The 72,089-nt window shown below is 45.3% G+C and overlaps 1 protein-coding gene and 1 long non-coding RNA gene across 3 annotated transcripts; both read left to right on the plus strand.

Annotated features, from left to right (window-relative positions):
* Positions 1 to 1,640: 1,640 nt before the first annotated feature.
* On the plus strand, positions 1,641 to 10,858 carry LOC140218810 (uncharacterized). Its single transcript, XR_011895000.1, has 4 exons — positions 1,641 to 1,734; positions 5,599 to 5,690; positions 8,975 to 9,057; positions 10,606 to 10,858. It is a non-coding gene; the product is annotated as an uncharacterized lncRNA (long non-coding RNA).
* Positions 10,859 to 18,462: 7,604 nt separating this feature from the next.
* Positions 18,463 to 47,131, plus strand: LOC129382740 (uncharacterized). Of its 2 annotated transcripts, XM_072288552.1 has the most exons (7): positions 18,463 to 18,615; positions 22,462 to 22,697; positions 26,045 to 26,157; positions 32,802 to 32,931; positions 35,255 to 35,431; positions 43,485 to 43,610; positions 46,715 to 47,131. In XM_072288552.1, exons 1-7 carry the CDS (start codon positions 18,525 to 18,527, stop codon positions 47,024 to 47,026), a joined length of 1,185 nt encoding a protein of 394 aa, XP_072144653.1. In that variant the 5' UTR covers positions 18,463 to 18,524; the 3' UTR covers positions 47,027 to 47,131. The 2 variants fall into 2 exon arrangements, with proteins under 2 accessions (XP_072144653.1, XP_072144654.1); XM_072288553.1 differs by lacking the exon at positions 35,255 to 35,431.
* Positions 47,132 to 72,089: the final 24,958 nt, after the last annotated feature.

Here is a 72,089-nt window from a genome sequence, read left to right on the forward strand (position 1 = left end):
GAAGGGTGCTCAAGCAGCCGACAGACACCCTTTCGATGTCTAACCTGGCATTTTCGCTGGCTATGACACCATGAGCTGAAAGGTTATGAATTCTTAAAATTAAAATGGAAATCTCGTCTTGATTCTGGCCGCAGTTCAAGAGCTTCGTATATGGTCGCAATAATCATTGATCTAAAGCATATACACGTAATTCATTTTTCCTCCAGCAATGGGACCACAGGAGCACTTCTGCAGTGACCCTGCCATCATCTTTACATAATTTTCGATTTGAACTATTTGCGAGGCGTTTGCTTAGACGCTCTGCACCAAAAACCGAATCGTATGCCTCAATATCGTAATATTCATAGCGGCAAATAGTAACAGAAAGATACGTCCAAGCACTTCATTGCTTGAGCTCCGTTCGCGGTGATCGGAACACGCGGACATTTAGAATGGTCAAGAGTTATCGCTGCTACCACTGCAGGTTTAGGTTAAACAAACCGCTCCGGCGGTGGGAAAGGCCTATGCTCTTTGGTTAGACATAAATGGTAAGAACGATGTTTGAACGTAAAAGCTTCTTCGACAATGGAGCGTACCTATTGGCTTTGATTGACAATGACCGTATTGAATTCACAGTTTGTGCACTTCAGGTGGATCTGCACGCCATTGCGGCCTCTCACTGAGGCGTTATATTATTTTGGAATGTCTTACCTGTGTCACATTGATCATGCTTCATGTCCGGAATATTTAGAATTATTAAGGTAACGACGTGAACACGAGAGCGAAATGCGATTGATTTGTACTTATGTATGAAGCGAATTAATGATCAGCCTGTCAAGCAGGCTTCATGTCAATTTATTCCGTTACAAATTATACACTTACTGCAGTCGCACTTTTTCCTGTCACCGTGCTAATACAATCCAAGTGCGAGCAAACTGTTTCGTTGGTGGTCATGTGATGTGTTGCGGGTGCCAGGTCAAGCGTGCGTTTGCAAGCTAAAAAAGAAAATGTGGCTTGATGCGCGCCCTCTTCCCACGCGCCTAATGTTGGAGGTCACTTGATCGAGCCTGCGATGTCCTACGATGAGGCTAGAGCAGCCGAGCGCTTCTCTTTTGGCCCGACCGTGGCAGCCCGTGCGACCGAGCACATCGCAGCCCGTGCATTGACTGCTTTGAGGTTATCCGGGCGAAGGGCACGTACGCATAGGCTATCTGGTATGGATGGTGGCTTCATGTGAGCAGTCTTTCAGGGTGTCTAGTCTTGGCGGTAGACTATACTGAGTTTTGGAGACACTGAACAGTGGACAGTGGCGAGGGAACGCAGGAAAGAAATGTTCGCTTTCGGAGAAGTTTGCACCCGCTCCTATCTAGCGGTGCTCTTCAACAGCAGAGGGTTCTGAAGGCAAATGCTCCTGGTCATCGGGTGGTTACTAAGCGAATGTTTACTGCAACTTGTACATGCGGTCAAATTACTTATCTTATTTTGTATAAATGTCTAAAGCCTTCCTATCGCTTTCAGTGTTGAGCCTTTCGGGCCGACTGCAACTTCTTCAATGCCACATATTTAATGTTGTAGATATATCCAGTAAACTTTCAATGCGCATATTATTGTGATACGTCTATTTGATGCGTTTTCTTTTTGATGTCTCACGTAATGAGCTGTCTGAGCTGTCATGGTCCTCGGCATACAACACCGCGGCCAAAGGTTCAGACATAGCGGGCCCGTCTACGTCACCATCCATCTACAATGACTCGCGTAAGTCTCTTACGTAGGCTGCATATATGGAGTATTTTAAAGATGTCAATACTTCTCAGCTGGGTGCGAAGCGCGGGGGTAAATCCTTGAGCATCGCGGTCGCTTTCCTAAGGGCACAACATGCAAAAAGGCTCTTGCAGGGCACTTTCTGTAGAGGACAAGAAGCCTGGGTTGGCGTAATAGTTATTTCTTTCCGTTGCCTCATATTTCTCGTATTGTTTAGGGCCTATAAACAGTTTACTTTAGCAACAGGTGAAACTAGAAGTAAGATTGCACCAGAAACAACTAAAAAAGGAGGAGAGCAGCACGTGCACTATTTTCGGTGATTTACATTAGGGGAAGTAGGATTGAAAATGAAGCAACTGTCTACTGCCTTTACAAAAAAAAAACATACATTTGACCATAATACGAAGGGAAACAGGATAAAAGAATAGTTGGATGAACCTTCAGGTTTGAAATACAAGGGTCACAGAATCGGTTGCCATTAAACCCACAGTTGCATCGCTGCAATTTCTGAAGAAACTATTGAAGCTTTACTGCACGTTTATTCCGTCAGAAATAAACTCTATTACCTAATCAGGCCTCTGAAAATTAAGTGTACACATTACCGCAACAGTTCTCACTTTCTACTCTTTAATCTTGCTTCCAGTTTCGGCGCGCGTTAGCGTAGAAAACCTTCTCTCTGACAGTACTCTGCATTACGCCTCTGTGTTCTGATCTGTTTTACAAATGACGAAACAGAACGGCCCCATTTTCCGACAAATCTTTCTTCTACTATTGATTTACAGTTGACAATGAAACTACACATGTTTCTACAATATTTTATCACAAAGCGTATGGTTACTATTCTTCCAAAAGAAGCGAATGACTACTGATACAACGAAAAAATATTTTCCTCTGAACCGCCCAAATATATCTCCTCACAACTGAAAGAACTTCGATGCTTTTTGCTGCAGGACCATACGCGAATTTTTTCACTTGCAACAAGCGATTTTACAAATGTTATCAAACAAACACTGGATGTTTCTTCGTTTCTCCGCAACAGCAATACCGTAAGTTTTCATTTCCGTAACAACTATACATATGTTACTTTTCCTTCAGGAGTAATGTTGTCTTGGTAGACAAGTAGAAAGCCCATCTTTAGGGTTGATGTACGGCAAATTAAGCTGTATATGTTTATTATTGTGCACTTATCTCACTTAAAATTTTTGTACTCTTAGAGTAGCTTGTTTGTTGCATTCCTAAGACACCTACACATAAGGGTTCAAAGAAGGGTTGTTGTAGAAGGCAGCTAGTTTACATGCGATGAGAAAAACTGTAGTTAAAAGAAAATTGGTGGCTTCCACGTATATTTGAGCATTCGCGTTAAGTTAAACTTTGTTTGAAGGCTACGTTACTGTGCTGCTTTCTCATGTCCTTCTTCGCTTCAATGTATATCAGCGCTTTTCGCTCACTGAACGAACTCTTCGGATTTTGTTAACTTGCTTCTTCACAGTAAACTGTTACTGTTTCCTACCTCTTCACTTCTCTGTACCTCAACACTTATTTATAACACATGCTACGGTTAGGTTTAGTTGCACTTAGTTCTTTCAACGCACTCGGCTGGTTTAGATAAGTTTTATTCAATTTATTGCAGGGAATTTACGTACCAAAACCATGATAATAATATGAGGCGTGCCATAGTGACGCACTCCGGACTAATTTTGACCACTTGGGGTTTTTTGGCGTGCACCCAACACGGGACATTTTTGCATTTCACCTGCACCGAAAGGCAGCCGCCACGGCAGGGATTTTATCCCGCGACCGCATGCAGCAGCACAACATCCGAGCAGCAATCAACCTCGGCGGGCCTTTAGATACCGCTTTCTTTCCTTCCCTGTGAACAAGTTGATGAGTTTTCCGTTGCCGACTGGTTTCTCAAGATGGTGGGAATTCAGGTTTGTTGTTTCACTATCATCGGGTTGTAATGCTCAGAAGAAACGACCACAAAAGGAATGACAAAACGACGCAAAAAGCGCAAGCTACATCCAGATGTTTATGTTTCCAGAGCACAATTTTATGCGCTCGCACAAAAGCCCCACGCATGAGCAAATCATTGACTCCAATGGAAAAGAAGTTCCTTATGACAAAGGTTAACAGACGGCGTGCCAGTGAACTAAGGAGCTGACCTCAAAATATTTTCAGCCTCAATATTTATCTTGTAGGCTTTCCATGCACGAAGTTGGCAGTCTGCGCATTGCACGTCGTCTTGCCCTTCTTTTTGTGGTCGTTCGCTCTACGCTCCAGAAACCGATGACGACTTGTTAATTTCTCGCCTCTTCTTTTGTTTGCCTATTCGGTCATTCACCTTTTGGAAGATAGCTATTTAATGAACAGGCCGAGAACATTCATCTGCCCATTGCCACGTACCCTGTTTCACTTACCCTGTGGTCCAAGCTCTCTATTTTGACACAATCAGTGCCACATGACAAATTGCGCATACCCAGTTGCCCAACTTGTTTATTCCGCTAAATACCCAACGCCACATGTCCAGTTGCGCATACAGAGTAGTCCAACTTGTCATTTTGGACACATACCTAGCAACACTTACGCATTTGCATGTACTAAATGGCCCAAGTTGTCAATTCGGTCACATATCCAGTACCATGTGCCCAGTTGCACATAGTGAGTATGCCAAGTTGATCTGTATTCGGCAAAACGGAAGAAACCAGTACCGGCAAATTAGGGGGAAATGCAAATCACGCTTGTCTTTAAAGCTCTATACATATCTGACCACCTTGTGACCATTAAAGTACATGAAAGGAGACTTTGCCAGCGATGTCTATTGAAACTTTTTTTTATTTATTTATTGTCTCAACGTTCACCATGTTACTTGTCATAAAAGGTCGCCAAAAAAAGATATCTTTATTTGTCCCTAGAAACAATCGCACCTTACGCCTTAAATGTAGGGGTACTGGTCATTCGACAAACCAGCACTTCTAATTTACGCTGCAGAGAGCGGAGCATGGGGCAAAATGACAATTAGCCACAACGAAAACTGATAACCACCAGCAAATTATATATAAACAGCGCATTATATCTATAAATCACGGACTATATGATTTAGAGGTCCTTATTGCTGTTTATCACTGTGTTGCGAAGAAGATTGCTTCCCTAGAAGAAAAGTGGTGCCGCAGGGCCAATATTGCGCAGTACGAGCCTCACCCACAAGTTATTCTGGGCTAAACCGTTTATTACAAGACATGTGACATTGGTTATAGCCATATCTTCATATCTTGTCACGAAAACCACACAGATAAGCATAAAGCGATGATACTTTCTTCTTGCGCTAAGTAGTAGAATAATGGGAGAGAGAAAAAAAAACACGAACAGACGAATGGTGCGCTCTATCCATGTACCATTCTTTTCGTACTACATGGCGCAACAAGAAAGTATAAGCCGTCAACAACTATCGCCTTACATCGCCCTTTTTGAGCATAAAAAGGGAAGGTGTAAAATAGGAGTGGCCGAATCAGTTTGTGCAAGAAGATACGCATACTAGTCCTTTTCTTATACGCCTGTGATCAACATTTGCCACTTTAATGCATGGTGTCGGCATATCCGAAATTTCATAAGGCCATCAACTTTCGAAGAACTTGGTACACGTTGTAGGTATGGCCAAACCTATCAAAGATACATGAGTCAGAAAAAGAAGTGTTCTGAAGTGTCTCTCCAACGACAAATATGTGTTTCATGCGCCTGTGTCCTCATAAAACTCAGTTTTTTTTAAGAGAGCAGAAACGTAGCCTTGCCACAAAATGACTATTATTGCGTCTTCCTAGTAAAACCGACGCTGTCATGACAAACCTCGCTAATCTCCTGCAGGTCAAAAGCAAAGTTCTACTTGGCAGGTGCGCTCGTCTTTGTAATGACGATATCCATCGATGCGATGCTGCTCATGGAAAGGCAGAGCGTTGGTAATACGCCTCCTTTTCTTTTTAAGTTTGCGGAGATGTGTTAACGCGAGAATGCAGTGCGTCCTTATAGATGACTCACTTATATAAGTAAATTGTTTACACTGTTCTGCAAGCAATATAACGTCATGTTACAGTTAAGGTAAAGAAAAACACATTGTCAAAAGTGTACGTTAAAATCTAACACTTTCTCAGGCAAACTTGCATCTCGAAAAGAAACTTACGGCCGAATCATTATGATAACACCGAAAGCAGTCGCCTGTCATATAAATCTGAACTCACGGGTGCTTTCAAAGTAAGCACATGCATCACCGTACATTCCATGGTAATAACGGGTGTTCGCGCTCATTCGAGGATGTGCAACATTGATCCCGTTGCGTGCTATCTCATTAAACATTACTCTTCCGGTATAAAATTCATGACAGAACCTTAGGAGCCTTAGATACAGTTTCTTTATCTTGCGCGGACCTATACTTTGATTACAGCGAAAATCCGGTGAAAGATGGTGACTGTCATAAAGCTAAATCATCCACGCGTGGCAATATTATGTTGAAAGGGGTCCCGAACAACTTTCTATCGAAGTAAACAAATGCATTTGAAGTTAAAATGCACTCCCTCAGAAATTCTTCGCACCGAAAAGTGCTTCCGTGCGTGCTGTAGAAGCGTAGTTATTGGCAATTAAAAGAACCTCTTTGGAACCGATCGCGGTGCTCCCGGTCCTTCTTCAATACCTTGCAGTGCCAGGGCTACGGCGGAGCGAGGCGTGGGAACTACGCTCCGACTACTGAATTTCGCCTTGACGAGCAGCTCAGATTTAATTTGGGATAGGCAGGAGAACGCCACTACTTCCGATTTTCGCACTTACGACGCGCCAAACTATGAGGCTATCCCTGAACTGACTGTTGAGCTCGCGGTGTCTCATCTCTTTGCTGTTTAGTCTTCTACGAAGTTGCACGCGGCTATTATCACATCAAGCGAGATGAGTAGCAAGGTTTCTTTCACAATTATTTCAACGACAATCACACAACTTCGGAGGGTTGAACAAACGCCATCTATATGTTCGCTCGTGCGAGTACGTCGGCAGCGCGAACGTCGGCTAAGCGATGGATGCCATACGCCGGACCCGCGTCGAAAAGATTCGTAACGCAACGAATTTCGACCTTACACCTCGACATTGTGTAACTCGGGAAGCAGACGGCCTTTTTTTTGCGTTGGCGTTTGGGTCAGGCGCCACGCGCCTAGAATCACGTCACCCACAGATACCAATCCAAGCACGCGGTTACTCTACAGTCGCATCATGCGACTGTAGTGGCTAGCAGTATGCACGACAGGGCTGGAGAGCGTGATTGCACTCATGTCCTCCAGTCCAATCGTGCTAAGTATTGCGGACCTGCTTGGCCCTGCACCAACTTGATCTACGTATAGCCAGGTCCAAATTGTATACTTAGAAGCGCTACTAGTAGCTCAATTGGAAGCGAATTCTGTAGCGAGGAGCGTCAAGAACAGTGCGCGCTGTCATGCGTACGTGTAGTCTGATGTTAAGTGTCACGTGCTTCGAAACTAGTTAAGCGTTTAAAACTAACTAAATTAGCGACACCCAGCTGTCGCTACGACAATGACAAGCAGTGTGGCGAAAGTTTCATTCATACTTGGGTGGCCGTGGCCGAGCACCAGCACGACATAGTCCCCGATAGTACGACTTACAGAAGTACGTATTTTTATACGAAATTTCTGCCACACACACACACACACACACACACACACACACACACACACACGCACACGCACACGCACACGCACACGCACACGCACACACACACACACACACACACACACGCGCGCATGTATATATACAGTACCAGTAAGAAGAAGCACACTGATACAAACACCCTTCATTGGTGTAAGCCATCAGGCAATAGCAGCAGTCTATGGCAATGTTACATGACAACTTATTCGAGCCGCCGGATGTTCCGAAACGGGTGAGGAGAAGGACTCGTTTAAAAGCAGTGATTTACAAAATGATGAATAGCAAGTGGACTGCAACTGCAGCGCAAGGAACAAAAAATATATTTGACATGTTCACAGCAACCTACGCTGTCCGCAGATCATGTTTTTTCATCAAACCCAAGAGGTGACTCAGACCCCTTTACCATGTGAAGTGTCATACGCCATTGAAAAATTGCAGGGGATGAGTGCAAATTTTCTAGAGCGGATCTTTTCTCCCAGACACGCTTGTTGTCGTACCCTCTATAGACTCACCACTGGAAGCCCTTTGATCGAAGCAGAAGCCACGTACGTTTGCAATCCTCAAAATACTGAAACAAATTACGCACCACCTGTGGACAGTAAATTTCACATGTTTATGGGTCTGACGCGCTCCACCTATCTTCAGAGAAGGTTGGTTTGGGAATGCAAGTAGTGAAATGGCATTATGTATCCCGGCGCACAATTTTCTTCCGTTTTAATAACCAATGACGACGAAAGGAATTCTGAGGTTTTACGTACCAACACCACGATTTGATTAAGAGGTACGCCACAGTGGGGGACCCCGGATGAATTTTGATGGCCAGGGTATCTTGAACGTGCCCCAATGCACGGGACACGGGCGTTCTTGCATTTGGCCCCCCTCGAAATGCAGCCGCGGCGGCCGGAATTTGATCCCGCGACTTCGTACTTAGCCGTGCAACACCATAGTCGATGAGCCACCGCGGTGGGCGGGTACCACGGCCGATGCTTAACATTTGCAAGATTATATTGATAATAAGATTGTTTTCGCAATATTGTTTTTTTAGACAGTGGAAAACTAGTAAATCGGCAGAAGGCATGTGAATAGAATACATAGACAAGCGCTAAGAGACCAGTAAAATTATGCCGTGTATATCTCCCAGGACGAAAATGCCGACGTAACTGCTAATAAGGTCGCTGAAAGTACGTGAGAAAGCAAATGAAGAATTTGTTTATTTGCTAGCCAACAAACAGCAAACCACAGTGCGTGCCAGCCATCAAGAAAAAAAAAAGAAAGCAACTAATACGGTGGTTGGAAAACTTAAAGCAATATTTTTCTTATTCGCAGCTGTGCACTAAATTGAACTCATTCTATGCATAAGCAACGCGCTTCTAATTCCGCGTGAACAAATGAAATGTGCCACACTTGTTCAATATAATCAAACAGCACAGAAGCATGAGACTCTAAGGACGCCACTTCGGTCGAGAGCTTCTGAAATGTGCAACGTCACGCAACATAATAATAATATCAATGCCATTAATATTTTTCGGTTACCTGGTAGCGGAGCGCAGGTACGAGCAAGCAGCCGACACCACAGAGATCGAGCAGGAAGTATGGTTCCGGACGTTAGCGGAGACCGAGAAGGTAACACGCAATAAGGGCTTCTTTCACTCTTCATTTTTATCGTTAAATGAAGGTCCTAAACTTTTAAACTCCAGAAATAGTACTGTCAGGCTCCAAAGTACCCTAAATATTTAAACATAATAGCTTTTTTACAGCTAGTTTCTGTTTTGTACCTACTCTATCGTGTAGTCATGACTCAGTATGTGGTGTCATGGAAGCATTGCGCCGTTTTGACACTCGCTGCTATATAGGCTGCTAGTTGACGTGAGGGCCGATGTAGCGGCATAGCAGACGACTCGTGAGCGAGAGTGAGGGTCAACACCTACAATAACCTACTCCCACGCGACAACATTCGGCGTCATGACATCACGACACAGTGGAAAGTAAAAAGAAAGTAGCTCTAGAAAAGGTAATATATTTATTACGTAGTGCTCCCTGAGGTCTGGTGGCATTTTTTCTTGGGTCTACAAGTCTGCGAGATTTATTGAGCGCAAAAATTTTTTTTCTTTCCCAATATAATTTCTCTATTCCCTTAAGCTCTATTCACGAACGGTATTTTCCGAGAGAAGTAATATAGATGCAATGTCAATGCGCAATAGCGCAGGAGAATATACTTAAAATGTGGCTATATTGCAAGCTCGCACTTAAAGTCAGGCGCGCCTAACCGCTTTATGTGCCCTCATTTTGGATATGCGTGTTTCTAAAGTGCACCGTCTAAATTAAAGTGCGAGTCACATCGGCACCAGCTGGAGTTACACTTCCTGCATAGCAACACTTTAGGTCGTCAGTACTTTGTAGCGTTTACAAGCAGCAGATCAGGACATTACGTGATGTACGATGCTGCCTCTGCTGCGGCAGTACGTTTTTATGAGCGTAAATTAGCCTTTTTCCGCTTGTGCTGCGCCAAGCAACGTAAACTTTGATCAACTGCGACCAGCCTGCTGCGCGTTGCAACGATGAATGTATGTACGAGTGGAACTTAAAGCTCACAAAAATATACAATTTTTTTTTAGTAGCAGCAAAATAGAGCGTGATAAAAAGTTAGGCAAGCCCATCCGCCTAATAAAACCTGGCCAACGCATGTGAAAATGTGGAGCGCTGGGTGCTCATTACTATAGGTTCATGCTTACAAACAATTTGTACCCGAAATCGTTCAAGCCATCCTCAAGTTGACTATTAAATGTTGTACTAATACTGCACTATACAATATCCCTATAAGTAGGAGACACTGCACTTACTTGGAAGACGTAGACATGCACAACGAAACGCTGACAATAAGGTGCTGTGAGCTTACCGAAAAGCTATATGCTTAATGGAAATGTGAAGTGAAGGCTATCCGGAATGTATGTCTGTAATGGAAGGGAAATATCAGAAATGCGCTCAATGCAGAGTTTTTGTTCTTCCTTTTGGTTGAATCTCCATTTTCTTCAACTTACTTCTTAAGATAGCGTAAAGGCAGTGCGACCAATGAATTGAATTGATATATTTCGAATTTTTTTACGTGTAACTGCAGATAGCATTTTTTTCGCGCAAAACGCGCACCCTCAGATACTGTCGCTGTACTCGCAGGCAGCTTCGGCCCGTGCGGCCACCTTGTTTCCAAGAAAGAAATCAACTTGGCGTGAAAGAACCCGCAACACTAGAGCACTGCCCAAGTCACCAGCCCTAACCTCTAAGCTCACGTCACAAATCCTACAATTTTCAACAGTATGGATACAGCCGAAGCCGATGCACAGTTCGCCGCACCCACCGACGATGACAACGTCCCTTATCACAAGAAAGACGCCGCAAATGCCCAAAGGGTCATCTTCTCCCTTAACCGCGAAATGTGAGTAAATTACACGCATATACATATTTTCTCTACTCTATCTATATTGCCTATTACTATCCAATACAGCATTTTAAAAAGAAAAGTTGTATGGCTGATTTTGATATACACTGTTATGGCTATTGACAAAAGCTTTTTAACGTGTATGGTTTAAGCAATGATTTTCCTCATTTGCTGGGCCTATGAGGATTTGAAAAAGAAAAAGAACAGTATCTGACTGTTTCCAGATGTCGTTAACTAAATGCGCTTTTCTTGCAATTGTCATAAATTCTCAAATAAAGCCAAGAGCGAACATGAAGTCTGGCTCCGAGTTAAGAAAATCAACAACACAGGCACACAAAATGAGCACGACTGTTTACCGCGGCAATGTCCCATTTCCGATTTGTGCGCTTAAATGGTGCGCATTATTTCGTGACGGACATGAAGACGCGTAAGATGAGCCTAAACTTGGATTCCCGTCGGTCTATCGTGTGAAAGAGACGGCGGCGCACTTTCTCGTCCATTTCTGACAACCAAGGCGTAATTCACACAGAACTGTCTACGGAGCACGCAAAATTCAACGATTGCTTCAATCACGACATTCTCTATTGACACGTGTACTTATATTTAACGGGCAACCACGTTTCGCAGCCTAACAAATGTTATCGCACAGCGCGGGACGCGTCTGCATGTATCCGAAGTTTCTGGAAAGTTATCGAGGCTTCTATCCGCTGTCTGTTGTCGCCGAACCTTGTATTATCTGATTTCGTCGCGTGACTCGAATGTTGTAGAACTTTGTGGAAGGCATGCGGGTCCCAACGATTAGTCTGGAACATTCGACGACTGTTGTATAAAACCCGACGTGCTTGACCCGCTGATCAGATTTTCGACGATCGCCGAGCGTGTTCGCCGCTATCGTTGTGGTATGAGTGTACCCTGTTTTGTGGGCACAGGTTCGCCCAATAAAAGTTAGTTTTCTCGTTCACAGTATTGCTACTGTGTTATTGAACGTCACCACCACGTGACATCTGGTGGAGGTGCTTTACGTTCATGTACCGGACGCCCCCGACAAGCCGTAATTCAAGCATGGACCGCAAAGACAACACCAGCGCCGTCCCGGAACATCGAGCAAGCCGCCGGCTACAGCAGCTGCCCCGGAACACGGAATTCTACCAGAGACGACCAAGAAGAGCGTCAGAGAAGTTCGTCCAGAGAAGACCAAGAAGAAAGCCCCAATGGCAGCCGGAGCAGCCCCAATAGTTCTGCAGCAGCCAAGGGAGCCACCGACGTTCCGCGGTTTCACATTTGAGGACCCGGAAAGCTGGCTGGAGACGTATGAGAGGGTCGCTAAGTTTAACAGTTGGGACAGCGACGACAAGCTTCGGCATGTCTATTTCGCATTGGAAGACGCCGCCAGGACGTGGTTCGAGAATTGGGAAGCCACTTTAACGACGTGGGACCTGTTCCGAAGCGGCTTCTTGCACACGTTTACAAGCGTCGTGCGAAAAGAGCGAGCCCAAGCTCTACTAGAAACCAGAGTGCAGCTGCCAAACGAGACGATCACGATCTTCACGGAGGACATGGCCCGTCTTTTCCGGCACGCCGACCCGGAAATGTCGGAGGAGCAAAAAGTTCGCTTCCTGATGCGCGGCGTCAAGCAAGACCTTTTCGCCGGACTTATTCGTAACCCACCGAAGACTGTGGCTCAGTTTTCTGCAGAGGCATCGATGATCGAGAAAACTCTGGAGATGCGCACCCGGCAATATAACCGCCAGGGGCACACGCCGCAGTATACCATCCAAGGACTGGGTTCGGACGACCTTCAAGAGACCATCAGGGCCATTTTGCGCGAAGAACTGCGCAAGGTCCTGCCTTCGTCGCAGCCTCAAGTAGCTTCGATCGCTGACATCGTGAAAGATGAGGTTCAGCGATCGCTTGGGGTTCCTGAGGTGCAACCTCAATTACCGCAGCCCCAGCCAGAAGCGATGACCTACGCCGCCGTCGCACGCCGTCAAGGTCCCTCTCCGCGACCACGCCAGGGCCCTGCAACGACGCAATTCCGTCGTCCGCCGCCGCCGCCGCCAGCACGCCCACCCGTCGCCCAGCGCACCTACGCGAGGAAGACGGACATTTGGCGAGCCCCCGACCACCGTCCGCTCTGCTATCACTGCGGAGAAGCCGGCCATGTGTATCGCCGATGCCCATACCGGGAGATGGGACTGCGAGGTTTCGCCGTCAATGCTCCGCGCCCGCAGCGAGGTGAACGCCCTCGCGATATCGCCGACTACCTCGCCGCTACTCAGTGGAGCTCTCGACGACCGTCGCGTTCGCCATCACCAGGCCGCTACCTGTCGCCGCAGCGCCGACCATACACTGGCCCAGCCCGGGGCCGGTCAGCGAGCCCGTATCCGGAAAACTCAAAGCAGCAACCGATGGAGGTGCGGTTGCTGTTCGTCGAACTGACAAAGATCCTCCGCCACCGACGAAGACGACAAAGAAACCATCTCGACGACCTAATAACGACACGCCGCCGTCCCGACGAAGTCAGGAAGCCAAGACTACACCGACAAAAGACGACTTGACGACGCGACGTTCCAGCTTCAGTTCAACACGACGCAGCCGTGATCCGACGCCGAGACCTAACTGCAACGCAAGACAAAGAACCACCGACCTCGACGTGCTTCTCGACGGCCACGCAGTCACCGCCTTAGTAGACACAGGAGCCGATTACTCCTTCATGAGTGTACCCATCGCCGCCCAGTTGAGGAAAGTTAAGACTGCATGGGAAGGCCCTCAAATTCGGACCGCTGGAGGACACCTGATTACGCCGACTGGGATCTGCACGGCAAGAATTATCGTTCATGACCGGACTTACCCTGCCACCTTCGTTGTCCTCCAACAGTGTTCACGAGATGTCATTCTCGGCATGGACTTCCTGAATCAACATGGCGCAGTCATCGACCTGAAGTCGAAATCGATAACGCTGTCACAAGATCAAGCGATACCGCCGGAGAGCTGTCGTAATCACCACGCCTTGAGTGTGCTCGACGATCAAGTGAGCATCCCGCCGCGCGCCAGCATTATTATTTCCGTCGGCACTGAAACACCCGCTGACGTAGAAGGCGTCATCGAGGGCGACCAACATCTACTGCTCGACCGTGAAATTTGCGTCGCAAGAGGGATCGCTCGACTCCACGGAGGGCAAGTGGAAGTTATGCTAACCAACTTCAGCCAAGAGTTCAAGCACATCAACAAGGGCACGACAATCGCATACATCGAGGAAATTGTGGAAACCAGCAATGCCTTTGTCCTCTCGGATTCAGCCGCATCTACCCCGAGGAGCATTGTTCCGAACCAGACTTCGACGTGAATCCAAGTCTTCCTATGAGTAAGCAGCAACAGATCAGAAGTCTTCTCCGACGATACAAAGACTGCTTTTCGACGTCATCGAGGATTCGACAAACACCAGTTGCAAAGCATCGCATAATAACCGAAGAGAGCGCTCGACCACTCCGCCAGAGCCCTTACCGAATTTCGACACGAGAACGTGAAGCTATTAGGCAACAAGTCGACGAAATGCTGCGCGACGACATCATCCAGCCGTCGAAAAGCCCGTGGGCCTCTCCTGTAGTCCTGGTAAAGAAAGAGGACGGAACCCTACGCTTCTGCGTCGATTGTCGTCGACTGAACAAGATCACGAAGAAGGATGTGTACCCCCTTCCACGGATAGACGACGCATTGGATCGGCTCTGCAACGCTAAATACTTCTCGTCGATGGACCTCAAGTCTGGCTACTGGCAAATAGAAGTCGACGAGATAGATCGCGAAAAGACTGCCTTCATCACGCCAGATGGCCTCTACGAGTTCAAGGTCATGCCATTCGAACTGTGCTCGGCGCCTGCAACGTTTCAGCGCGTCATGGACACGGTGTTAGCCGGACTGAAGTGGCAGACGTGCCTTGTTTACCTGGATGACGTCGTTGTCTTCGCCGGAAATTTCGATGCTCACCTTAGGCGGCTTGCGACAGTGTTAGAAGCCATCAAGTCATCAGGGCTCACTCTGAAGCAGGAAAAGTGCCGCTTCGCTTACGATGAGCTTTTGTTCCTAGGCCACGTGATCAGCAAATCAGGAGTACGCCCCGACCCACAGAAGACAGCTGCCATCGCAAAGTTCCCGCAGCCAACCGACAAGAAGGCAGTGCGCAGATTCCTTGGCATGTGTGCCTACTATAGGCGCTTTGTCAAGGACTTCTCGCGCATCGCGGAGCCGCTAACACATCTAACCAAATGTGATGTCGCGTTCAAGTGGGAAACGCCGCAGGCCAAGGCATTTCAAGAACTCAAATGACGCATGCAGTCGCCGCCGGTGCTTGCACACTTCGACGAGGACGCCGATACCGAAATCCACACTGAGGCCAGTAGCCTAGGCCTCGGTGCCGTCCTAGTCCAGAGGAAAGAAGGACTCGAAAGGGTGATATCGTATGCTAGCCGGTCGCTGTCAAAAGCGGAAAGCAACTATTCTACGACTGAGAAGGAATGCCTCGCCATCATTTGGGCTATAGCTAAATTCCGCCCTTACCTCTATGGCAGGCCATTCAAAGTCGTCAGTGACCATCACGCATTGTGTTGGCTAGCTAACTTAAAGGACCCTTCAGGACGGCTGGCGCGGTGGAGCCTCAGACTACAAGAATATGACGTCACGGTAATATACAAGTCCGGAAGAAAACACTCCGGCGCCGACTGCTTATCGCGCGCCCCCATCGATCCCCCGCCGCAAGACGACGAGGACGACGACGCCTTCCTTGGGATAATAAGCGCGGAAGACTTCACTAAACAGCAACGAGCAGACCCGGAGCTAAAAGGCCTCGTCGAGTATTTGGAAGGGAACACCGACGTTGTCCCTAGGGCATTTAAGCGCGGGTTGTCGTCGTTCACGCTACAAAACAACCTGCTCGTGAAGAAGAACTTCTCACCAGTCCGCGCCAGTTACCTTCTTGTACCGTCAGTGCTGCGTCCAGAAATACGGCACGCCCTACACGACGATCCAACCGCTGGGCACCTCGGATTCTCCCGGACGCTGTCGAGAATACAGGAAAGGTATTACTGGCCGCGTCTGACCGCCGAAGTCGCCCATTACGTCAAGACATGCCGAGACTGTCAACGACGCAAGACACCACCGACAAGGCCAGCAGGATTACTACAGCCGATCGAACCTCCTCGCCGACCATTTCAGCAGATCGGGATGGATTTGTTGGGGCCGTTTCCGATATCAATATCCGGGAATAATTGGATCGTCGTGGCGACGGACTATCTCACCCGCTTTGCTGAAACTAAAGCTCTACCAAAAGGCTGCGCAGCCCAAGTGGCGAAATTTTACGTCGAGAACATCCTGCTGCGACATGGTGCCCCAGAAGTCCTCATCACCGACAGAGGAACGGCTTTTACAGCAGAGCTCACCTAAGCCATTCTGCAGTACAGGCAGACAAGCCACAGGAGGACAACTGCCTACCATCCGCAGACGAATGGTCTCACGGAGCGCCTGAACAAGACCCTCACCGACATGCTAGCAATGTACGTCGACGTCGAACACAAGACGTGGGACGCGGTCCTGCCGTACGTAACCTTTGCGTACAACACGGCGGTGCAAGAAACAACACAGATCACGCCGTTTAAGCTGGTTTACGGCAGGAACCCGACGACGACGCTTGACGCCATGCTGCCGCACGTAACTGACGAAGAGAATGTTGACGTCGCTAGCTACCTCCAGCGCGCCGAAGAAGCCCGACAGCTCGCCCGCCTGCGAATCAAGAGCCAGCAGAGGACCGACAGCCGACACTACAACCTCCGACGACGCTTCGTCGAGTACCAGCCCGGTGACCGTGTTTGGGTTTGGACCCCTATACGCCGACGAGGACTGAGCGAGAAGCTTTTGCGTCGCTATTTCGGACCGTACAAGATCATCCGACGTATTGGTGCACTGGACTATGAGGTCGTGCCAGACAGAATTTCGCATTCACAGCGGCGCCGCACACGATCTGAAGTGGTCCACGTGGTGTGTCTGAAACCCTTTTACGGATGCTGACGAACTTCCTTATTTTTGTTTTCTTTGCTACGGGTGTTTTTCTTTATTGCTTTCATTTGTATGCAGCATCGCGTCGATGCTTTTTTTAAGAGGGGGGTATTGACGCGTCTACGTATATTTAACGGGCAACCACGTTTCGCCGCCTAACAAATGTTATCGCTCAGCGCGGGACGCGTCTGCATGCATCCGAAGTTTCTGGAAAGTTATCGATGCTTCTATCCGCTGTCTGTTGTCGCCGAACCTTGTATTATCTGATTTCATCGCGTGACTCGAATGTTGTAGAACTTTGTGGAAGGCATGCGGGTCCCAACGATTAGTCTGGAACATTCGACGACTGTTGTATAAAAGCCGACGCGCTTGACCCGCTGATCAGATTTTCGACGATCGCCGAGCGTGTTCGCCACTATCGTTGTGCTATAAGTGTAGCCTGTTTTGCGGGCACAGGTTCGCCCAAGAAAAGTTAGTTTTGTCGTTCAGAGTATTGCTACTGTGTTATTGAACGTCACCACCACGTGACACTATTGACTAATGAAATGCGTTGTTTGTGAGAGATGACGCGTTCAAGAATGCACCAGCCGATTTCTCCTTGATGACAGCTCTCGACTCGGCCTCAATTGTCACACAGTTTTTGGCAAAGCGTAGGGTCCCCAGACTCACCCGTCATCCCAGATCTGGCCCCTTACGGCTAAGTATTGTTTCTTGTACAAAAAACTATTCACTTTACCATTCACATAGAAGCTAACAAGCCACCGTCATCGCTACCACATATTTTTGTTGCGAGGGTCACCTCTAGGATTGCTCAAGTGCCAAACAAAGGCGTTTGTTGGAAACAACGCTTGTAGGAGAGAAACCCTACGCCACTAAAGCTTACATGAAAAGAATACGCGAATTCACACTCATTGCACTCGAATACACTTAATGTTGTTTTCTTTCATATGTGTTTATTCTCCTCAGATCCACCAAAATGCTAGTGACAACATTTCCAAAAGTCCGTTGTTATTCTCTACCAATATTTTACAACACTAAATAAGTACTACCTTGAAAAGATTTCACAGGCACATGCTCACCTTCGAACCGTCGTAAATGTTGATCGAGAATCCATTCCTTCAGTCATGTAAATGAAAGCATATTTCTTTTCCCGCCACACGTAGAAACGGATTTTATCATAACATGGTGGTTCCAGTTCTCAACTTCTCATCTTGGATTGCCTTGCCATCTGATGTAACTGGAAATATACAAGGAATACAATTTTTCGTAGTCGCTAATAATGTGGCAATGCGTAACACAAGAACTATCACTTTTCTCGGAACCTAGTGGCAACTAAGTTATCACAGGCTTTTCATTTGTTGTAGCCTCGAACTAGCTTTATGTTAAAGCAGACTATTTGAGCTCAATATTTCTGCTTAAAAAATAAAATAGTAAAAGCTATTTTGATAGGAGTAAACACGCAATCTAAAGATCTAACAATGAGCTACTGTGATAACAACTCATCTAGGCTAAACTTCTGCGCACGTGCTTTTCTCTTCATGCAGCAACAGCACCTTCTGAAACCAAACTTCCATTCATAGTCTGTGTTGTGGGAGGCCAGCTTCGCACCACCATGCCTCCACCGGATGGTCTGTGCGTCTTCATAATTTTCGAGCACGTTCGAGTTGCAAGGCAGTCTGATGTCTTCATCGCCTCTTCTAACCGTGAGTTGATGTGTTGAATTGTAGAAACTCGTCATGCTTGCTGAATCCGTTTACTTTCCACAGAAGAAAAAGAGACCCTTAGTTTACGCGCAGAATCGCAGCCTGCCAATACTGAATTCTGCATTTCTCGCTCGCCCTGTTTTAAGGGACGATTTATCAGAACTGATACAAAACTTAGGGGTCCAATAAATTAAGCCTTTACCTCTTTACAATATGCATGTCTGTGTGTATGTATATATGTAGGTATGCATGTAGGCCTATTTACTTTCCGGTACACAGAACAATCGACCATATTAAGACGGTCCTATTCGTAGCCTCTAGTGAAAACTAAGTCTTGGTTGTTACGTTCATTTGTGAAACAAAAGCATACTGCCTCAGAAACAAATTGTACTGAGCTATCACTTTTTTTGTGACACTTAAATTGAGCCAATGGACGTCCGTTTGCTTTGGTATAGCGCCTCTCTGCTTCGATTAGAAACCTTCTTAGAAAAAAGGACCATCCATAAAAACTTTACAATTTAAAGGCCAGTCTCAGCATAGTTAATATTTGACCTTTCAAACACAATTTCTTTGCTTTCTGAGCACCTCGTATCCTAATGTTTCATTAGGTTTTGCAATATATCATACCACGGTGTGCAGTAGTGACGGTTGGCTTTGCATAATATGATTTTATTAGCTCGAACAATTATGCTTATTCATTTCTGAATAGATTGAATGAAATGAATTGGCTTATTGTTGCAAAGCCCGGCCATGTACTTGGACAAGGCAGGTAAATTTCAAGCTAGGCTTCTCGCGTGCTTTCTTCTGCATCTGCGGAGCACATTTACTGCCTATAAAACTAAAAAATTTTTCACAACTGATTTCGAATGTTTGCGCTGTAGACGACTAACGGGCCTAAACAATTCGTTTAACTTGTTCTTTATTCCACACAGTAATGAAGTATTGTTCTTAAAGAGAAGTAGTGTGATCTCTTGTTGAAATTTTATTAATGAGCAGCTATGCTTATACTAACATAGGTGATACAAACTCGAAAGACTTCTTCGTGTAGCACGTCTTGCAATGTCTCTACCATCTAATGTCCTAGTATTTATAACCACGCTTACTATAGTACGCTTTGTGCGATTCAATTTTTACGTTGACGGCACATTCAAATATAATATTTCTTCGACACTAATTCAGCCATATATTTTGTTACATTCATTGGGTCAATAATACTCCTACCAACATTAAGCAGCATTTGACAAGGGGGATGGTGGTGAAAGTCAGCATGTGTAAATGTGAAAGACATGAGACGCGAAGCGCATGGACATCAACCAGAAGAAAAACATACGGTTTCCTACACTGCACTGGAGAAAGGGCAAGCGGATCCAGAAAGGTGGAAACAAAAAGCACGCACAGCGAAACAAAAAAAAAAAACAAATACACACACACACACATTTGCACGCACGTACATAAAAACGTGGCAGTGTTAGAGCCGCTCAAATATCTCGTTTGAACGAATAAATTAAATAGCATCTTCGTCACCTTCTGGCGTGAAGTTCGTGTTAGCGTCGTTGCAAGAGCGCTGGCTCAGGAAGCAGCTGGTTGTCGCGGCGTGCCAGTGCTGTCGCGTGTGACTCCCAGTGACAAAGGACATGCTCATTACATTCTTCACTGCCTTAATGCACTTTTGCAACGGCAGCTGCTTGGGTGTCACCATAATGCCATTTGGATTGTTGTTTTACGCCTGAGCCGACCTCAAAAGCATTCCAGAAGCTTCATCGCCTGCCATCGTATCCTCGCGCAACAGTTCATAGAGGAATATTTTTCCCCTTTGATGAAAATTTCTAATGTTATGGACAGCACTGTCGGCATGGCCATGGGCTCCGATCAAACGCATTCGTGAAACGTATGCCTAACAGCAGTCAGCAATGAATAGCTGCTTCGTTTTAAGATAGTGCTCATCGGATAGGGAGTCACTGAGATAGGTCCATGTGATAAAGACGGGCATGCTGGAGACCTGGCGGTTACACAACCACTGTGTGGCGTCACCTGAGAATGCGCAGCTTTGCTGCTGAATGTGCTCTTGACAGCGGTATGGGTTCCTGCGTATCTTTTTCATGAGCACTCGTACCAGTTTCATCGGTATGTTCGTTGCTCATGTTGCCACAGTGGCCTTAAAACCACTGAGAAGTCACGTCATGTTTTTCTTTTTAAATAATGATATATATCTCTTATTTCCAGCATTAGTTGGTGTTGTGGCACACACCACAGAATATTTAGGAGCAGTTGCATGCTTGCTTCAGAATCAGTAAAGACGCTCCATGTTAGTAAGGGCTATTCAGGAATTGCACGATGGTGCGCTGCGAAGTGCTAGCTCCGCAGCAGTCGGCGTTGTCGGGTGAAGGGTTGTGAACGTTATGGTGCATGCTTTTACAGAAAAGATAAGAAATTCTGCGAACATGCACAAGACGTTTGAGTGATGGAAGTAAATCTGACGATGGTCTATGATATCTGGTGCAGCATAAGTATAGATATCCACTTGAGAGCTGGCGAGGAGAAACGTGCTTTCATCCGAATTACTGATACTGATATTCAAACTTGTGGTAAGGGCAAACACTGAGAAGAGACCAGCAGTTTCTTGGTTGGTGAATAATCTCTGTATGGAAGCAGCATTGATTAGCCGATATCTTCTGACGAAAGAAGCGCAGAGCCCGGCGCTGAGACTCTTTGATTGTATGTAAGCTACCTAAACAAGTATTAGTGAGAACAGGTAAACTGTGCGGCATCACTTTATGAATCACGTTTTTCGGCTGAATATTATAGGCAGGTTCACCTTGACTACGCCTATTGCTCTGTATTTGATATATATCATCCTTAACTAAGGAAAAGCTCTGAAGGAAAACATGGTACTTACAGTCTTTAAAAAATATTGACCTCACTGCGCTAGTTAGAATACCTTCACTTTTGTCATCGCATGCTCTAGAAGCGCCGCAAAAGGTGAGAAGACGAGTCACCATGTGCCGTCTGATGCAAGTCATAACAGGGTGACTGCACTACTTCTGCTTTGGCATCGGCATGCAGGCTAACTTAATTGTGGTTCCATGATTTTTACACCTTGTGCTTTGGTTTAGCGCTTAGTCTGTCAAGACAATGAACGCAAACTTAATTTTACTTGATCGATGCGGCATTTAAGCTTTCGACTGATTGACTTGAGACCCAAATACGGAGAAGGCTGAGGGGGCAGTTTCCCACAGAAAATAGACAATTGCCCCGTTTACATGAAAAAAAGAAATGAAGTTCATCACCTCGCTCAGCTTCCAAGTCCGTGTCACAAGATCGGTTCTAGCACCATGCGACAAGACTTGTGCTGCATATAAAGCTTTAAATATGACGTTTTCAGAAAATGAACTCAATATGTACATCTGACTGCTCCTGCTAGCCGTTAGAGACGCGTTTTGTATCTGGAAACTAATCAGCACACGTCTGTACAACTTTCGTCAGGCATTTATAAGCTGAACGTGTTAGATGTGGCAGCCTTGCTTTGTACTCCACGTGGCATCAGCATTGCCTGAGATGTCTGAATGCAATAGTTAACGACTCTGTGTAAGTCCTTGGATAAGAAAGAGATTATTTACCTCGGCAGTTGTATCCAGTATTCTTCATACTTTGATATAATAATCTTAACTGCTTTCAATTCATTCGAGACGTCAGTTGGAGGACAGAGCCTAGAAGTATTGTGACAGGAAAACCACCGCATGGCCCCGGAAAGCTATATTTATTGTCAAAACCAAATGTTACCTTTGAACTTCGCGAAACCAAGTGCCATTCGACAAAACCTTTATTTTTGCACTTTTCACATTACAGAGGTGGCCTTCGACAACTACATGAAGATGGCGGCAGGGAATAGAACAGAACAGTTTCTGCTTTCTCTGAGCGCAACCTGGGAGTACGACGAGAGTATCGGGTTACGCGGCCGTGCCGTGGCCATCATGCGGAGGTACCGCGACCAGAACGTGCACGGCTACGGGTTTGCCCACTACCGGGTGACCAGCACGGGCATCGACAGCGGCATGCTCTGGAAGCAACATCGCATGCTCTCCGTAAGCTTATGGCTGACCTATATGATGTGGGACTTTTCTAGTCCACGAAGTAGTATACTCACCACAAGTGTAATCACCAAATCATGACATCCTCCTTGGAATGAATACGGACGTGCGTATGTTTAAAGTATTTTGAATTGCTCACGAGCATATCAAACTGACAACGAACGTGGGTTCCTTGTTGGTACTATGCACTACTGACCAGCAAAGGAAACAGCAGTGACAATCCCAGAAAGCAAAGCGGCATTCTTTTAGCAAGCACAAGGTCGTTTTATTCGAACGATCGGTTTTGTATAAGCGACTCTTTTATTGCTTGGACTTCTTAGGCCAATTGGAATCGCGGCGGAAGAAAAGGCTGGTGCCTGAACGGCACCCGGGCACGCGTTACTTCCTTGTTTAGGGTTCTCGATTCTCTCGGCAGGGGAGCCACAGGTCAGGGGGCATCATTTTCCACCACTATATTTCCTGCAATTGAGGAACAAGCCCGCGAATAAGCGACAACTACAAACGACAGTACTAGCGGCTGCCATCTGGAAATAAGCGTGCTTTTGTTTGAAGAGCGTACTTTTTTTCATTTATAATTATACATGCAAGCAAGAAAGCCGACGGATACCAGTGAACTAGATTCCATTACGGCCCCTCGCGTTATGCTTGCAATGTTCCAAAGCCACTGTCATTGCTTACCGTCTATAACGTTCGGTGCTGTATAAGACGAGGTCCTTGGTTCACTTTGCAGCCAGGAAACCTGAATGCAATGAGGGTGGAAACTGAAATGTCCGTTTAGCCAGATTTAGTGCGCGGAGAGAAACCTGCACGGTTGAAATGAGCCCGAAGGCTTTCCTAAGGGCACCCCGCAGAAGAAATTAATATTGCTAGCGCTGAACGGCCTGCTCCGGGCTATTAAATCCATTGAAGCAGAGCAGGTTCTGCATAGCAATGAAGGCGTTCCATATGCTTTTCCGGTCGATATAAAGGATTTATTCTATTCAGTGCCACAGCGTGGACTTTTGACTTAAGTGAACCATTGCACTTCGGAAAACCGTGCGATTCCGTTCCAGAATGATGTCCTACTTTTAGTGGAGAATTTCTTAAATCATCTAGAATATTACCTTAAGGTAAACGTTATAGTTCTTAATGGCTAGATGTTTTTACAGCGCAATCGCATTTGTATTGGGTCCTGTGTTGATCCAGTTCTCTGCGATAGTTTTTTGGCTAGTGTAGACTGGCCTTTAAATTACTTTTTTAACTAGAATATGTTAAGAGTTTTCAGGTACGTTGATGAATTTTTTTCTGTTTTAAGTGTTGGGCTCATGCTACCGAGATACGGTTAATAAAGGCTTAAATGATTTTAAGCAACACAGACAAGGCCTTGTTTTTACCTCCAAGCTACCCTATAATAATGAGCAGAACTTGTTGCTGGGCGAGTCGGTTGATAACTAATAAGTAGATTGTTGGGCATACAATAAAATAAAGACTTCGGAAAGCAAGTAGGAAGCGATAGGTCGAGCTCTCAACCTATCGTTTCTTACTTACCCTCCTAAGTCTTTATTTTCCTGCTAGCGCAGCAACGTACCGCTAATAATGTTTTGCAGCTTTTTGTTCCTCACGCTCGAGGTCCGCGAACGACATGTGTATTGGGCTTACCAACCACGCGCAATAAAGGAGCTCTTGGCGTTTAGGTTGGCACATTCCAAAGTAGCAAAAATAGGAATTGCGTGATCATGCATGGAATCGGCTCTAAAAAATCGTGTGTGCATAAGATACAGGATAGCTTTGACGATCAGGTGCGCCAACTTTTGGCAGCAGGTTCCCCTTTGTCGCTCCTGACAGCAGTTGCCGAGGCCTGCCTTCAATAAAGAAAAAGCGGAGAGAGGGCAGTCGCTCAACGTGAAACATTCAGACCTGCCGTGTTGCATTATGTTCATAAGGTCATTCATCAACTCAAGAGAGTTTGTAGCAGACATGGTGGCCCCCTGGCGTTTTCTGCGCCGCACAAGTTTGCTAAGCCACGCTGCCGCACTTGCGATTACAGCAAGCGAGGAGGCCAAACCAGGTACGGAAACTCCTACATCCCGTGCACCACCGGTGTGGTTTATGCATTGTATCCCGCATGTGGAAAGACTTACATCGGGCGGGCAGCTCGATGTAGCAATGAGCGACTAAGGAAACAGGAGAAAAAAGTAAATAATAATGCAGACGAAAGTGGACATCTCACTCGCCGTGGTTGCTCAGTGGTTATGGTGTTGGGCTGCTGGGGACGAGGTCGCGCGATCGAATCCCAGGCACGGTGGCCGCATTTCGATGGGGGCGAAATGCGAAAACATCCGTGTACTTAGATTTAGCTGCACGTTAAAGAACCCCAGGTGGTCGAAATTTCCGGACCCCTCCACTAGGGTGTGCCTCATAATCAGTAAGTGGTTTTGGCACGTAAAAACCCCAAAATTTAAAAGTGGAAATCTTATTGCCTGTCCTAGTTCTTGCCGCAGTTGTAAACCGCGATCTGAGAGAAGTCACTTCTTGGAAGAAGCCTAAATGAACGCGCCCGGTTGGCCTTGGATGCTTTCCACATACAGAAAAAAACAGATGACTATATCAGTGGTACCTCCTTGCCCCTGTAGTCAGCAGAATATAGTTTCTTCTGCGCACGTCTTGGCTAACTTTCTTTTGGGTGACATGTATATTTCTGTCTATTGTGTTGCGTGCGCATGCGTGGTTAAGTGGCTAAGGGTGTATATATGCGTTGTCGAAAGAAGGATAAAGCAGTTGTTATTAAGCGCCAGTGCTTGTCTCGTCTCTTCTTTGTGGGTTGTCCTCGGTGTTTGCGCTTAATAAGTTCATAACAAAAATACTATGTACCAACCAGACCCAACCGAAGTTTTATTGACATGCCTCATAGATCGCGGTTGCAGATTACAGATAGCTTTGCAGATAGCTTCAGTGAAAGAGTTTGCTAGGTCTTTGCATACAGCGCTCTGTTTTCTTTATTGTAACTCAGCTTCTCTCGATGAGCGCTCACATGCACGGCGCTTTATGTCATTGCGCATCTATATGCGGAAAGACTGAATGCGAAACTTCAGGGCGGGGGCGTTCCGTGCAGGGCATGTCCGAAGTTCTCTTTGATGTCCCTATAATGACCAAATTTGCGAAATGAAAAACGCACATGTGCTGCATTAAAACCTGCATACTCCCGTGACATGTGATAGCTCCAATCTAGACAATGCCATGATCTACACTAGGCATGACTCGGAATACACAGCACTGTCTCGTGGTAGTTATTGCAGGAAAGGATGCTACTAAGCGTTTGAAAACACTCAATCTAATGTGTTCACTTGTCAACCTGTGCGCAGAATCTTAGGCATTGGTCAAAGGATCCGGTCGTCGTGTTCCTAGGAATCGAAATCTACCCCCACCGAAGTTACTCCGACGCCTACATCACAGGACTTATAGCGGATGCAGCCGGGTAAGTTGACCAGCCTTAGCGACTAAAGTTCATTTCTGAGGCAGCGTGTTTTCTCTGTGCAGTAATCCACCCATCACGTCTGAGCAGACGACGCAGATGTTGATGCTCTTTGTAAACTGGAATGTGCCCCACTTTCTGACAATTTCTTGTCCTTATTCTTTTATCTGAAATTTAAACTGATGCAAGAGGCCGAAATCGTTTCATATAAACGCGAATATACCTACTTCAGTACTTATCTAAACATCGAGATACTCTAAAGCTTGGCTTATTATTTGCATTCCCAAATACTCTTCATTAAGAATAGGGACTAGCAGAGCCGTCAGATGAACATGGTGGCTGTAATTTAATGAGCTTTATAACAAGGCGAACTGCACGGCAATATAAATTGGTCCACGAAAGTCTTTCAACAAATTTAACACGATAGTGGCAATCCTCCTTGGGCACTGGCCAGTTACCCTCGGCCAATGGCACACACACGCAAAACACTAGCTCGAAACATGTGATTGCAAGTGTTGTCAAGCTTTGGCCCAGCAAGCTCTGAACTGTGCTGTGCGCCACGTGACCGGTTTGCCACTGCCGCAGTTGTAGCGCGCGTTGTTTGCCGACTGTTGTGGCAAACAATCGTCAGGACCGATATGATCCCCACAAGTGCGATGCGTGGCAGGGAGCATGTTTGTGGGCTTTAGAACAGCGTTTGTCGCTGTACTTTTGTTAAAGCATTCTTGCGCAACGCTACGGTGTGCGTCCATACAAAGCCTTTAATTTAAACATTAAATGAAATTCTGAGATTTTGCTTGCCGCAATCGAAATATGATATTGAGGCACGCCGTAGGGGGCGGGGAGGGGGGGGGGTCTACAGAATAATTTTGACCACAGACGGTTCTTCACCGTGCACCCAAGGCACATTACACGGAGTTTTTGCATTTGACCCCCAGATAAATGGGGCCGCCGATGCCGGGATTTGCTCCCACGCCCTCGGTCGTTGAAGCGCAACTCCTTAGCCGCAACTCCACCACGGCGCGTGACTTTTCGTTTAGCGTGCGGGAACGGAAACCTAGAGAACCCAAGGCGCCGCCTGGTGTATCGCCGCCTGGTGAACCCAGGGCGCCGCCTGGTGTTGGTACACCAGGCGCCGCCTGGTGTACCAACCCTGATGTCGTTTCAGTTTCAACGCATCTTGTTAGGCCTACGGACGCCGGAATCGCCAAAAGATCACTGAAATTGTATGCGCTATGTGCCCGTAACTAACATTTCAGGTGAGTTTAGATGCAGCGAAAGCTCATTACAACATTTATTGGCGATCAACAGCGAGAGCATAGCCATTTCGATAATTCACGCTGAAGTCGCAGTAATGATTGCGGCCATGTTCGACGGCAACATTTCTTAGCGTACATAAATATTACGTCGTTCGTTAACGCAGTTTTTGTCAGCCGCAGAAACGCAACAATGTATGTTGTATGCGTAGTGAGGACAACGCTATTTCATTACGTGCGTAATGTGTTGCAAACGCAATTCTAAAACTACATTACAGCTCGCAAATGGACGCACAAGTCATCCAAAGAATTCACTGCACAGATTCGTCGTTGTGAGCACCGCTTTCCGAGAAACGGGAAGAAAAGGCGAACGGTCGCTACAACCTTGTCTTGGAAGTTAAGCTTGGTAGAGAGACAAATAGTTTGAGAAACTGCGTGTTCTCTCTCTTACGTCCCACAACAATTTGTTCGTCAACAACGCCTACTGAAGTGGATCGATAAATAATTTTTTTCCATTCCAATGCCACTTGCCAATAACACGCAAGAAGCTTTAGTATGCTATGACGCGAATTGTTATTTTTCTGAAGCCAAGGAATACCCACCACCAATTTGTAATTTATAGTAGACATTCTCGCACGAACTCCGCCATTTCAGTGATTGTCGGGATGATCGTACGCGTTTGATAACTTTAAATATTGACATGTATGGCAATTTCGTTTAATTATGATTCTTGAATTTGCAAGAGCTGTTCGCGCGCTCGTCTGAAATCTGTCTTCAAGCTACGCAGTGTATAATACAGAAATAACACCTTTATTAATGTCAGAAGAAATCATAATACTGCCAAGCTCTGATTTACGATCATATAGAAGGAATCACTTTCACGCCGTAACATTATTAGTGCTAACACTCCAGAGCTTGGAGCTTTTTTAAAGGGAAACATTTGATGAGGATTCCGCAACAATTATTGTCCGGTAATGACGAAGCCGGACGGTGGCGTTGGATCATGTGGTCGACATCCAATGCCAGTCATAGAACTGACAGTAACGTAGTCTGTATCGAAGCCCAGAAGCAATCACATATAACATCTGCATTGATGAGAACGCGCTGCCGGATGTCGCCTTGCACTCTCGTTGGTCCAAGAGCAGCGCGCAACGGATCCATACAGGGCCGTCTGGACGTGTGGTCAGATGCCGGCGTCGGCAGAACCGGTGCTGCATTGGACAACTTGTGGCGGTTACGACAGAAGCTTTAAAAGGGACTAAGCACGGACACAGCCAAACATTTAAAAAAACGCTCACGTGTAGTGAAAGAATTCCATTGGATGTAGTGAAAGGCGTTTGCGAAGCCTTTGTTAACAGATTTCGAGCAGCGGCAAAATACAAGCTTTGCCTTTAAGAGTGAAACGCTTCCGGGTAACTGCAGCTTCTGCAACTGTGATGTTCGTCGGGAAACGTGGCGGCGAAATCTATACACCAAGGCGAGCTTGATGGTAGAAACGCGGCCTCTTTCGTGGGCCGATCTTCTGTTATTCGTTCGCACTTTTGACAGTTCCCTTTAAGAAGGTTTAACCACTACCATTGGATTAAAAAAAAAAAAGGTGCGGCCTACCGCATGCATAAAAAACGGTGCGATCCGCCGTAGAGCCACCATTGGGGGACTGTTTGGGATCAGCACACAAAGTGCGTCAAGAACGCGCTTCGAACGCCGTCGCCCGTGGAAGCCGACGCGTCCCATCCACGACAGATAGCGCCTTTCGACCGAGACAAGCTAACGAGAATGCGACAATGGCTGTCACCTTGGCTTCCATGGCAGCGCGCCTGACGCGGCAGATCGCACTTTGAAAGCGAAGCTTTCTTTGCCTCTTCCTTCGACTTTCCCACTGCTGCTGCTGCTGCTGCTGCTGCTGCTGCTGCTGCTGCTGCTGTCCAGCATACCACGTCGGGGGTGGTTCAGAGCGTGTGTATACATGACGTGAGCGAGTCAGAGAGAAAAGGGAAAACACGGGGAAGGCGGGAGATGAAAATTCAAGACGATGAGCAAAACAAGAACAAGGTGAAAGCAGGAGCCAACGTTTCAACAAGTGGACTTGTCTTCTTCAAGGTGACATATATATCCTTACCTCGCCATAGTATATATAGGTGGGATTTTTCTAAAGGGGAGAGGGCGTAAGGCGTGTGGTTGGGGCAACAAGCTAAGGAGTGTTAGCGGCGAGGGTCGAATTGAGAATAAAGGAGTGCTGTGCACAAGGCCAGAGACACGGCCGTCTGTCAATCACGTATCAACGTCCGTGTGTCAGCCGGCCTGTCAGCGGCGTACACAGCAGCCCTCTATTACCCGTTTCGCTGGTGGTCCTATCGTGTCTCTGAAAGAGATAATAGAAGGAGCGGCAGAAACCGGTGATCGTGAAAAAACAATATATCGGTGAAACGGGACAATCAATGAACGTCAGATGAAACGGACGTCGCGCGGACACAGCTAAATAGCTTCCCAAAGCTGTCGCCGGGCATTTCAACCAAACAGGTCATAACCGTTACGAACGAGAAAGAAAATAGAGAGAATCATACCTTATTCATAAGTTCAAGACATTGGAATCGATAGGCATAAAGTTTTCAAAGGGACCTTTAGAATCTGTTGGCTATGCTAAATTTTAAGCTACAGGCAACAACACTTGGTTTGGTTTCTTTGCGTTAGTTGTTTTTTTTTTCTTCCTTTTTCTTCTTCTTCCTCAAGTGTTTTATTTTATTTTATTTGTTTCTTTATACTTTCTCAGTATTTCTTTTTTCACGAGCTCCGGTTTCTGCCGCTCCTTCTATTATCTCTTTCAGAGGCAGGATAGCGCACGACCGCCAGCGAACCAGGTAATAGAGGGCTGCTCTAGACGCCATTGACAGGCCCGCTGACACGGGCGTTAATACGTGATTGACAGACGACCGTGTCCCTAACCTTGTGCACAGCACTCCTTTATTCTCAATTCGACACCCTCGCCGCTAACACACCTTCGCTTGTTGGCGCACCCACCCGCCTTGCGCCCTCTCCCCATTATAAGAGCCCCACCTATATACACTGTGGCGAGGAAAGCATATGTCGCCTTGAAGAAGACAAGTCCACTTGTCGAAACGTTCGGTCTGCTTTTTCCTTGTCTTGTTGTGCTCATCGTCAGGAAAAAAAAAAAAACGCGTCACGAGGAACTTGTTTTCACCCCACCGCGTCGAATGTTCACAGTGCCCTCTGGTGCTCCCTGTGCGTCGTCACATTAGCGTCTTGACAGCTGTAGTTATCCGTGACTCCCCTCAGAAGCACTGCAGAAACTGCAGCACTTCCTTTCTACTAACGTGCGAGCCCGAGGGGACGTAGATAGAGCTGTAGAGAGAAGGGAGGAGTAGAGGCGATTCGCCAGGGAGGGGTAAGGTGATGTGAGAAGGCAAGCAAACCCTACTACTATACAGCAGCGGCTGCCGGGAAACTGAAGGTATGATACAGTGCGTTGCTGCTATTTCTGAAAAATCAACACCATGCAAATACGTCAAGCGGACAAGCTATGCAGGGTGTGCTGAAGCAGAACTGCATTAGTTAAAGCGCACCGCAGATTCCAGGCGACACTACTTAAGCGGTGCCCGCCGCGGTAGCTTTGTGGCCACGTCATTGCTAGAAGTCGCAAATTTTATCCCAACCACGCCAGCTGCATTTCGACGGGGGCGAAATTTAAAACGCATGTGCACTTAGCTTTTGGGATACGTTAAAGAACATCACGGTGTCAAAATTAATCCGGAGTCCGCCACTACGGCGTGCATCATAATCCGATTGTGGTTTTGGCACGTACAGCCTAACCCAACTGACGTTTAACACTTCTGCCACGTTGGGATGTGTCAGGTGAGGCAATGACAATGCTCAACTCCCTGAGGATATGAAATATGGCGCGCAAGAACGCTTCAAGCAAACACCGGGTCCCTCTGTGCTCTGTGCACTACGTGGAGAAACAGCAGTGGTGCACGCAAGGTAACGTTTAACGTCAACTCGCCACTTATGTTAGACTAAACGTTAAAGAAATTAAGCTTTAGCCGTCCATATCACCGCTAATTATCGTCAGTCAACGCATCCAGCACGGAACGCTTCGCTTACTTCGAGTCCGACTGTGCGTGGGATCTGCATATTTTTTTTTTCTCATCAAACGGTCATGGTTTCACATAAAAGGCATGCGCTAGCTGTTGGTGTTTTGTTTCATGACATTTATTTCTTGCCTGCAGTCCTCAAAATTCCGAGAAATAACTTTGTAAGGAATGTAAGGGAAGGTATGATCAACTTTATTGCCATATAGAATATGCGTGGTGCGAAATTACTTGTGTGAAAAGGCAGTCGACGCTGGACGCCAACGCCGAATTATATGCAACACAGGACCCTCAACGCTCTCGCGTAAAAAGATCCATGATTTCCAAAAATTTAAATAACTCGCTTATAGAGCTTCACTTTCATTCATGTGCGAGCTTGGATCGGGATCTTTTTTGGTTTGAAAGTATAACACGCACGCTACTATCTAAAACTCTGTTTTGAGACGGGCCACAGCACATGCATTTTCTTGGTTGTTTCGTGGGCTTTGTAGTTCGCGGATCACTGAGTGCGCATTCCAAATTCGAAAGCTCCACCGGTGTACCTTTCTAATATAACTTAGATTTGTCCCATATATAACAAAAACGTTCGGGTGAATAGAATGCACGAGGAGTGTCGCCTCAACATTCCTCATGTATTCTATTCACCCAAATGCTAGAGATTGTGATTGAAAGCATCAGGTACTAGTAAGTATTGTATGGTTTAAAATTACTCTTGGCTCGTGAACTCTACGATGTTTTCGAAACTCCAACAGACGTTTCATGTTCACTTTTTTTCTATTACCATGTCTTGATTGCTGTAACTCGCTAGGCAGCTAAAACAAATTCAGACTGCTTTTACGTGTCAGCCGTGCGTCAGCATCGCCAGTCTGAGTTCCGCAGAAGTAGTTGAATAGGTAGCTGAAGACGTCAATAGCTTTTATTTGGGATATATTTTTCCCGCATGCTGGTCTTTTATTGTGAGAGTGACCGTTGTAACAAGGGGTGAAAGTTCTCGTAAAGTATCGTGAATGCTATTAGTAAAACGTGAATGTCGATCCACTATACCATATCTCCAAATGCACACAAAATACAAGCAAGTGGATTTCCATTTCATCCAAGAAATTTTATTACTTTGTATTCTACACGGCGGGCTCTGTATTCTACAATTTAGAGAATCGCTCTGTTGAAGCTGTAATAGCATTGGTTGTTTTTCCCTGACTGAATAGGGCTGCATCATTTTTATTATGTAATATACCGCAACATACCACATTATTTGTTTCATAAACACGCCAAATTTTTTCTACAGATCCATGGACTTTCTCATTCTTCGCACGCACATGACCACACCACCTTGCCTGGGATCGAAGCATTGTCAAGTTGAGCTCATCAGCAGCTGGACAAAGGATGGCCTCAATGACAAGCTCCTTTTGAGCGTGGTTTGTGTGGCTTAGCACTCCTATTCCTTCGTATTCAGAGAATAATTTTAGTAAATTTCAGTTTATGGTATAGCTCTTCATACCTAGATATTATAAAATCGCTATTACATTTATACTTCGCTTCGTTTAAAGCACCATGTTTGTTGTAATTAAATGTTGGTAAATCATAACAATTTGGTTTTTATTATAGCATAAAATGGGTGTACTTTATTACGTTGAAAATTTTATTTGCACTGAAACACGAGCAGAATATTGCACATTCTTGTGCAAAAATGCTTCTTTCCCAGTCAGCGAAATCTCCATCCTGGTCACCATTTCATTCAAACTGACTGCAGAACCAACAGCTATCCGGCGCTGTTGTCTTGCGACAAAGTGACTCCTGAACTTCAAGTAAAACAGCATAAATCAAATTAGACACAGTAAGAATGGGGAGAGCCCGTTGTTTACTGCGTTTGGAATTCTGCAGAAAATATGCTTTGAACAAACGGCAAATAGTGGTTCAACCTTCTACAAAACGCGTTTAGCAGACTAATAGAGAAATGTTTTATAAACTATTCCGGCCTAGTCTATCGGGACCTTTACAACTCTAAAGAAACTGTAAGACTACTTTGTATAACCCAAGGTATTTCATGGCCTTTGGTCTTGGTCATTTGTCCAAACAATAGCCGTTCAGTGAGTTCTTTGGTCACCCCTTCGATCACCATTAGAATAAATTTATGTGGTATGCCGGTGCTTGGCCTTTTTATTTATTAATAATAAATTGTACAATGTTTCGGCGGCATGCCTGTTAAGTTTTCTTTATAAATGGGCGTCTAGCAATATTTGTTATTCAGTTGAAAAATAAACACTCCCGAACATACACCTACAAATATCAAAATTATTGCCATATATTTACCATTCCTGAAGAAAGTGAAATATGAAGGCTACGCAAAAAAATGTCATATTACGTTATTTATTTGATGCTACTATCAATTGAATTGCCACTCAACGTATAGAATTTTGTAAGTGAACTATAAACAAATGAAACATGGTCGTATCTGCTGTACATGACAAGGATAGTACAAAGCAGCAGCATTATTCGGGAGAGTCAGCACTTGCGGCCGTCTCTTTCGCTGTGGGCTGTAAAATGCTTTTTGGGTGATTAGGTTATGCAACTAAACTTTACTTCACAATTATAAATTGTGAATTCTCGAATCTAATACTAATTCAATGGAAATGACTGCACATTCTCAAGCCTTTACTTTTAGTATATCGAACCTTATTATGTTCATCGACTTCTATTCATACTTGTTATTCTACATATGATTGTCACATTTATGGAATATGCTTTAGCAACCCATAGGTAAATTCTAGCTTCCTCTTTTGAAGCATATTGGCAAGTTGTCAACTGTATTTGTGGAGCGTCTTATAATAAATTATTGTTGTATTTAACTTCATTTTCTATATGTTCATATATTTTATGACAATATACCTATGTTTTGAAAAGGCACACATTTATCGACATTCAATTCGTAACGGATGAAGAAATGCCGTTATATGGTAATATGTCATGTGTGTGACGCTTCCCGTCCAAGATGTATTAAGGCCTACAAAACCCAAGAACTCTTGAAGAACACACTGCAATAGGCGTTACGTTTATGCAGATTTCGCTTCCGAGATATGATCAAAAGAATTGTCCGACCAAGGAATGTCCAGTAAAAAAAAAATGACTATAGCAACCGACCTTTTCATAAACGAAGACATTGAACGTTGATGAATCACTCGAAGTTTTTTCCCTGTGGAACGCTTAACGCCTACCTTTTTCTTCGGGAACTGAAATTTCCTTAACCAATGCATATTTCATGAAATAAACAATGAAGTAAAAGCACAGTTTTTGTTGATTTTCTGCAATTTAGCTCCCATTCAACGCGTGCAAGAACAAAACATTGCCTCCAGAGGATCAAGACAGGGTATTTGAGCACCGACAAACAGAGTAACTTATGCCAGCATGGACAGAATATGGGAGTGTGAAATCATGAATCCCTGAAATGCCAGTGCTCGCGGGGCTTCTCCACCGAGATTTGTCGAGGCGTTTTGGATAATATTTGATGCTCGGGGCATTGTACTCCTACGCGTATCCATATGAACGGTGAGCAGCGTTTTGCTAGGAGAAAAATAGAATAAAACCTGAGTCCTTATTCACAAAGCTTTTTCATCGTAAGTTTCGTGTGCCATTGGCCGTACACTTGCGCTGCTGTGCCCAGCATAGCGAGTGGCATGATTATTCGCTCACAAACAATTCTAATGTAAGAGCTTTTATGAATATGGGCCCTGAACTGCGCAGGAAGAAGCTGCCAGTGTATTGAATTCGTCGAGGCTTCAGCGTAACGTGACTGTGCCCTTGCTGCTGTCCCACTCGCTCGCCGTGGTCGAGTACGTGGTGGATGAGGACCCCCATATAGTGGAACCTCGACTCCTCAATCTCAAATGCAGCAGCAGCAGGCTCCAACCATTCGGCACGGTACTGCAGTGCAAGCACTTTGGGCTGCGTAACTCCGCTCCTAGAATATTTGCATTTGAAACATTTTAGCGGTCTTTCTTAATACCTCGCATGTTGCAGATAATAGATAATTCTTTTATAAATAAAAAAGCCACCACATTTACCACTCAATCCGATATCTAATTCAACAACTACCGGTAGTATAGGAGCCTTACAATGTTCCGTTAAATGTGAGTGACGCTTTGCCAGGCATTTTGGCTTACAAGCATTTCATGGAATGACGTAAGACGAAAGAATGTCAGCCAGCAAAATTCGTATCTCTGTTGGGGGCCATAATAATTCATTTTAACATGTGCATGATGATCATTGTGGCATTACGTGATGACAGGCACATGATTAATCCCAGTATAATAGTATTATAAATGTTCACAAAGGGTGTTTTCTGCCGCAATAAATAAAGAGCTGTGCATTATTAGAAATAACACCCGGCATTGGCAACGGAAACACATGATGGCAGTCTTCACTCTACTGTTTAAGTATATATGCGGTGGCACAGAACTAGACGTTAGGGTGACTGGGACTGCTGTTAGCGATTTCTTTTTGTGGATTCGTTAGGTGGCTGCGCGCTGCACTGCGTCATAATACGCGGATTTCTCAGCCATGCGTCAGCACCTGCGGCAAGGTTCGGGAAGTTTGCAACCACGACAACGACCTGCCGAAGTGGCTCGGTGACAATGGTGTTCGGGGTCTCCGCATGAGGTCATGGGTTCACTTGTGCACAAAAACCCAATAATGTCGTGTAGAACCCGTAAAGGTACAACCGTTTCACTAAAGCGTTCTGTACCAACCTCGTGCATCTCTTTTAATTGTGGATTTTATTGACAAGTAGAGAACAACAGTAAAGTACAAGGTGTGCCACGTGGGCGAGATGGGGTGATAAGACTAAACCGCTTTACACGTCTCCAGGACGTATTGGATTAAGTGTTTTGTTACTCTTGTGCGTTGTTCGAATATTCGTTCTGGGTTCGGCCGTAACTCAGAGTCACCTTCCAATGCTGCCAGAGCCCCTACGATGTGGTAAGGGGACTGTGGTTTACTACGGCGTTCCATTAAGCTGAATAAAGAGACTCCCTCGATCAACTGCCTCTATCGCCAAAAGTTGCTTGTCGGTGAGGTGATGAGGTCGGGAAGTTTAAGGAAACGAATGGGTCCATCTTACGTATTTACATTGTTGCGCTAGCACACTACATCTCAGCAGTCTAGAAGACTAAACCAAAGCACACTTCATGTGGAAGCACACATCGCAAACAGCGCCCAAGATGTCTGGTTTTAAGCAATCGTTTCACCCTTTCTCGCCAGAAGAGAAAATTCAGTGGTCCTGACCCGGTTAATCAGAATAGGTAAACTTCTCGCAGAACTCCACTTGTGATGTCACTCTATCTCGCCGGGCTCGACCCCTGATGTTACGCCTTCGCTGCCACGTATGATTCAATGGTGAGACAATTAAGAGACAGGGGTCGACGCAATTCCCACCGAAGATGTCGGACGTCGGCTCATTGTGACTATTAGTGTAGCCAGGCCTTAATGGCTCTTGCCTTTTCCCAGAATGCACGCACCTCAAACGGATCTTCTTGCTTTCCCTGGCACCACGCGCCCGGATACACGTTGACCCGCTCAACGTTACTAGACTACGTTCACTTGTTGAACTCTCCGCAAGCGCTATGTATTTCGGGCGCCTCCATTCTTTGGCTGGCCGCCAGTTGGCGGGAGTGCCGCATGTAGCTCTACACGAGTGTGGCTCTGTGTTGGCGGCACTCGATTCCTACGAATTAGCAACTCACGAACGTAACCACCGATGCCGTTTTTTAATGATTGTATAGCCTCGTATTTAGCAGATTGTTTGTAGAACCTTAGTGACCTCTGAAAATGCAGCTGTACTGCCCCAGAGTCCGTGGTTGAAGTCTCGTCCACGGCCACTGCACACTGGCCGTCCACTGCGCTCTACTAATCAGCTGTTGCTGGTTCACGCGCGTTTATCTCAGCGGCACGGTCAAGAATCTTATAACATTTCGTCATTGGCAACTGAGACGCCAAAGTCGGTTTTCAAATTTCGTTCGTTTACTTTATTCTCAGTATGAGTATAATCTTCCACGGTATCTTAGGAGTAATGGGCTTGAAAGCGTGATATACATTCGTCAGGCGCAGTTAACTGTAATTTGCAGAAACTTGCTAATTATTCTTTTCAAGCCTACTAGTCTTAATCGTGGACCAAGCAGTGAAGTAGCAGTCAGCAGGCCAAACGGTGCACTTCTCTCAAAATAGCAAGAATAAATACGAGGCACCCTACCTTGATATGTACACACTTTCGGCCCTTTATTTCAGGATGAAAAAAGAAATGAAGCTACTTTCGTCAGATCAACACACACCAAAGGTGAGATGTCTACACCTACATGAGCTTGGCTCGCTTGCGAACAGATTTCGGTGGTACATTCAAGGCACGTTCTGTATGAAGGAACCGCGCGTAAAAATGCAATCGTGCGCCGAAATAAAATTTGATAATATGGGCAGTAAACTCCTCAAAATGCACACGGCATGCAGCTTGCACAAGAGTGTGCTGGCCAAGTTCTTCTCCCAGACTCCTTCCTAGATCGCGTCTTTTCTTGAATGATACGCTCAATCCCCGCACGCACGCAGGTCACGGCACTTGGCGGTTGTGGCAGGGCACCAGCCACATATGACCGCATTTTGGTCAGGATTGCTGCTGGTGGAAGAAGGCAGGTGCCCACGAGAGTACTGAGACAGTCAATGCAGCTGGAAAATTACTTTGTTTTTTTTTTCGTTACAACGTACCCTGCAAGATAGTATAAGACTGCATCTCTTGCAATGGGCCGGTGTAGTTGTGCTGCAATTCATCATCGGGCTCCTGCTCCCGCAGTTGAATGTTTTGAAGAATCCTAGCCAGCCTTTCTTGCCGCGCCTGCTTCTAGGCAAGATCTGCCAACTTGCCTGCGATGAGGCTTTCCTCAATATATATGAGTAGGTGGTCTGCATCACCGGCACAATTCGCTTTTTTGCCATCTTTAGCGGTGTGTAGAGGCTAAGGGGCCTGATGATCTGACTAAAATGTGCAATCTTGGGGGGATCTTCATCGCCGCCAAAAATTCTCACGACTCCAAAGAAACGTTGTAAACAAAATAAAGAGTTTTAAAACTTGTTGCAAAGAGACTGAGGTACATGAAAGAAATGCTGCTATCACTCACCTCCAGAGGTTTTCGATTCAGCTTTGCTGTGACCACTTACACAACTTCCGTATTATGCAGCAGAGTGATGATGCCGAAAAATTGACATAACGGTCATACGAAGTGACTCAGTTGTTTACTGTGATTCCAACAATTTTGTATTTTCTCGAATACTGTTTCTTTCTGTCGTGTCTAGAAAGTCGAGGAAGTCTCTAATGACCTTCAAAGAAAGTAAAGCATCGTACTGCACTTATTTGCGGTATTGGCAATGCATTTAAATGAAATGCATTTCTGTGTATCTTGCACTTGAGAAATGTAGGGAAAATGAACAGAAAAGAGTGCCACAAGTCAGCTCGATAGCCTTCCAGTACTGTTTAAAGATGTCAGCAGCAATAACCATAAAAAAAGCTTGCTATTTTTCTTTGGAGAGTTTCTGCGAACGCCTTCAATGCGACATTTGGCATTGAGAACATCGAACAAGTTGTATATCAGTAGCGTAAACTACTCTGTGCCCTCGGTCCCTTCAAACCCTGGTTCACGCTGGTCTCTGTAGAACTGCATTCCAATGGCAACACTCCTACTGGATATATGAAATAAAACTCAAGACATTTAATTGTCTTGAGGCATCTGAGGAGTAAATATGAATGAAGGTTCTCCTGTACTAAAGGATTAAGACGTCAAAAGAACTGCTGAGAGGCAAAAGCAACAAGTTGCGAGTCGCACGTTCATTTTCAACAATTTACTGGAGTTGACATGGGAGGCTGTGAGTGAAGGGACAAGTTTCAGCTGCACGTGTTTCTCAGTTTCATAAAGTTGCTGATAATGCTTGCAATTGATGCAGTCAGGGCCCACCTGAAAACAGAATAAACAAAGCATGAAAAATGCCCCTACAATTATGCCGTTTGAAGTACTATGAAAATCTTGCGACTATTACCTCTGCATATGTATGCCACAGAAGATCATTCCTCACGCACTTGATGATAGGGGCACACACAGGGGGTACAGACAGAGAAAATGAAGGAAACGTCCTTCTTCAAGGGTAGGCTGCGAAATTTTGATAACTGGACTGGCCTTCAACTTGCCTAAAAACCCAACATGGGTCCACATTGACATACTGTTCCACGCGCCATCACTGACGACAGCAAAAATAAGTGCACTGTGACGTTCAAGCTGCAAAAGACAATCTAGAACCAGCTTAGCAAGCAGAAAACAAGGAGCGACACCTGTTGTGGCAAAACATGTCACTGGCTGCAGCCATATGTGTAACAGAGGGATGAACATAATAACCAATGCATGTCCGCAGGTATGACTTTGCTTTGTCCTTCTGAAGTAAAAAAGTCAACAAATCTATCAAACCTATAGGTTGAGCTGTTAAAGTCTGCTGACGCTTCTAGTTTAAATTAATCCAGAACAAGTGTTCCCAACCTCTGTACTGCTGGCTTGTCCTGAAAAAGAGGTGCGAATTGTTTCAAGGGCAACTGAATTGTAACTAGACTCTCAAGGTACGCCTGAAATTATCTGGTTGAGCTGCTGCTCATGGGAAATGGAGAAGTTTCACGCTGCGAAGTAAACGATATGCTTTCTGACTTGCAATGCAAAGTAGCAGACAGTTCATCACCCACATCCTTGTATATCGCAAACGCTCGGGGGCCTTTGACTTCCACTTGCCTCATAGATGTCTCGAAAGCGAGCTGCTGTATTGGTGGCAGCGATTCAATTGCTTTTTTTTAACCGCATTGAATCCTTAACTCACAACTGGTCACTCAACTTCTTCATATTGTCCAAAAACGCAATTCTCGCTGCTGCTGCTGCTGCTGCCCCCATTTCTTTCCTCTTGAGATTTTTGAACTTCCTTTTTGACTCCGCGCTTGCCGTTCCTTTTTCCTAGACGCGTCTCTTTGCATGCGCTTTGCCCGACTGCGACAGAACGCGCAATTTTCCTTAATCGAAAGGGCTTTCCACTTACGAGTTGTGTAGCAGTTGCTTCCATGTGTACGTTGTCTCTCACAAACGTGTAGTCCGTCAACGGTGGCTAATAGTTTTTGCAGGTCGTCAATAATGGTGATGCGGACACGCAAGAACGCGGTTGCTGTGCGCCCACGTGCGCTTGCTGTAGCCAGCTTTTCGTCTACTATGCAAACGCATTTTTCTATTTGTAAAAACATCCTCGCCAAGCTGGCTGTGAATAATGTAGTGAAGAGACTACTGCTATCTCTAAGCGTAATTATTCGCCACGAAGGTGGCAGCTCAACAGGCTCTACGCCACTCAATACCAGCTATTGAACAGCTGCAGAGCCGATGTCCGGATCGAGCTCAATGTCTTCCACGTTCAAGTCATTGTGCTCTCCGATACTACGTACAGCACTTGGAGAAATCTTCGCAATGCTCCCTCTTTCTTTCCGCTTCTTCTGGGGCAACTTGGAGAGGTAGAAAGATAGGTTTGAAAAAACCTTTGGGGTGGCACCTTTAACAAGGGTCCATCTTCCGTGCGGCGTTTCAACAACATTTCCATCCTTAACATGCACGTAGCTTTTGAGGATATCATGGTCGTGAAAATGGATGTGAAAAATATTAAACTTGGATGAGAGCTGGTTGTCGGCACGTGGAATGGCCCTATTCTACGTGGAACGAAGCGTCTCGTCGCTGAGAGCAGAGAAGAAATGCCGGGTTGATTTGTTGGCATCAGTCGCATAGCCGCTCGTGCAGCCATCGGCATGGTTCACTTGCTGACCGCAGTCAGCACGACGTGGTTAGGCTACGATTATTGGAGAAAACCCAGTCATCGCAGCAAAACACGCATGTACAGACACCGCCAAATCGCGTGAACAACAGCTTCGCCGCCCCACCCTCGCCTGGTCCACGCCGTGCTGATCGAGCAAAGCGCCACGAGATACGAGAATCAGTGGTACGTCCACGCAGTTACAAGAGTTTGAAACCCGAACCTTGTCTAATAAGGTTAGACCCACCGTCGTCTATAGTCGAAACAGCTAGAATGCTGGTCTTGTCAGCAGCTCTATTACCCGGGCATTCAGGGGGGGCATGCGTGGCCTTTGGTCGGATTGTGCTGTGGCATAATCAAGGGCTCTTACTACTGTTACAATCTGTGTGGCAGTAACCTATTAAGACGAAAACCTTAGGCGGCTCATGGGACAAACCATTCGATGTCCGGCGGTACGCCGTCCGGCGTTATGGCACCAAAACTCATAAGGAGGCAAGCCCTCTACATTTGGTGGGAATCAAACCCCCACCCTTAGGTGTTAAATAGGGCGGATTAGGGCATCAATTTCATTCTAAGAAATCGTGAAGCCGAGGTGAAGAAGTGTCAGCACGAGCTGTAGTGTTAATTGGGGCCAATTAGGATAGACTTAAGGCACTGGAACCCAACACCTTTTATGGTAGTCGAACAAACTTTCAGATATGGGCGAATCGGCCGTGTCTCCATGTTGGATTACAATCGACATTGTGAAAGCCGAGAGTCGAGTCCTAGACTTTTGGTTTTTATTAGGGCGAAGTAGATGAAGGCGCTCAAAATCACGAGCACGGCCATATCTCCCAATTTCGATTCCAAATGGCATTGTGGAAGACGAGGGTCAGGCCCACTACCTTTCGTATTAATTATAGTGCGGTAACTTTACATATAGCTAATTAAGACACATTTACTTAGGGCACTCTAACTCGCGACCTTCAGTGGGATAAAGCAAGTGATTAGAATGAAAGGGATTAGAATGAAATTGTCACGTAATGTAACGAGTGCCTCGTGAGCGGGCAGGCTTTCGCTTTTATCCTCTTTAGCGTATACTAAAGTGGCTGCAAGCTTTTATAATGGCGCGATTGTACATGACCCCGCCAGCCGCATCAAATATGGAGCCGGGGACGAGTGTTTAGTTTGCACATAATCATTAACTGTTAATAAACCTTTGTTTCTCGGATAGTTCAAGGCAGTTATGTTGTATTACATAGAGGCAATGTAACTGCTCGCTTAATTTTACTTTTATGTCTCCCCAAAAAATTTACGCAAACATCCGTTGATTAATTGGATATAGCGGTGCTTCGTGAAAAGAGAGCGCTTAAAGTGTCCGATGACACTTTTAAAAGCATAAAATTTATTTGTGCTAAGTGACGTGCTTTATTATCTCGGTGATTAGTTGCATAACATGATGCCGGCATGCTGTTCATCAAACATGGCACACGATAAAATGATGCAAAACAGCAAGCCGTGTCATGTAGCAAGCGCTCACTTTAAATCATTCGTAAAATCATTTTATACAATTGCTCAATAAAACGCTTGTGTGTAAAGGGTCATACATTTTCTGCTATACCATGAGGTACATTGTACATAATATTTCACGTGTCCCAAGACATATCGTGAGCGATATACTTAGTGATCTTATAATATATTGTCAACTATGCATTTGGTGATTCAAAGATGCACAACAGGCATGCGGAACACTTAGCGTTTCCTCTGTGAATGGCAAATGTATTTCTTTTAGTTGGAAGCATGATAGGCTCACGACAATTGAGGTACATGGTTGATAGGCATTCTCAAGATGACATGAAGCAGCAAAAGTAGAACTGCTGCTGCGGCAATGGCTCCAAATGTTTCAAAGCACTTCTTACGTGATTTCTCTTTCCATTCTCAATTATAGTAGTAGTAGTAGGTCGTGCAAGGTATTCTTTAGATTATCTCGATGACAGGTGAACAGTGCTTGCACAAACTTTGCGATTTCATCTCGATGGGAGACTTCATGTCTGCAAACCTTCGCGTGCCATTTCGTTCTCTTTAAGCAGAAGGAGGTATTGGGTTAAATGTGCTATGTTTTCTATTCCATACAAAGGTGTGCCATTCCAACTCGACGTTCCTGAAAGGCGGACGGACGAAACCAACATTCTGCCACTACGATGATGACCCCAAAAGTGGGCGCTGGCGAACCTACACGACCGCCGTGGACATTGTTAACAAAGTGAGTGCCCTTTATGTAAGCGCAAATGGTTATGTCCGCGTACTTCTTAGCTTACTTACGAACAAAAAGATATTTGCGATAGAACTCACCTTGCGATGAATGTCCACCTTAATGCTATTAGGAATAAATGAAACTAGTGACACATAGTATTGACACCACAAATACGCTTAATGTATAAGGTGTTTATGAGGGCTCCTCTCTTGCGCTTTCCTGTTTACACCCTGCGTCCTTCAGCGGCACCACCACGAAAGCCGCGTGCCGCGATATTATGAATAAACATTCAGTGAAATGTGTCTCAATATAAATGACCCTGGTTCGATTCAGCTTAAGTAGCGGACCAGTTTTAAATATTTTTGTTCTATTGAAAACCGCCACATACTTAGTGGCATATACCCAGCGACTCAAGTAGGTGTCAAGGAGGTTCAGTGAAGACCGTCAAACAATTCAGAGAGAATGAAGAAGGATGAACCCAAGGGAATGATGTTTGTTAGAGGTATTCATATGAAGGGACAAATGATGCAACAGGAAAAAGCATAAGGCCGGTTATTTGCTGTGTTTAATTTGATCGCAGAAATAATGACGTAGAGAAAAATGCAACAGGATGAACAGATAACTCGGCGTAGGCGGCTACCCACCCATATCTCCGCGTTAGGCATGTGGTGCGCTAGCTATTAGGATATAGCGCGACGCGTTTGCTCCGGCCGCTTTCTTGGGTTTCTATGTACAAGATTACCCCAACAGGAGTGTTAGCCAGTGATATACATGGCCTAAATGGTGGACGGGGAACGTCCTCTTAAACCGCAGCTGTCACATTGTACGTCAGCGTAGGATCAAGCAAGCGGCCAGTAGTTTGCTTGACGGACATAATACGGTGGTAATGTCCGTAGTAACATGGGGACTTCCGTGATATAATATGCGGAAGTAGTACACGTATTCACACGGAATTTTGTCCCGTCGTGCGGCTCGCAAAGGTTTCATCTGGTATTATGTAAAACGAAAGAAAATGGCGTTTTCAAATAAGAACGGCCCCTCTGCAAAATTTGCAAACGAAAGTATGTCCCTCGTCCTAATGCATACGTGAATTGTATGTGATATCACGGGATATCTAAACGTCCAATAGTAATGTCCGAGTTTTGGGAAAATTATACCCCTTTCTTTTGCTTTGTCCGAACCCTATAGTAAAGCGCTGCGTACACTATTCCAATACTTTTTTTTTTCGCATGCTTTCTGTACCTTACGGAATATATATAGATTTCATGTATATAAAATATCGTGGTTAGTTTCCGCAAGAATGGTGTGGGAAAATATATTCAACTACTCACGTGCATATACGAAGCGGTTCAGCATGAAAGTTCTCCTATGGTCTTCGTGGGCTTCAGATTTGAATGGATCAAGTAGCAGAACCGCCGACGCGAAGCAGTACTAACTAGTCAGTTCGGTGCGAGCACGTTCATGACGGAAATCAATTTCGCATGGCCTACGCCAAACTGCAAGCCGAAATACGTGATCACTTCCATTGATAGGATGGAACAGATGTACATACAATGCCATGGATTACCGTGTTATTGTGTATTACTTCTTTCGCGGGAGCCCTGCTCAAGCTTTATAGAGATAATTCTCTGCTTTGAGGCCGATATAAAGTTTAAACTGCTGAGCTAAAAGCTGTATAAAAATATACTCTCCGAATAATGATCGCCGGTTCAGCCGCATAATAAAGGGAACGGTTGCGTTGTACCTGCTTTGCTCTCTTTGGTTAATTTCATCAAAGTAGTACACCTAGGACTGCTCATCTGATCATATATTCTGCCGTGTGCACCTGACACCGCTAGATCTGCAAGAATTGTTGGAGAGAAACAAATTATCAGTAGTTAGAATAGGACGTGGGTAACCAAAATGTAATTCATGAAATCAGCTACAACGTTAATTGTAAAGACTGCTCTAAAAACTCATTTGTTGAAAACATTCACAAAAGCGGGTGCTCCTTTTCAACTAGACATATTCGTCTGCACATGGAGAAGTGTGGCACCAGACAATATAGTCGCAATATTTTCATAAATTTATTACTTCAAGATTAAGTCGCCGACTGTTTTTTCTAGCTCGAAAATAATAAAGAAAATATGAATGATCATACCAGATTTAATTCAATGTAGAGAAATTTCGGTGCCGGATGTGCGCGAAAGGCCTCACTGCGCGTCGTTGGCGGCCACAGCATGATCGACGTCGGCGAAGCAGGAACCAACCTCCGAAATATAATTTGCTCACACTGCGGTGCTGGCATAACTTTCGAAACAGCATCAGTCACTATAAAAGCAACATTACTACCACCTAAGTACTGTTAAAGGAAGAATAAGAAGAGAAATTGACGCACACGACAGTAGCCGCCGTCACCCACCTCAACTAGGGTGAAAAAAAATATTTTCCTGCATGTCCTGAATATTGCCTGTCGGCGGACAGAGCTTCGTCTCGTCGCACACTGGAACTTCTTTTGAATGGGCAATGTCTTCGATTACAATGTATTCGAACAACATGTGTTGTTTCCCATTGCGAGGCTAAGTGGCTTCGAGAACTAGGCGGGGATGAGGTCGCGCTAGCGACGTGTCAGGTTGCGACGTGAATTTACGCGTTAGGCCCTTTAGGCGAGGCTAGGACTTGCGGAGCAGCAGCGCCCCCATACCACCACGTGAAGATTATAGTGGGCGATGGAAGTCATCGGGATGAGGAAGCTAATAAAGCATCGATAGCAGTGCTCCTTAATGGAAATTGAGATGCATGACAATAAACCGTAATGTTTCGCATCTTATGCGCGATACAAAGTAGGATATCAAGTACACGCATACGCCGGGAAAACTGTTTGTTGCACCTACGTTAATCGTATGCCTGACCAGAAGCGCAACGGTTTTTATTTCTCTACACTGTGTGGACAGGCTAATGCGCGCATTAGAAACGCATGGTCTACGCGCGCTAAATGCACGGACGTCAATTTTGACTATAATATCATGTTTCACATTGTTCCTTTTCTTACGTGCACTGCCAAAGAACGACTTTGTCTATTCTCTTGCCAAGTGCTCGGGTAAGAATGCCTGAATTTATAATGACTTACGCAGATGCAATCTGTGGCGTACAGTGCGGCCCCGTCGGTGATTGAGAGTCTCGGCTGGGCCTTCTATGACGTCGATCTCGAAGACTATGGCGGCGACTGCGCCGCCTACTGGCGTGTTAATCGTGGAACCTTGAGAGACAGCAAAACTGCCGCTTACTACCGATTGAAATACGCCGTGCGACAACTGAGGGCACTAAGGTACAAACAGCCTGCGGTGACGAAAATTCAAAAAGGCGCAGGTGTTTCTGAAGACGCATGGAAAGGGACGGCTCCTTCCAACCGGTATAGCAGCATCGCGACAAGAATATTCAGATGACTACCGAGAAGTAAACAACTCCTGTTCTCGACTGTAATTACTCCAAACTACCGAAATCTTGCCACTCGCTAGTGTTTTTATTTCTCTTGTTTATTCGTATTCTCGTATATTATCAGGAGACTTTTTATTATTCCTTGTTTTGATATCTCATAATTAAGGACATTTTCATGCGGTCTTTACCTCCAGTGTATGAGGCAAGTTTAATGTACACATTACCGCGACTTCTTGTTGTGCCTTTTTTACAAGGACCCAATACTTGCTTCAACGTATCGAGCTGTTTTCGTGATTATATGCATTCAGTATATGCACTAGTGCAATTTTGCACGTACTTTGCGACCCCATGTATCACACACACTTTATTATGTACCATATTCATATACTGCGGTATAAAGTTTGTAAACAGGGATAAGGTGCCTCAGAAAGCCTGGCCAACGTTTCGATAGGAGGACCTCTCTTCGTCAAAGGCATTTGACGAAGATAGGTCCTCCCATCGAAACGTTGGCCAGCCTTTCTGAGGCACCTTATCCCTGTTTACAAACTTTATACCACAGTGTGCTATTCCATCTGTCAGCCCCTTTCTTGTTTTTGGACATATTCATATACAGGCATTTCGCGCTTGCGTGTCGTTATATCTTAAGCTGTCTTGCATTGCCCATAATGAACTTTTTATGAACTTTTATGGATGGTTGATCCGCTCATCAACCGTCAGGCATGTTGCAACCGTCACCAATTCGGCACATTACTTGTCAGATGTTATTGCATGCGTTCACCCACACCTAACAGTATCACTGATTATGCGTTCGAAGGCATTGATCATTTAGCAATAAAATGGAACCCGTTTCGTAAGCGCTGTCAGCATACATATACACAAGGAATGTGAAGCGCTTATGAGCCTCACCATTGGTGCTGCTAAGAAGTTCGTTTATCCCGACGTCTCTCTTTGCAGTCTGTTGCGAGCGCTTCAAGAATCTGTACAGAGTTTAGGTACCTGCAACTCACTAAGTGGCACACATATGTCTAGCGTCGGTAAGCGCATCAGGAACAGTTTGTCTAAATACATTTCTGACGCAAAAACAGCAACCAATGCAAAGGACAATTATCTTTGCTTACCAAGCTATGAAAAAAGCTCTCTTTTGTAGGTCGTTTGCTGAAGCCAAATTGTTTATTTTTAGAGTACTAGCTGCCATGTAGGGCTGCATTCGGCCTGAGTAAATTTTTTTGTGGTTTTATGTGCCAAAAGCAAGGATCTTATTCTGGGTTACGACGTATTGGAGGACTGCGCATTAATTTTGACCCCCTGTAGTTTTTTAACGTGCGCGTACTATAATTCTGGACGCTTGAAGGCACAATTATTCGTTCGTTAATGCATAGTTATTGTGCTATTGTGCCAGTCAACTCAAAAATGAGACCGATATCCTCATGCGTGGGCACAGATACTACTGATGCGCTGCCGGCGAAAATCTTCCACTAAGCTAACTTCTAATCCATAGCATTCTTGCCAAACTTCGTGTGTTTCCCCCCCCCCCCCCCCCCGAATCAATCCACCCACCCACCCCTCCCTCCCTCCCTTCCTCTACGCCGTGGCGCAGGCGAGGCCTACCAACTTGAGCCCCGGGCTATACCTTGTGCTCGCGATGCCGTCGCGGTCGCTTAAGCGTCGTCATTTGAGCTTCGTTATCAGACTTTCGGCTTTCATTCTTGCGCACCACGTGCGCTTGAGCCAGGTGACGAGCGTAACAAGGCTCGGGTACCCTGATTGCGGAATACTGGGGGTGGACGCCTCCGTATGAACAGCGATTCAAAAGCAAGTTTCTCACGAGCCTTGATTTTCGATCACCGCACAGCAACAAGCCGTCTTCTCGTTCCCCTCCACGCTCGCACCCGGCGTTCGCGGCTCTTGTCATATTTACCAGGCCGTTTAATTAAGCTTCGCTGTCTGCTCTTTTGTGCTGCACATGGAGTCTGAGTACGACAACAAAGAGCCAAACTCCACCATGACAGAGTCACTACAGCGACTGGGATCGGTGACATCGGCGTTCGATGCTAACGAAGGAGCTCTTAGAGAGCCGCACATCCTTCAAAAAGACTGTAAATAAGACTTCGCTTTCCTCTCAGGTTTGCTTGGGCAGCTTGAGGATAGTGTACACTACTATAGTACTACTGGGCGCAAAAGTAAAGGAATTATTAAAGGGAAAATGAGACATCCATCCAGTCGTAGCAATATCTCCGAAAGAAACCCATTCGGGTTCGTTGAAACAAAAGCCTCGATCGCAGTTCAAGCAAGATTCCTCCTGGTCCAGGACTCGAACCCAGGACCACTGCCTTTCCGCGGCAGCCGCTCTACGATCTGAGCTAACCAGGCGGCTAGCAGATGGCAGAGAGAAGTCGAACTTATCACTAACTCGAAGCAAAAGCAACAGTTTCATGTAATTTTTCTCCGTGTAATGTCCACCGCCTCGATGAGACCAGCTCATGGACATGGACGGTGCTATTGGCCACAGGCGCGACTTGTAAAAAAAATGAAAGTGTTCGCTCAAACACCCGCTACCATATCGTTGTTTCACTTTCGCCTTGTTTTCTCAGCCGCGCTAATTTGCTAGTTGTCTCCTATTCCAAGCATGACTTCGACGTTTGTGATTGTAGTGTAGCTGCTTGAAATAGCCGTTTCTTGATGCTATGGAACCGTTTCATAGCAAGTTCTGTACTTTCCAACGACAAGTGCTTTCATAACTCAAAGGCGCTCGCTCACCACTTGTCTCCTGAAAAAAATGTTTCGCATACGCTTTTCTATGACGTCGAGTCCTCATTAATACCTGTTTTTTTTTAGGATACATCAGATAACGTCGCAGTGCTAAGATTACGGAAGATAATATTACCAGCACATATATGCATGATTTACCCGACACAAGTGCAGGATTTGAAAATATTAGGTGCATTTGCTGCAGTTAGGTTTGCCTATGTGTGCTTTCTTACGCTTGAGCTCACTCTTATAATAGACATCGCCTTTGTATCACAGTTCTTGCATTAGGTATGGGCTAAGGGAGACCGAAAAACAATCCTCAAATCGTGCCAGGAACCAGCGTTCATTTCCCACAAGAAATCAATACTTCTTTATTGTCATCAATTACATCCTTACAGTGATTCAAAATATAGACCTATCTTTAATGACGTTAACATAGTTTGGACTGATCTCTGAGGAGTAGTTGCTTTCGACATAGCCTTTGTTTCTATGTTGAAAGCTCTCGAAAGTTATGATTGTATCTAAAGATGTTGACCACCATAAATACCATGCGCCTATAGGCATAGATGCAACCAAGTGCACCGAAAGACAGTATAGGGTACTATTTGCTGAAAATTATGAGATGCAGAAACACTTCTGCGGGATGGTTTTTCACCAGAGTGAGTGAGTGAACACTTTTATTGAGTCTTTTAAGAGTCTCGCAGTAAATTTTCTACCTTCTTCCTTCTTACACACGTGAGCACCGAGTGCTCCAAGCTGGCGTAACCAGCTGACTTGATAGAAAACTTTTCTTCAGCTGTCGTCGTTTCTCCTCTTCCATCAGAGATGGGACGCCATAGACGTTGCACTTGGAGAATAGATTTTATGTACACAATACTTACATTGACAGCTATTTACAGTGGGTCTGACGTATCAACTCGACATAGCCGATAGTGCATAGCACCGTTCGTACGTCAAGACCCTTGAGTTACACTGGGACCGGCGCCTTAACTCGGCAGAGCCGAAAGTGCAGAGCACCTTTCCTGCGCCCGGAACCACCGTGAGAGGTCGGGAGCCAGGTTTTAACCCTTCAGTTGCTCCTCCCGAATCCCCTCACGGCAAATCACGACACTCCAATGACCTGATTGGTCAACTGGGCTGTCACTCATTGGACACTCTCTTTCTCTCACCCTCTCTCTGCGTTTCTCGGAACATTCAGAGAGATAGAGGGAGAGAAAGGAACCACCAGGCACAAGTAAACAAATAACATCCCAACCGTTTCGTCTCCGCGACATATATGGAAAAGCCTCCCGACACTGACGAACACTTACGGGAAACGACCATCTGCGTCGCCCCATCCTCGCACCTTAATTAAAACCATCGCGCACTGCGTGCCGCAAAGGGCACCCCTGCCGAAGTGCACCCACCGATTCACCATGCCGTCTTGTGCATGGTTCGTCTCCTCCGGCGGGCCCGTAAAGCTAAGTGCGCAGATGGATTTGTCTCGGGTGCCGGCCTGCCTTTCAAGAGACCGCGCGTCGGGTCACCGATCCCTCTGGCTTTAAGATGCCAACGCGCACAGGCAAACTTGAACAGACCATACTCGATGACCACTGACACTCGCTATCAAAATTCTGGAGTGAAGAACTGCGGCAGTAGCAGAGAGCGAAGTGACCTTCGTGCTGTGCACCTCTAAATGGAAACTAAGCGGCGAGAACGCAGCACGCACAAAGCTATGGGCCACTATCGCGCCTACGCAGCCCCCAGCGCAGTTCGCTTTCAAGACACGGTCCGCGGGGTACCGCATTACGCCGTGACTGCCGGAGTACAAGGTCGCCCCCACTGCTTGCTTCCCCACCACCCGGGGCCTTTCGCCTGGCGGAGGACGGCGCGTTTCCACCCTGCCTTCTTCCCTTGAGCGCGCGAGATTAGGTCACCAATCGCCGGCTCCCCTCGCGCGCTTTAACTCGCACCCGCAGCATGCGGCGCGCGGCGACGGTGCTTTCGCCCTTGAACATTGTACGTAACATCCCGTCAACGGCGACGACGACGACGATACCATCAATGCACCTGCAGTGACCATATAATTGCTGTCGCGATAATATTTAATCGTATTCTGTCGAAGTCTTATTTTTTTTTTCTTTTCGTATCCTAATGATCGGCGTACAGTCCGCAATTCCGCACTGCTCATACCATGCACAGTAGCCGAAATTGTGCCATTTATTGCAGTCATTACGTGCAAGCTAGAAATTTGAATTTCAAATGCTCGTGTGCAGGGTACCTGTAATTTGAAATTATCCTGACGCCCTTACTCTGAAAGATGCAGGTTGGAGTTGTGCTGAAAATATCATACACTCTTACGACTCTTACGCCAGAAGCTTCCTCTATAAGCAAATGTCTTGTACTTGTAATTAAACTATTTCCCAATGTTTTCCAAATTGCCGGCAAATTATCCGGGAATTATTGAAGGCTGCACCAGTGATCATCATCATCAGCCTATTTTTATACCCACTGCAGGACGAACGCCTCTGCCGGAGATTTCCAATTACCCCTGCCTTGTTCTAGCCGATTATATTCTACACTTGCCCCAGTTCCTCATTTCATCGTCCCACTTAATTTTCTGCCGTCCTTGAGTGCGCGTCCCTTCCCTTGTCGCCCATTCTATAACTCTAATGATGCACCAGTTATCAGCCCGACACAGTGTGTGGCTTGCCCAGCTCCACCTTATAGCGCAGGACTTAGGCGCCCATTCCTGCGTAGAGCGTCGGCGTGACTTCGGCGTTGTACCGAGGCGTAACCGAGCGAATGAACATAGCGAAAATAAAAGCGAACGTGGAGCGCACAGATAGATGAAAAAAATTACCGACGATTACGTTACTTCCTAATGCGAAATTTGAGCGCAGCAAATAAGCTGTTTCACCTTTTCGATAGATTGAGGCAAAGAAATCGAGCAACACATGTATGCGCTATCACAGAATTTTTTTTTTTATTTTTCACACGTATTCCTTTAACAAAGACTCCACTAACAGTTCTTGACAGTCATGAAGGAAGCTTTGTGGTCGGAGAAATAGACTGATATATGTTCGACTTGGTTCACCAATGCTTGATTCTCAAAGACGAGATCTATACAAGTGCCTCGCGAGGTTGTCACAGCCGTGGGACGCGTTACGAGCGAGAGGAACGGGATGTTCTCCCGCATAAGTGTTAGGAAATTGCTGTTTGTCTTTATGTCAAGCCGCCACCGATCTGGCTCTCTGATTGCCACCGCACAGGGCGAATGGCAGCGGCAATTTCGGCTCGGGCGGTGCACATATACAGATCCGCCGCCACCGATCTGGCTCTCTGATTGCCACCGCACAGGGGTTGCATTGGAGGAGGAGCGAAGAAAGGAATTAAGTTCGAGCCGGCGCTTTGACAACCGGAGACTCGCAGGAAGAGGGGGGAGGGGGGCGGCGTGTACACCCAGCGGCAAACGATGGGGGCAGAAGCGCGCGCAGCAAGCGGACAACACGATAAAGGGAGGAGGGAAGAGATAGCAGCGACTGACTGATGCCGCTGACGCCGATAGTGAGTCAACCCCAGCTGCGGAGTTGGTTTCAGGGACAACGCCGCCGATGCCGACACAAACAATATGATACCCTCGCTTCCGCAGCGCTAAGAACCAGGTCTAGCCGTGGGAAGGTGGTCACGTATTCGTCGACGTGCCGGGGCCTACGTGAAATAACCGGCGCGTCGGCAACTGAAGAGCACCCTATCCGCCACACAAGAAGATGGGGGGGGGGGGACCCTTTCCTCCTCTTTCTGCATGGCGGCGACGGTGTTCTATGCAGTCACGTTATCTTGACTCTCTAGCGGCGTCAGCGGCATCCAGCGGTATCAGTCGGTCGCTACTAGCGCTGGGGGGATGAAAGGGGGGCGGAGCTGGTTACGAGGCCGACGACAACGCCGACGACGACGCGAAACCCAGGAACGGACGCCAAAGAGCTGCGCTCTAAAAAGAGCGGGCGAGGAGGTAAGAAGAGGAGTAGCAGAGCGGACAGGGCTGCGCATGCGCCGAGTAGCCGGTAGCCACGGTATCTACCGCCGCGTGGGCAATCGCATCTGCGCTTCCGAGTCGGGGCCAGGGTGGAGTGAAGTGGGGAGGGCTACGCTCGTCCGCGGCGTCAGCTGCTGAGGTCGGTCCGCCGTACCAGCGTGCGTGACGGGGATCACTGCTCCTGCGCGGGCTATGTTGAGCGGCTACGAGTAAGGCTTGATGTGATGCTCCCTTGGGTTTTGTCGCCGCTGACGCTGGTGGCAGTATTTCTCCGCGATGAAGGGCCCGCTTTCATCGTTGGTGGAACGAAATCGTCAAAAGAAAAGCATATATTGCCGAGCAGTGTGGGCGGTGCGGTGACGCTGGCTACAATATGGCGCCTGAGAAGCGCGTCGTCTGTATGCAAACACAGCGCGCTGCTCACAGTGTTCTCTTCCTAATATAAACCGTGTACCTATATAATCACAATACAAAATATTAACATGCATAATGAAAACGTGTCTAGAGCAGCGCTCAAATTTCGTATTAGAGAGTATCGTAATCGTCAGTGAATTTTTTTCTCCTAATGTCAACTAGAACTTTGTCGAACCCCGTGTGCTCTCTGGTCCGCACCGCTCATTTCCAGCCTCTTGATGATTACGCCTAACATTTCTCGTCCCCTAGCTTTTGTGCTATTTTTAACTTGTTCTCTGATTTTTAGGCAGCCTCCAAGTTTCTGCCCGATAAGTTAGCACCGTTAGAATGTAATGATTGTGCACTTTTATTCTTTAACAATAGCGGCAAGCTCGCTGTCAAGCTTTCGTAATGCCTGCCATATGTCCTCCGAACCATTTTTATTCTGCTGTAACATGTCTTCTCATGATCAGCGTGCCCTGTGAGCAATTCACATAGATAAACTGACTCCTGTACAGACTGTAGAGGCTATCGGGCGCTGGTCAGTTCTTGTTCCCTTGCAAGGCTGTTAAACATTACCTTTGTCGTCTACAATAAAACCTCTTCGTTTCTCGTACACTTTCTCGGCTAAGGCCCTCAATAGCTTGCCGCAGTTTATCCCCATTGTTGCTGAGCAGGACAATGTCATCTGCAAACTGAAAGTTGTTGAGATATTCGCCGTTCATCCTTCTTACAAAGCCTTCCCAGTACAAGAGCTTAAATACTTCTAAGGAAGCAGTGAATAGCATTGGAGAGACTGTGTCTGATGTTTCATTGCAAAGGAGCTCTTTATTTTTTCGTCAGCATTCCCAATTGGATAAATTTATGTTGTCGGTGTTACTTCTATTCAGTGCGCTACAATGTGCCTGCTTGTGGCTTTCTTTGTGTCGCTCCTTCTTGTCATATTATAAGCTGCCGCACAGGCTCTTGCGCAGTCAGCCGGCTTGCTTTTTAGGGAAAACGCAATTTAGAAAAGGTTTTGCTTCTAAAAGCAGTAGCCACAGCACTGAAAATTAATGTCATTTTTCTGGATAAGAACACCGTCAGGACAGGACGAATGGCCCCCAAACTGCAACAGACGCTGTAAATAATATTGTTCGGTTAACATTATTAAGCTCCCAAACAGAACGCCTATTTCTGATTGTTAAATGCCTTTTGTGACTTCCCATTCATTTATTAAAATGCGGGTTGTTTATCTTTATTTCTACACGTATAATACTTTGCCTGTGGACAAACACGCATGCATAACAAAGGTGTAATGGGATACCTTTACATGTAGCATTGTTTTAGCTAGCAACGAGAGACCTGTCCATAGCACTAAATGACTATTGGGTCGCCGCCTGTTCTCTCGTCTCCGTATACCAGTTTGTATTAGGAAGTATTTAGCATGAATTCTGGCTCCGAAGTGGCTTTGTAAAAGCTTTAACTCTAACATTCTCTTAGAGAAATTGACAGCGAGCGAAAATTAATAGGAAGCCAACCAAAGAATTTTGTTTTATGTCTCAAGATGTGGCTGGGTGTTTTGCACACCATAATTTAGATCAAGGCTATACCTAACGTATAACGTAAGCTTTGAATGCGTGTTTGTGCATAGCATCTGTATAGAACACTTCGGTATGACATCATTTTACTATTAATAAAGTATTATAAATTGCTCTAAGCATGGCTGATTTTCGCAGGAGCAGCTGCAGTATAGGGACTATGTAGTGTATGCACCCACATTTTTACTGTTTTTCCCGGCTTCTTGCAATGATATGCTACAAATGCGAACGCAGCCTTTTCGAAACATCATCTATTGTCTGCTAAGGCAAATTGTTCATTAGAGATCTTGTCACTAAGGTGAGTTCTCACACATATAATTCTCTTTGGGGAACTTTTTGTATATATTTCTCACATCGTAGTCGTGATTACAATGAACGAAGCATCTAAACCTACAACTACGCTGACGACTAGTCTGGATTCAGCGCAAGTCACTAAGCTTTCAGCGTTGCCTGACAGCTGCAGTTGACTGCGAATGAGATGGAGACACGTGGCTACACATATCTGCGTTTTCCTAATAATTTTGTTCACGTACTTCTTCTGACGGAAGGGCTGTGAAAGCAGTTCATAAATGTAGGTTTCGCGAACATCCTCCGCGTCAAGCACAGCTTGTGATGACACGCAGTCCGTGTTAGAGGAACGGCTTGAAATGAAATACAGTCACGTGCAAATCCTTCTTGTCATGGATAACGTCATATAAGTTGAGACGATGATTCCTAATAAAGCTTTCTTCGACGCAGCTGGCCTTGTGGTTAGTTTCTCTTCGGTACTTGTTATATGGAGTTCGGTAAAAGATTAAGCACCGCTGTAAAGGTTTAAAAGCGTGTGTGAGACAAGTGCAAGTAATGCGACTGTGACATAAGTGCTTGAAAAAAAGAACTCATAAGCCCAACGATGCGAAAGCAGGCGGAGTACAAATAGAATTTTGGAGGTTGGTAACGTTTTAAGAGAGATATATATACTGTTGTTCGGTAACAGCCGTCGTCCCGTGTTAGATGAAACGATGCTATAGGTGTCGCCATGATATCCATGTGCCAGTAGTGTTGCAATAATGCGGAACAAAAAAGTGATCTCTACCGTTTGCGCACTCTTGCCCCGCGTCTGGCATTCTACCGCATACGCTTGAAATTAGCTTTTTCGTTCTTATTTTATCCTCAACTTCCTTCTATTATTTGCATTCTCTTAATAGGTTCTTTTTTGCCTACATGTGATTTCTTTACCATTCGTTCCTAATATGTTTCACATTTCTTTGTCTTTCAACCATCTTTCTATGTGTCTGTTTTTTTCTTTCTGCCGCGGCTTGTTTGTTTTTTGCGCCTTTTCTTCATCTAAAAATACACTATTGCTTTTTCCGCGTAATATTGGAGCTGCCTCACCGAAACATTCTGTTACGCAGATTCTCGAATCTAGTACCCATATTTGATCGCAAAAGAATCGTTCGATTTGAACTACGCAAAATAAAGTGAGTCGCAGTACACGAAAAACAAATATCGCACGCATCGGTCCCTGAAACTTTTTCCAGACGAGAAAGCGGCATTGCATATATGCGTTAGTTTCTTTTTCTCAAGAAATCACCAGTGCTAGGTTTACTACAAGGCACGCTATTTCTGTGAAATCATGTAATAAAGGCAGCAGACAGGGATATCTATGTGGCTCTTACGTCTTATCCCGGTCGTTCTAAAGACGAAATCAATATTTCGTCTACTTTACTATTTGTAAAGTCCGAGTGAATGACCACACCATAAATAAACTACCGAGCAAGCATCAATCTATTTATCAGCCCACCCTAAACTGCAATAGAAACAGAAGCATTTTTACGTACAGTAAAAAGCAACCGTATCGATGGTCGCTAAAATAAAAAAAAAGTGAGTACTGAAGAAACTCCAGAGGGAAACAGGCGAACAAAACTCTGAACAAAAAGATAAACATAAGACGTAAGGAATGAAGTAAGATACAAACAACAAAAGACGAAGAAATTGACAATGAGCAAAACCGAAAAAAAGAAAACAGAAAATGGGAGGAAATTGACAGACAAAATAAAGAAGCATGTGAAATTATCCTGTCACAGCCTAATTACTCGGAAGCAGTCCGTGCAGGAAGTGAATGTCGTGTTTTCTTATCTTTTTCGTTTGGAACTTTTGCGCCACTAACCCCAGTATTTATAAGTGCGCCTTAACTTGAAGTGCATGCTTAACTTCATCTAGATGACGCGCGGCATGAACGTGCCGAAGACGATAATTGCGTTTCCTTCGGAAAATTTACGAGAGTAATCCAGATCAAGTCACGCACGAGCTTCATGGTAATGGCCGTTTCCGAATACGTGGCCAAAAGTCTTTGTTGATTTCTCCAGACCAGCCTTGGCCATCTCATCTAATAGGACAAATCGGCCGCGACCACGCAGAGGCCGTTGTGGTCCACCTGTGGCGCATGCTGTGGCCTGAAACTTTACAACCTCGCGCCAGTTCTCTCGTTACTGCTCAACTATTTCTTCAGCAATTTGGCCTATAGGCTAGCTGATGATGCAATATAGTAAGGTTACGGCGCCAAGGGAAGGGCGTTTACAAGAAAAGGGACAAGCGCTTCACTTATATTTGACACATGTTCCTCAGCCGAGCTTGTTTATACGAGGACTTACTATTGCAAACCCCGCAAGCGCGAAATTATAATTAAGGGAACACGGGAGGTGGCCACTGTTTTTTGTGTTCCTTTAGTTATTGCCCTGGACTAGCGGTGCTTGCAATATTATTCCCACCGATCCTTTGTGTAATGAAGCCTCAGTTGGAACTTTGCGCTTTTCCCATTCCTTTCTTCGTCGTCGCTCAGATCCTTCGCATTCTGGCCTCATGCTAGTAGGCTCCCGCTTCGGTCTTTCTTTCTTGACGCACGCGTTACTTTTCGTTATCTCAAGAATAACGATGACGTGTGCAGGGTGACATAGAATTTTGTAGGAGATACGCAGCGTACAAGGGAAACCAGCGTTGAAGTATAAAAGCTGCTCACTGAGCTGCTTAAAAGAAAAAAAGGAGATATCCAGGTATCACTGACCTGGCAATCTGTTAGACATACCGGTCGCTGCTTTCTCTTCGTCGAGAGAGACAGTCTGCGCAATAAACTTCACGGCAGTCGCGAGGGACACTGTCTTGAGCCGCTCGCTTCAAGAGTCGACAGCACACGCTGTGGTCACCCGAGCTATTCCTGACACATATTAGACGAAGACGTGACGAGTGACGCCAAGAAAGAAGTATTGTATCAACAATGATGAAAAAATTGTATCCTTCCCTACCTGCTCATCCCGGCTCATATTCCCGAAGAAAAGCACATGCTGTGCGACACGTGACGGTGACACATTTTCGGTGAATTGAAGTCATCACTGACGTTTTCCAGATTTTACCTCTTTATATCATTGAATGCAAAGTGCTTATGTTGTACTAAAGCCACAAGGACATATTCTAAACGTGACATCTCGCTTCGTGCAATGCTTGTGAAGCGCTTATGCGATGGCACGTCCAAGAAGAGACGGGCCGAGACGACGCCTATTCAGGTGGATTTGCTTTTAAGCGATACGCATACCGCGTAAATAGTAGAAATACTCCTACTTCAATAACTGGGAAATGCAAAAGAATTTCTAAAGAATACAAAGGGGGCGATGCCTCGGGGCTAGATTTTCTCAAAGGGGAATCGACCCTAAATTGCGCTTCCGAAGTCAAATCGTTTGACGTCAGCCAAGTTTGTTTGACGACAGCCAAGTTTGTTCAGAAACGCAATATAGGCTTTTTGCACTTTGAATAGAGCTCAATTTTCCTAGTCACAATTTCAGTTTGAAATACTTGATGGGCTGAAGCTAACGCTAGGAAACGCTGGATTCGCTAGCCTCGCGATTGTGTTGGCATCGCACACTAATCGAGAATGCTGCAGATTATTATCGGCAGATATCCAGGTGCGGCCTGAATATGCCAGTTCCGCAGGTATCGCGATTTCAATCGAGATTTGGACTAAGCGGGGAGCCAGTCAGCATAAAGGTTTTTGGGCAGTACTGCGGGTCACATGCATATAGCTTGATTTTATTACGAACGGAACTTCCACGTCACATTTACCTTACAGAGCCGGCGGCTATATTTATGTAGTCTAAGGGGAAAAAACCTGCTTAACCTAATGCATTCTAGCGCTACATTGTACAAAGTATTAGAAGAAGATATGTAGAATTCGATACTTCTCTAAAAACTTTTTGGTTTTTAACGTGACAAAACCACGGCCTCCTCATGGTGCATCCCTTAGTGGAGTACCGTCGATTAATTTTGACTACAAGCGTTTCATTACCGCGCACCTATGGCGAAGTTCAGGAGTGTTTACGCATTTCGCATAGGTCGAAATATACCATTTATGTTTAAACTCGAGATGTAAAGCTCAGCAGCGCCGCACCATCGCTCCTATCACGTTATTTGGTCTTACCTTACCTATATTATGGTGGCAGGATAGGCCGCCGCAAGAAGCTCGGTCAAAAGTCGGTTTTACTTATTGTAATCCTTCGGCAGGGTCAATGCATCCAGCACCATCATTGTTTTAGATTATGGGGTTTTACGTGCCAAAACCACTTTCTGATTATGAGGCACGCCGTAGTGGAGGACTCCGGAAATTTCGACCACCTGGGGTTCTTTAACGTGCACCTAAATCTAAGTACACGGGTGTTTTCGCATTTTGCCCCCATCGAAATGCGGCCGCCGTGGCCGGGATTCAATCCCGCGAACACGTGCTCAGCAGCCCAACACCATAGCCACTGCATATGAGCAACCACGGCGGGTCATCATTCTTTTTTCTTTTCGTCTTATAGAAGATGGGCAAATATGATTCATAAATTTCCACCAAGCTGACGTCAGTTTACATCACGATGCTTCAAGAAGCTAGGTAACGCAGTGTACTATACGTCTCGGATTTACTTTTATGATGATGGTTGTGAATTATCGAGATATTTGTTTTAGCCCCAGAGGCTATCTCAGCCTTCTTGCCAAACAATGCGAAATGTGCGCCGCCAATGAGCTCGCTGCAGAATTTTAAACTTAAAATACCAGTGAAAACTCAGTAGATGTGGACCTGGCTGAGTTGCGATCCAACAGCCACGTTATTTTAGCGATGCACGAATTTTCAGCGATGCACGATGCGCGGCGCCGGTTCAACATTGCAGACTGTTTTGGATAAGTGGTTGCCGTGATATGTAGTGAAACTGCGTATTTCCTACTTTTGTACATTTCTTTTAGTAATTGCTGTTTCAACGGTGTATGTACAGCCTGTTACTTGGAAACCCATGAATAAATTTGGCGAAGGACAATGTCAGGAAGTGTTATAAGCGTCTCAAGTGTGACAGAGAAAACTGTTCTGATGCTACGCATAAAGTCTAAATTTCGCGGCGGACTCGGCGGACACGCTCATGTGGACGAAGTAACAGGTTTTAAAAAGGGTCCCGCTTTATTATGTATGTTTCGGAGGAGCATATGTGCATTTTTTTTCCCATTCTTCGTTTTTACTTGGAACACGCCGTGGTTGCATAGTGGCTATGGTGTTGGGCTGCTAAGCACGAGGTCGCGCGATTGAATCCCGGCCACGGCGGGCGCATTTCGACGGCGGCGAAATGCCGAAACACCCGTGTGCTTAGATTGCGGTGCACACTAAAGAACCCCAGGTGTTCAAAATTTCTGGAGTCCCCCACTATGGCATGCCTCATAATGAGATGGTGGTCTTGACACGTAAAGACCCATAATTTAATTTGAATTTTTTCTTGGCCGCCATAACCCTCCAAACCCAGCTTCCCTGTTACTGACTGCTTCGTTCGCATGTATTTGCGTTCCGTTAACAAGCTCGTTTTACCTTTCAATTCATGAGAAGCATAATACGAGGCAGCATCACATCTACTGAGCGACACTCCCTTATGAAAATGGTTATGTCCTTTATGTTTACTGTATGTTTCCTTGAGGTCACATGAGGAAACGTCCTTTATGTTTCCTCCATGTTGAAATTTGGCCACTGCTTTTATGTCTCCTTCATGTGTCCTCCCTTTATGTATCCCTTATGTTACCGTGCTTTATGTTTCCTCCATGTTGAAATTTGGCCACTGCTTTTATGTTTCCTTTATCTGTCTTTCCTTTGTGTATCCTTTATGTTACCGTCCTTTATGTTTCCTCCATGTTGAAATTTGGCCACTGCTTTTATGTTTCCTTCGTGTGTTCCACCTTTATGCATCCTTTATGTGGCCCCAGTGATTAAATCCTGTATTTTATGTAGACATGCATAGATGAATATTGCAAGGTTACTGTTCCCTACAAGATGCAGCATACAGATTAGAACACTGCTATGGCACAGAAATTCATGCTAACTTGTTCTAAAATTACAAACTAATTAGACTTCATAGAATATTTCAGTATAACACTTGGAATACCATTGTACGTTCCTCACCGCAGTGCTGCTGCTGTTCTAGTTTCTTTGTTACTAATATAAAATGTAATGTTTGGATGGAAAGATCACGCTGTATTGGTGTTTGTACTTTTAAAAGAAAGTTTTCACTGTACTTTGTAAAGGTCTGTCTGAAATTACGAGTATGTTATTGGACTATCTGTATGTTACTTCAATTTGCCACGTCTGCTCACAGCAGACCTCTGCAATGCGGTGCTTGGATGAGAGCTCACAGGGCACCTGAAAAACAAAACAGAAGGAAATCTTTTTCACTTATTCAAAAATATTCATATAAGCAAGAACAGCTTGGCCCGTATGCACACAGCTAAGAAACTTGCAGCAGTCAGAAATAGCACATATAAAGATCAGGGCAACGAACAAGCTTTTAACTAATTGTTGTTTGAGCGCTGTTATCTGCCATTCCACTCAGGTATGAAACTGCTTACAAATTATTTTAAACATTATTGCAGCAGCTGCTAAGTATTACATGAACTTTAGGACTAGGCAACTGGCCAATAAACCTTTGTGTGCTACCTCAAGCATCGAGGTTCCCAAAGTTGAGGCCCTCTTTATGCCGTGAGCAAGAACTTGCCAATATTTACCAGGAAAGCTTGCTAATATCACAGGCCTCCCATCGAGCAACACTACTGTCTATGCCATAAGGTGCTGTGGTGAAAAGTTAGTTGCGCACACATTCTAATGCCAAATTGAAAGGCATTACAATATCCTGTGCATTTTTCACATTTTCACAGTTTTTGTAGTTCCTACCCATCTTTATTGTCAGTTACAGGCTGCAGGTGTGCATTCTACTGAACGTTTAGCACAACATTTTACTGACTTCAGCATGCCACAGAAGGTGGCGGGCAAACATGCTGAGTATGTGTACCTACAGCAAACTGAATGGTAGCAGCATCTGCTTCACAAGCATGAAAAGGTGTTATTCGCGTGGCGAGTTGTTTAGGCTTTATCAAAACTGAACACACTATCAATAAACTTCATGTGAATACATTATTGCAATCTTATGCTTTCTGAACAGAAAAATGATGAGTTAACTGGTGTTTAATCTAAGACGAACTGCATTATACTTCATCACGTGCTCGTCATAGAGCAATATATGGGAGGCGATCGACATTTGTATTCAGCAATACCTTCCATCAATGCTGTATCCTTTAAGAGTTTTCAGTTGCGTTGATATCCTGCAACTGCATGCTGCTATTAGATTCCGCGGTGGTGCTTAACAGGCGGGCGAGATGCTGGCACGCAAGGGAGGCGGGCTAGCTTAGTATGTAATCAATGCTTTGCAAACTTCCACTACCAGCGAATAGCATACTCTAGTATCTGCATTGCAAGTGCAGGAACTGGAATCCTAGATGTCATTGTTGCTACCTTAATCTGATAACACCACAGCGGTGCAAGCGAAAAGCGTTACCATGCCATGCCATCATTGGTGTGCTTTCCCTAGTGTGCTACATAGCGCCAGCCCACATGCCTCAGCATGCCTGACAATATTATTGTGTATATCTTGTGTTGCTAATAAGCACAATGGCATGATTGCCTAGCCCAGTATACAGATTTGTATTCATAAGAATACGGCCAACAGCTCAACAAATCAGACAGCAGTCCAAGACAAACTAAGATACAGGATGCCAGCCAAAGCATCGCATTGTGCAGTGCAGAACATGCCATGAGCTCTCATTTCATCTCTAACCCACCACAATCAAAACCAGTACAAGTTGAAACCCAAACTGCCAAGTCACACGTACAACAACCATCAAAAGAAACAACCACTGTGTCCATGCTTTCAACTGAGGCTGGGAGATCTAGTTGGCCTTGAAGCCGCCACCATTACAGCAACAGTCAAGAATCCATTGGAATTAACCAGACATAGTAAGACCGATTGGAGCGCTTATTTTAAACAGACAAAAGTCTGTCACTACAAGAATAGTGGTTAAAAAGCAAGATGTTGGTTGCACACACAATTGTGTTGAAAAGCTAGGGCTTGAAAGCCAGAAATTTAGTTATGTATGAATCTTGCGACGTAGGGCATTGTTATACAACTTTTGTGTGACAGCATTACTTAGGAGACTTTCTGCCTAAACCATGTCTTTAGGTGGTTAAAACTATTTCGTACAATCACCGCGAGCGCATTATTCACAGTAGAAAATATAAATGCAGTGAGAGTGCAACAAATAATTACACTATGTCAAAAAGTGGCTGTTTCAAAATTGCACCAAGTGCAGTGTAGCTCGAGCGTGAAGCAAGCCTCCATGTAACATAACGAAAATCTAAGGTGGTGAGCGTATGGTACCACAAACCACAGATGAATGCATAAGTTCTAGGCAGTACTCCGCATTGTTTGCATGTCCCTGGAAGCTTGTGTATTAGGCAGATAAGTAATAAAGATGAGAAGGTAAAAAAAGGTTCTCCACATTTGAGATAGATGATGGCATAGGACCAGCTTTGTCTTATCAAATGAACAAGTGCAGCGAAACGGAGAAAAAGATGCAATGCAACAGAGAATGCTCCACTTTCAGCTGTGCTACCATGTGGGCTTGCAACTACTTTACTGGGCTGACTTTTATGACTCAGCAGCATTCTATACCACAATATCAACGAGTGAAATTTCTGTTACATATAAAAGAGACCGGCTTCCACCCTGAAGCCGACGAGCTCTTGGGACACACATTGAACTTGCCACATTAAAAGGTTAATGGCTTGTTGTTTGCTTGAAAAATTGAGCACTCATACTGTGACTAGGAATTTGGCAGCTACCTAATAGAGCAGCAAACTTAATTGTCTTGATGGGGGTATTTTTAGGAGATGAATTATGGTATGCAAGGCATATTTGTGACCGAGAAAAGGGAAGAATTTAGGTGTGCAGGTAATAGCGCGAGTAGTGACTACATAATAATTCAGGTAACCACAGCCTTCTGTTTCTCTCGGGTGGCTCATAGACAGCCTCATGCTCCTCAATGATGTTTCTAAAAAAGCAACCTGGCTCGAATAATATAGTCTGTATAGAGAATATATTGCATAGTCACTCCAGCTTTGTTTATATTTGTCTCAGAAGGACCAAATTTAGTTACAGTGCTTCAACTGAGGGCTCCCCGGATAAATAAAAGATATGGTGCAAGTGATCTGCTACTAGAAATCCTGGAAATGGCACACACGAAAAATGATTTCATATTGCACAAGCATATCCTACAACTAAGTGCAGCGACAGCTTTTTACGCACCTTGTAAAAGCATGCAGGTCAAGTGCATCGTTGTGCGATCCAATATGTAGCAGTGCAGCAGGTTCCTACAGGCCGTAGGCTTGACTCCAGAATCCGCATAACCTTCAACAGTAAGAAAGGTTTAATTTATTGTGATGTGAAGCTTCAAACGTGTGATTTACAGTGTCATGTGGCATTGAAAGAAAGAGACTCACACATAAATCTGTGCCTGTTTTACAGATGTCTCGTAGTTATATCTCATGTGCTTACATTGTTATATTGTAAAATTCAGGCGGGAATAAAACCAGCAGCTAACACCAGACTGCCTGGGAAATTATCACCAAAACCTAAATACGTAGTGAATAAAAAGAATCGATTATGAGCGGTCTAAAACCTAGGCCGCGATTTTGTAGCGATGCCTTTTCCGATGCTACTCCTTTTCCTCAGTGGTCGGACTGACATTCCGCCATCGTTATTGACTAGTACAGCCAGCCGTGGACGGTGGGTTACAAGAGAGGCAAACATCGAGCGGAAAGCATCGCAACAAAATCGCAGCCCTTATTTACGCAGTGCTACAACCCACATATTATGACAACAATCGCAGGAGCTGACATCATGTTCTTCAGATGAAAATATTAATAAAAACGAGCGCCTTATTGACATGCATCGATTAAAAAGAAATTTCGCTGTTGTGATATCGGTCTATATTAGCCGTGCAATATAGAAGAGAAATACGCGAACACGACGAAGAACAGAAACAATGCAGACAGGTTCTCGCGAAGCTGGGCTTCAAACTGAACTGTATCAACAAAATAATCTTCACACATGCAAATATCTGCTCCACTGTCAAAACACCGCAGTCGCCTTCCAACTCGCGATGCCCACGACACACCTACATGCATTACACACGTAATTTGCAGAAATGATATCCACGGAAGAATTTCTTGCCGGGAAACTACCGAGGAAACAGGAACTTTCAGCGTTTACGTAAATATTTGCCTATTAAGTCTCAACAATCAGCGGTGGTAGCACATCACTGCAGAAAGCAAGCGGTAAGAAATAATTTTCACGGAAACTCCCATCGTGAAACGGTTTGCTAAATGGGCACAACAACATGGGCAACATACTCTCCGAAAGTGCTCTGTTGTCGTTGCACAAAGTTTACTACATGAACCATAAGCTGCGAGAATGCGCGCAAGCGTCAGACCTGCTTACCTTTAAGATGTGAACAGCAAGCGCTCCATCGTCTCGCAGGCACCACGCGACGACGCTCTTTCCAGCGCGGACACTGTCGACTTGCCGATGAACACCACCGCACAAAAGCACAACTTTCAACAAACTCTGCCACGCACTATAATTCGAAGCCACAGTACCAGGTATTTCACGAGGGGACGCGGACAGGCGAGAACAAAGGCAGCTCGGACGGGCGCTGTAGTACACGTAAGACACCGGCGTATCACAGGAAACATAAGGCGAACTAATGGCGTTACACGAGTCCAGAGGTTTCCTGATGGTTAATGCACACGATACGGATCACAGTTTGTTTAGGCACTTCCAAAATATGATTCAATTACCGTGTAACTGCAACGAGCACTCACACCGCTCACACAAACGCAACGTGGCCCAGCTCAATATATCATCCAGTAATATTACCGGGCATAACCGTCACTAGGATGCCTAGATGCGCGCGCACCCGCTCTCCAATTAGGGTGAGGACAACCACGTTGTCTGCTAGCGCGGCCGCCATTTTCTTGTGCGTCCGCGGAGAGCGGGCGCACATCGAGGCAACCGAGGCAACCTAACCTTCACTAAAGCCCCTTGATACTTAACCTTCACACTGCCGCAGCGCTGTACTGCGGCTAACAAGTCAATTTAGCCTCCGAGATCTACATTTGCTTTCAGGGCGTGCAGTTTGCAAAAGCACGGCCTTCAAGATTTATTTTCTTACTCAGGGAAAGTCGTAGCTGGATGGAAGGCTGCTATTTAAACACAACTTATCGATGTTTGAAGTGCCGTGGTGTGCTGCCTTGTTTTTTTAAAGCATATACAGAGATATCAGACGAACTATGTGCGAACTTTTGCCGGCGAACACAAGACAATCAGCGCGCAGCATGTGCAGCTCCGTCTTCTTGGGATGGCCGACGGTGTACGGGAAGCCGCGATAGCTGCGAGACCCACCGATCAGAAATTCCGAATCACCACACATATACACGCTTCTTATGGCGCCCAGTGGCGTGTTTTTGAGAATGTGAGGCCTTATCTTGAATAGCTGGAACCACATTTCCTCGTAGCGTAAGGAATAAAGGCGAAAAAACGTGGCGATGGCTGGCTTACAGCGGCAGCGGAACTTCGCCCAAAGTGAAACAGGCGTACTGCTTGCACGCTCGCGTAATCAAACAAATACGGCCATACTCCGCATACAACTTTCATACTCAGCCAACTGACAATTATAAATTATTCAGTTGTACGCCCAAGCAAGCATTTGCGGGATCCGCGCTGCCCTACTTCTACCCCTGCTAATTAAAACAAAGCAATGACTCGTACTTGTGGTCTGCGCGAAAGCGACAAGGACAAAAGGAAGAAACACAGCAACACGGCGCTGCTTCTTCGGAGTGATTGTTCCTTGTTTCCGCGTTGCTATTACGCTATTGCTAAAAGCACGATGAATCGTAACGAACTCGCCCACTTTGCTATCTTTCTACAGCAAGCGCACGCAGTTTTGAAAAGAAAGGCACTTATAGCATTGACCGCAGGTTCCGCATTGGTTAGTGAGCGAACTTTTGTGTATAATTTGTGTGAGTAGTAGAGAAAACGTATCATGACAAGGCCGACGGCTGAAAAAAGAAATAGCGTAGAAAAAGCAACATGTTACAAAGTGCTTCGAAGACCACGGTTTTGAGGTGGAGCCCTGGCAGCGTCTCCCAATGGTCAAGTTTTTTTTTTTTTCAGTTCAGAGTATCAGAAATGTTACAGATATTCAATTTCACTAGATTCTTTCGAACTAGGCGTTCTGAAAGTGAGCGGCAGCTCCAGTTCAGCTTTGGAGGTGGCAGCGCTGGCATTTCCCGCTGACGACTGCAAAGAAATCTTACGAGCGTAATATAGAGACAATCGTAACGTACTTATTAGATATTTACGTGTAATGAGGCTGTCATGAAACCAATATAACACCGCCAGCAGCTACTTAAATGGTAGGTTGTATATTCATGTACGCTCGCAGGAAAACGACGGATTGGCCCCGGAGGGCCCCCCTCTTTTTCGGTTCATGTAGCGCAAACTATCCAACACTGCGCGTCGTGCCACCGCGTATCCAGCCGCCGCGCAATTGTTATTTGTCGTGATAGATAATTCGCTGCATGAGGCTTTGATGTGCGTATGTACTGTTGATGGCGCGTCGCCAACAATGCGGCCAATATAGATCATGCGGGCGCCCCCCCCCCCCCTCATTTTTTATATTTTGATACGCCAGTAGCTAATACATCTTTCAGATAGATGAGCTATCTGTAGCATGTGTTAAAAGATATTTACTGGGTGCACTCTGTTTCCTGGATGTGCACTCGAGAGAGTACACAGCCAGGTAATGTAGAGTGCACACACAGGTAACATCCTGCTGGTAACACAGGTAACATAGTGCTCATATTTCTGTGATAATATTAATTACAACTAGAAGCCATAATGCTCACTTTCTTCTACTGAAAAAGGTGATTTCATGAAGGGTAACAAGGAAAAGAATTTCACAAACTGCATAAGCCACAGTGCGCTCACTGCCAGATGTTCTAGTGCCTAGCTGTGTGGTAAAAGTCGCACTGCACTGTGCTAGCAGCAAAATCAATCATTCTCTTGTACCAGCAAGCACATCATAAACTTCAAATCATCCCCAGTGACAAAAGCCCTGATGTCTGCACTTTTGCAGAAGCCAGATATATAAAATAAGTAGATTATTTCACAAACTGCAGGCGAAGCGGAGCATCCAGGCGATCTCCTGCGATGAACGTGAAGGACGCTTGCTACGAGAACCGTCTTAAACATTCAATCAACTTTATTTCATAGCCTAGCTGTCACAAAACTTTCATGCAATTCTTGCATATTAGGTTAAATACTTCAGATTTTTGCATCTGACTTGCTACTGGAGAATAGTAGGTTGAAAAACTATTAAATACTTTATATATAACGAGAATGCATGGCATAAGGCACTATACACCATCCTATTTCATGGCATGTTCGATTTTCCGCACAATATAGCCACAATTAGTGCCGGTCGGCATGCCTCTAGTGTGAGGGGGCAAGCAGTGCCTCTTCCCTGAATCCACCAGTGACTAACACACAGTACAGATAGATCTGACTGTACAATTTGCAAAACATGCTGACTGCGCACATTGTTACCTACGTGTATACTCAAGTGCACATGTAGGTAACATAGAGTGCACCACATAGATTAATGCTCTATGTTACCTAGGTGTGCCCTGAAGTGCACACCTAGGTAACATCCCGCCGTAAACACAAACGACACATCCTACAAGAATTTTAATAAGGGTTATTTTTTTGGGGCAAATGAAAGGATAAGTCAAGATTTAGTACTTACAATGACTCTGCTGACTGTATCAATGGCTGTCACGCAGTACAGATAGATCTGCCTGTATTATATGCACAAACAGTTGTTATGTGCACTCTATGTCACCTACATGTGCACTCAAGTGTACACTCAGGCAACACACAGTGCACATCTAGTTAACATCCTGCCGTAAACATAAAGGACACTCTAGAGGTCTAATAAAGGTCTCTTCCTCGAGGTATACGTTAGGATGAGTAAACACGTGGTACACACAAAGTTGACGTCCCGGAGGTCACACAAAGGACAAGGAATCATAAAGGTCACATAGGGCACAAGAAGGAAACATAAAGGAAACATAAAGGCAATGGTCATTTTCATAGGGGCTGTCTGCCCACGTTGCTACATTGTACATGGGTACCATGAATTTACAAGTATAGAACTTCGCATACGTTCTGAGAGAACAGGTATCGACACTGCCCATGGGCAGGTAGCTCAAGGAGAGCCTATGCAAGATACGAGTGTCAATACTCATGAATTTATATTTCATTCCGTTTTGCTTTGAGAGCTGCAGCGGCAAACGCACACTAAAACAGTTTCACATAGCTCAGCCTCTACATCTGGATAGTCTGCTAATTAAGCTGCGTGTGGCAAGTACGAGTCAAGGATATGGCATGCAAAATACATTGGGACATTGTAGTGAAAATGAAGAAATGTGTAGTTATAAAACGAGTAAAAAATCACCGTCTTTATTGGGAGAACTTACGACCATAAATAGAATTAAGAATAAAATCACTACGATGGCGGCGAGCATAGTCGCCGGTCATCAAAAATGAACTTCCGCAAACATTCCAGGGTAATTACTGCTGCAGGCATAAAGTTATAAGTCAAAGAACTGATAGCGTTTCTTCACCAACTGGTAGCGTTGGTGAAGAAACTTTCGCAATATGATCGGTGGCAACATTGCTGGAGCAATAAATTGATAAGTGATAATACGGTGAACGCTGGTCACCATCATAAAGCTGGTGTGTATACTGGGGACAATGTTGTTGGTATTGTTTTCTATATTGTTACAAGCACCATTCAACAGCGTATAGCAGAACTGTGCTGCTGAAATGCTGTTATAAGAAACACCCCGAGATCTCCAAGAAATTAGATGCAGCTTCTTTTCGTAGCACTAACCAATTTTTTGTCGCCCTTTCTCAGCCTAAGCATCTACGACACTTTAGTGGAAAGCGTAAGGGCAGGAGTCCTTATTTCTCAAGAGCAAAATGCATGGGCTGATTGTGCGGAATTGTTCTGCACTATATGCATGGATATATGGAAGCATATAAGAGAGGAAAATTTCTTGAAACCTAAGCATACGCAGCTCAGCTTGGGTGAAATTTATCTGGAGGGATTATGTAGCCTCGGGGAATGAAGCTTTACGAACAAGAAAAGCACAGAAGTATTTCTGAGCAGGAATTCGAACAAGTCTTATAAGCATCGTGAAGAAAGATCTGGCTCTCAGACGGAAAGTGGTGGTAAAAATAGAAAACTTTCAACTGGGATCAAATCTCAAGAAGGCACTCATGGCGCATATTTTTTGCTCACGTCTCCTTGCGAGACAGCTTGACGTCTCCTTTCGTGAAGTCATAGGAAAACGAAATATGAGCTATAGGGCTTTAACAAGATTCCCCTGAAAACAAAGACAGCCAGAATTGGAGTACATTATAACAAAAAAAGAGATAAAGTGCAAGTCACAAAAAACGTTATTCGCTGAAGTGCATATTCGTTTTTCCGTCAATCTGATCCCCTGTGACGTTGTGTCCGGCAAGGACCAATTCCGATATCAAATGAGCATACCATTTATATTTGTGTTCAGCCTATTTTTGTTCCGTATTCTTGTTTACAATGGTTGTTCAATTGAGTTCTCAAGAAATACTCAAAGTTTAGCCTCCTTTTATGATTCCCAGAATGCTTTATCTTGCACGATATATATATATATATATATATATGTATATATATATATATATATATATATATATATATATATATATATATATATAGTTAACTACCGTCACGTTTAGTAGAAACATTTAACCCCGCTTTTTGCCCCAGTGGTTCACCAGTATGAAATCAGGCGAGAAGTAA

Source organism: Dermacentor andersoni, chromosome 6 (assembly GCF_023375885.2).
Source record: "Dermacentor andersoni chromosome 6, qqDerAnde1_hic_scaffold, whole genome shotgun sequence".
Classification (NCBI taxonomy): Eukaryota; Metazoa; Arthropoda; class Arachnida; order Ixodida; family Ixodidae; genus Dermacentor; species Dermacentor andersoni.

Excerpts from the sequence above, each read along its gene's own strand:
- LOC129382740 (XM_072288552.1), top strand. The coding sequence starts at position 18,525 with ATGCCTCCACCGGATGGTCTGTGCGTCTTCATAATTTTCGAGCACGTT. Across the intron at positions 35,432-43,484 it reads GGCTCCAACCATTCGGCACG|GTGTGCCATTCCAACTCGAC; the intron begins GTACTGCAGTGC and ends TTCCATACAAAG. Across the intron at positions 43,611-46,714 it reads CCGTGGACATTGTTAACAAA|ATGCAATCTGTGGCGTACAG; the intron begins GTGAGTGCCCTT and ends TGACTTACGCAG.